Here is a 65,387-nt window from a genome sequence, read left to right as displayed (position 1 = left end):
TTCCACAGAGCCTGCTCCCTCTGCTGGGGCTTGTGGCTCCAAAAGAATCTTAAACCAGCCCTCAAATCTCTCCCCAGGAAGGAAGACTCCTCCTCACCCGCAGATCTGCAATCATTTGTCGAGTATTTTATGGTCAATAATAATAGTAATAACACCTTCACTGTCCCTCGTGCCTTTTCCAATTACGTTCCGAGCACATGGCGTGGGCCCCCCACACCATCACGGTGGCCGATGAGCGAGGGGTCTCATTCCCATTATGCGGATGGAAAGAAGGCGGTGTACCAAAGGGTCAGCCTAAGCACCGTCTCCCCCAGAGTCTAAATGTTCCGGGAGAAAGGTGGGTGTTGTTCGCCTTCTGCATGCAGCGTGCCTTCACCAAGTGCCAAGGATGTGCTGCTTAGCCCTGGAGCCTGGAACTCAGCAGAAGGGGACGAGGTGGAGCCAGGACACCGAGTGTGATGCTGATTGAACACCAGGATTTCAGACAATCTCACTGACCCAAAGGCCCAGGCTTCCCCATCCACGCTCTCTGCCAGCAGGAGCTGAGTGGTGGACAACAAAATGACTTTTAAACCAAACAGCCAGACTGCACATGTGTGGGACTGGGTTTCTGGCGTCTCCCTTGTGTCTGAAAGCTGCCCCTTTTGGGGAATTTACTCGTGGGTACAGTCTTGGCAAGGAGTCAGTCCCCTTTGCCTGCCTCTTGCTAACCCTTCACACCATGGAGATCAGAGTGGGCTCAAACCTAATTCCACCCGCCTGGTGGTCCCAGACAGCAGGGGCCTGAACGAGGCACAGCTGATCACATGCCTGCTCTCCATGCTGGGAGTCTTTTTTTTTTTTTTTTTTGGAAGAGAGAGGGTTTTTTTTTAAAAATTTATTTTGAAAGAGAGAGGGGGAGGGGATGATAGAGAGGGGGGAGTGGCAGAGAGTGAGGGAGAAAGAGAATCTCAAGCAGGCTCTGCACCGTCAGCACAGAACCTGACATGGGGCTCGAACTCAAGAACCGGAAGATCATGACCTGAGCTGAGATCAAGAGTCAGACGTCTAATAGACTGAGCCACCCGGGTCCCAGGAGTCTTAACCAAGAGATACAATAAGGAGGGAGGTGTCCCTTCAGGAGGTCAGATGTCTCCAGGGGTGCCTTTTTGTTTGAGTTGTCTGGAATCAGTTTGTATCAGCTGCAACCAAACCTCAGACCAACATGACCCATGATCACGATCGAGGCTAATGTGTATGGAGCACCTGCTATGTGCCAGACGCCTCTGAGTTACTGCAGTTACTCTTCACTGATGAGGATACTGAGGCACGGAAAGGTCAAGGAGTCCATCCAAGGCCACACAGCTACCAACTCAGGCCATCTGTCTCCAGAGCCTGCATTCTTGGCGGGTAGACTGGTCTGACTCAAAAGAGCACCGTGGCTTCTTGGCATCTTGAGGGCAGAAGTAGGACAGGGGCTAGGATAGGTGGATAAAGTGAATGGCCCCCTGTTAAACATCCTCTACCATAGGAGTACGAGGGCCCTGAGAGAATCTTGGTGCCCAATGGGGCAGGAGCATGTCATGTTTCCAGGGCCAGTCCCCCAGTCAGGGCGTATGTGCAATGCCCAGAAGCCACTCTGGCCAGGCCTTCGCTGCAGGGTCATCAGCAGAGAGAGCCAGAGTAGACAGGTGGAGGGCTGGGGGAGGCAGGGACTGCAGGTGTGGTCTCCAGAGCTCTGTCAGAGGCCACTGCCAAGTCTGAAGGGAAGAGGACAGTGAGCAGAGGGACATCCCCAATTCCAGCCAAAGCACACTCCTCTGTCTGGTTTATCTCTGGGACTCCCACAAGGAATCGCATTTGAGCAAAGGCCTTTCCTCAGCTGACAGGAGGTTAAGTCTGAAAGTGCCAATAGCATCTCTGCCACCACTTGGGGACCTTCTGCCTGAGAACGGGCAGAGGAAAGCAGAAAGAAAGCAAGAAAGATTCCTATCAATGTGGTTTAAGTTCCTGGATCCAGCTATGCCTGAAGTCCCTGAAGTTTTTGACTTCGAGGGCCAGTAACTGGTTGATGTTATTTCAAGTTTCACTTGAGCCTGTTGACTCAGGCTTCTGTCATTTTCATTCGAATAAATCTTGATAAATATGGGTCCACACTAGAATAAGGCCTGGCTTTCCCCTGCCTTGAGGAGTGTCCAGTCATCACACTGGAGCAAGCAGCTTTAACCACCCGGAGGGACTGTCCTACCTTGTGTTCCATCAGGAGAAGAAGCGGCAGCTGGCACGGAGCCACGCACACCGGCCCCCCCCCCCCCAAGGGTGCCTTGGGAGCCAAGGTTAAGGCCCAGAGGTCCAGTGAGGGGCCTGTGGTTCTCCCAGCCAGAAGGTCCCTCTCCTACTATGACACCTCTACTGGCAGTTCTCAACCTGGCAGCCTGAGGCGGCTTCTAACAAAAACCAAGCATGTCTCTCCCTCGCTCAAAACTATCCGGTCCCCATGCGCTTAGATTGTCCTTAACCCCTGCCAAGCCTCTCCACTTTCCCCTCCTCCCTGGCCTCCAGTCTTGCTGGCCTGTTCTCTCCTCTGGAACAAGCCTGATTTGCTCTAACTCCAGGCCTCACGCTCACAATGGCTTTCTCCCCACTGGAACAGAACATCTTAGTGACGCTGTGACCACAGGGCACGGAAGAGGGCCCTCTATACTGGGCACTCAGTACACCTTTGTTGAATGAATGAATGAATGAATGAATGGTGAACACAGCCTCCAATGCCTTGCCAACAACCTCCCCTTCTCCTGGTTACCCACACCCTGTCTTCACCGCATGCATCCAGAGCAGCCGGCCCTCATTCTCCACCCTCCTTCCAGAGAAGGCCCAGCGTCCATGAGCAGGGATCTTTCTTCTTTCCCCAAAGCCATTTCAGCAACCCATGGCAGCTCTGATAACCCTGGGAGTGAAATGCCTCCTGCAGTGCCTCTGGCCGCGGCCACTCTGGGAGACAGCTTCAGCCCATCCCGGGGGTCCCAAGGGAGGTGAGGGCTGCAGCAGACCCTATTCCAAAGAGCAATGGCCCAGGATAGTGGTGGGTTGTTTTTTTTTTTTTTTTCCATATGAGGAAAAAATTAGCTTTCCTTACCAGACAAGAATGACAATTTACAGAAAATTATGCCCTGAATTCATAATCTGGAATGAGCGGAAATGGTATTCTATAGTAATCCATCCCAACTGACTCGCTATTGTATACGCACCTGCTAACATTTTTTAAGCCGGGACTTTATGGAAAGGACATTTTGATCGCTTCTGAAGTTTGCTGAGCAATTCCCCTCGCTCTCAGGCATACGGTCTTTGTGCTGGAAATTTCCCTCGTGGCTTCCCGCAGGCACCAGCAGCCGGGCACGTGGGCTCGCACACGGGCACGCACACACACAGCCGCAGCCCCCTCTTGTTGGCATGACTCTGGTGGGGGGCTTTGCAGGTGCTGAGCTGCGGAAATGGAAGCTGGGAGAGTGAACTAACCGTTGGCACCTGTGCTGAGTTTGCCCGAGGAGCTGCAAACAGTGGTGCCCACCGGAATTAGAGATGCTTTCCAGCGCTGGATGAGAGGAGGGGCAGGGGACAGCGGAGGCGTGAAGGGCCAAGCCGGGCTGCCTCTGGGCCCTGCAGGGGTGAGGTCATGAGAGCTGGCCATCAGGCTGCAGAGATGCCGTGCAGGAGGGGGCCAGGCGGTCATCGACATCCTCATGTCTCTGGTCTCTGTGCTCCTATAGAAGCCACTCATTTCAGCACCCTATTGGCAGTCATGCCACTGGGTCCTTGCCTCAGGCCTCCAGCCCAGGACTGACACAAACACATGGTGGGCTGAGAGCCCCATGGGGCAGGAATGAGGCCACCAACATGCTCTGTTCCCCTCCCTGGGCATGGTGCATAGTGGATACTGGGGAAGTACCTCCAGTCTAACTTAAGACCTGGTCATAGGACTCCTCCTCTGGGGAGTGGGCCTTCCCACTGACACTCAGCCCGCACAGCCTCCAGGACCTCTGGTGCCTGTTCTTTCGGGGCCTCAGTGACAGCGAGGCTCAGACAACAGGCAAGTTGTAGGCAGGGAGGGGGCCTTCTTTCCATTGGGATCCTCAGGAAAGTAGTAATGCCAATCTATGACCTGGCAATAACACAGAGACATGAGAGGCTGGATCTAAAAACATTCACTGAAACTCTCTGTGTGGGAACAAATATTTCAGAACATCCTAAACTGACAGCAGAAAGGGAGTAGTTAAATGAGCTATGGAACCTCTGGCTACAACAACAAGAAAAAAGAATGAGATGTGCTCTTGTATAGAGGAAGCTCCAGGAAATGTTATTCTGGGAAAAGAAAGTAAGTTTAAAATAAAGTAAGATGGGAACAACACGAGCAATGTAATTCTGCTTTTTTTTTAATGTTACAAAACGATGCCATATACTGCGATTGGGCACACCCACAAACACGCACACGTGTGCACATATAAATGCGTGAAATGTGCAGAAAGGGCTGTGGAAGGGAACACTCACATCATCAACCACATCCACCTCTGGGATGAGAGGGCGAGCTGGTGAGCAAGGGAGAGGTTAGCATTATCTGCAATGTTTGTATTACTCATTATGGTGAGGATGTATTTATGCATGCTTCTATAATTAAAAGTTAATAATTATTTTAAAAGGAACGAAATGCAAAATAAGCTGATTTCTGCCCTCACTTTCCCGATCATGGTCTGAGCTGGGACAATCCATCCAACCTGGACCACTTTGAAACCCTGCTTATCTATTCCATCCATCCATCCATCCATCCATCCATCCATCCATCCATCCAATATGTACCATTCTCCTTTCATTTGTTTGTCCAACAAGTGTTTACTGAGCACCTAGTCTAGGTTCTGGGCTGCAGCAGTGAACAAAATAGATAAGATCCCTGTCCCAGGAGTTCACATCCATGTGCACACACATGTGCAAGTGTGTGTCTCCTTCATAGTCCCATGGGGCACCTGGAGGGAGGGGAGAGGAACGACAGGCAGTTGCTATCCCTCACCCCTGATTTGAAGGATGGGGGAAGAATAAGGGGACAGTTAACAGGCTGCTCCTGAGCAAGTGAAAACCACACATTGGCCAGGAAATGGGATGACAGCAGGCCACTTCCTCTCCTTGCAAGGCCCCTTCCACAATTCCTGGGTTTATGGACTCTACTTAGCCTTCAGGCCAAGTTCAAATGTCCCCTCTTCTTGGAAGCCCTGCTTAGTGTTCTTATGCCTGCCCCCAACCACATGGGATCTCCCCCTCAGCTAACATTCCTGTTAGTAGCTCCAGATCAGATTCATAGACTGGAATCCAGCAGACCATTAGCAGGCAGAGGGGGATATATTTTGTGGTATCAGCCCAGTGGGTTGAGAGGTTCCATACCACTGCAGGTACCTGACTGGTGTCTCTTCCTGCCAGCACCTGAGTTTGTAATCCCCACTTTACACTACATCTGTGGGTGCATTTATCTTATACCTCCACCCACCACCTAGCCTGTTGTGTCACACTCATCCAGGGCCAGTCCATGCCTAGTGGATGGATGGATGGATGGATTTATGGATGGATGGATTGGTGGTAGACAGATGGATGAGAAGACAGATGGATGGACATATGGATGGATGGACAGATGGATGGATGGATGGATGGATGGATAAATGAATGTGTGGGTAGACAGATGGATAGATGGATGGATGGATGGATCAGTGGATGGATTGATTAATGGATGGACAGATGAACCAAATGAAGTAGAAGGGGCACTTAGACACCTAGGTATCAAGCTACTCTGCATCAGAAATCTTGGGGGCTAGAAGAAAATGATGGGGAAGGGTTTGGGGGTACATATCCTTCTCTTTCCCAACAAAAGGAAAATTTTATAAGTGGAATCAGTCAGCAGATAGCTTGCTGTGCACGTTTCACATGCCACCTGCTATGCAGTGGATGGGGAAGATGATAGGAGAAAGGGGAGAAGATAAAGAAAGAGAGCAGAGCAGGGAGAGGGGATATAAAAGAGAAGATAAGGCCCCAGTCTGCACAGACAGGATGGTGAGGTTGGGGTGCCTGTGAACTACCTAGAAGTTCAGCAAAAAGGATGGAAGGGACTGAGAAAGCTCACCCTCCCCATAGCCACCTGCAGATTCTTCTGCTTTGTCATTACTGGTGGTTTTGCTGAGAATTTGGTCTTGAGATGCCCAACATGGAATGAGTCATTTCTTGTTTCTCTGGAACACCCTCTTCCACCCAAAGGCTTGGAGTAGACAGGAGTCCCTAGGAAGAGAGGTTCACCAATCATATTGGAACTTCCCCAAGTTTGGTATCAGCCCCTTGAACCTGGGAACTATGGCAATTCTTCCCAAAGGGAGGTCAAATGCTCCACTCAGGGTGACCTGGAGTTCTTTCACTTAATGCATATTTATTGGGCCCCTTTGGTGTGGGGTGCTGTGCCCAGTACTAGGATATGGCCAGTACTGAAATTTGCTCTGGTAGAGCTGACAGGTCATAGGCATGGGGGTTGGGAGACAGATAATAAGTGAACACATAGGAGAATAACAACCAAGCTAAATGCTAGGAAGAAAATAAAAGCAGTACTATGATAAGGTGGCTGGAGGGCAGCACATCAGGAGGCTGGGGGCTGGGAGCATGTGGAGCAGGGGCATATAAGTCCAGGGCTGAACATGCCCAGGAAGGAAGCTTGCAAGTCTGTTTTGCCCAGGCAGGCAGGGCCCACCCAGGTTCCTCACTTCCTTGGGCCCTCAGATCGGTCAACAGTGACTGCCCAGAATGCATCACTGGACCTGGCACCAGACTAGGCACTGGGGAGGTAGATGGGAAGAGGCACCTGAAGGGCAAGCAGGGACCAGAAAGTGTGATCGCCAGACTCAGCCTAGCTCAGAGCGGTGAATACATATGGGCACCAAGAAGAAGGTGCTCTTAACTGTTCAGGGAATTCCTGGAGGCCTTCCTGCAGAAGGAGATGCCTGAACTGGGTATTGAAAAGGAAGAGTCTGCCAGTCAGACAAGCAGGGAAAAGGCATCCCAGGCAGAAGCATAGGGCGACTTGAGGTGGTTTGAGGAGTCTGGAGCATAAATCCCAGAGGGAAGAAGAAACAGGGAGATAGGGCTGGAGGGCCAGATCACCACGGGCTGGACATGCTTTGCTAAGAAGAATGGACTTCATCCAGGGGGCAATGGGACACCACCAAGGACTTTAGGGCACAATGGAGACACATTAGGATGTGATGTGCTTATGTTTTAGGAAGACCCCTCTTGGCTGCTGTAGGGAGAATGAACAATGGTGGGCCAGGGGAAGGGGTGGAACAGGGGTCAAGTTCCTGATGAAAACAAGGAACAAGTGTGAGAAATACCCAGAAGGGAGATAAATAAGTCGTACAGAATCCTGAATGGGGCACTGAGCAGGAGGAAGGATCATCTCCAGGGAGTTCCTGCTGTTTTTTTGCCTGCCCAGTGGCAACGATTTCCCTTGGGAAGTACCCCTCCCGCAACAACTGGTCTATGACAACACCCCTAATCCTAAGGTGAGAATATAACACAAGCCTGACCAATCACAGCAAGCTTCTTCTTGGGCAACCACTGATGCAGGAGTGAGCACGTGACCTGAGCCAGACCAACGGACCTCAAGTCTGGGGCTTCTGCCAGGATAGCTGAGACTTCTGAGAGCAGGACCAAGAGATGGGCACAGCTGCAACAAATGAGACCCTGGACCCAGCTGTACCTGAAGCCCCCAGACTTTCGGTAACATGCACCCATGGATCCTTTTCCTTAGGCTGGTTTGAGCTAAGATTCTGTTACTGGCACCCAAAATAATTCTGACCAAATCAATAAAGAAGGCAGAGGTGAGCAGGACTCAGGTCCTTCTCTCGAGAAGAACCCTTGGTATCTGTGAGGACCGGAAGTCACAGCCCTGATCACCTAGAACACAGAGCACTAGGTCAGTGTCTAAGGGAGGTGCAAATGTACTGCTACACAGACATTCAGAGGAAGGCAGAGAAAGATGGCTCCCTGGAGGAGGTGGCATTTGACCAGGCCTTGAATCTGATGTTGACAGTTGAAGACGGACAGACATACAGGGCAGGAAAGAAAGCAGCAGGGGAAAAGAAGAAAAGGTTAGAATCCCAGAGGCCCCTGGCCTCCAAGAAACACAGGGTTGGTGCAGGGTGGGCTGGGAGACCTGGGCCTTAGGAGAAGCCATCCCTGCCTGGGTAAACATTTGCCTGCCCTCACCTCACCTGGTCAAGGGGAGCAACTGCCCAAACCCCGCAGCCCAAGAGAAGCAGTCACCCCAGGAAGGCAGCTTAACTCTGCCTGGGGCACTATCAGCAGAAGGGGGGCTGCCTACAGTTTAGACAAGTTAGCAGAGGCTGCCATGCTGGGCCCAGCCTCCTCAAATCAGCCTTCCAGGCTGGGGCCGTGGGCTATTGCACCCTGGTGCCACTGCATCAGCACCTCCTTGGTAAACGGCAGTGGGGAACAAAAGCATCCATGGGAGGGGAGTCTAGGATGTAGTTTAGAACGGAAGCTTGCTTCTACGGGTCACTTGCTCTCTGGAAACTCCTCTTGCCTGCCACCTTCCCTAATGCCACACATTACAGCCTGCAGAATGGGAGCCCCTGCACTCAGTGGGCAGGCCCAGGAGCCCTGGCCCAGTGTCCAGCACTGGCTCACATGAGCAACCCTCACATCTCTGACGCCTAAGTGTCTCCAACTTAACAACTCTGCCCTGGCTGCTTCCCGGGGGATCTTTTTAGGGCCCTGAGTGAAACTGTGGCAGGAAAGTGCAGAATCTGATTACCTACAAAATAAGAAAACAATGCCATCCAATCCTATGTGCTGTTTGCATCCTTCACGATCTGGGTCTGAGAGGCCTCGTCTGCTGGGGTGAGGCTGCAGGAGTGGGGGGCCAGCAGGACTTAGAGAGAAGCCTCCGCTGTGGAACCCTAGAAAGAACTGCATCAAAAAGTCAGATAATGACAAGCACTGGTCAGGCTGTAGAGAAGTCAGACGCCTCACATGCTGCAGATAGGAATAGAAAGTGAATCAGTTGCAGGGTGCCTGGGTGGCTTAGTCGGTTAAGCATCCAACTTCAGCTCAGGTCGTGATTTCATGGTTCGTAAATTCAAGCCCTGAACTGGGCTCTGTGCTGACAGCTTGAAGCCCGGAGCCTGCTTTGAATTCTGTGTCTCCTTCTCTGCCCTTCCCTCGCTCATGAACGTGCTCTGTCTCTCTCTCTCAAAAGTAAACATTAAAAAAAATTTTTTTTTAATAAAAGAAATGATTCAGCGGCTTTGAGAAGCAGTCTGGCCGTCTCTTAAATAATTAAACATAAAATTACCCAGCAATTCAATTCCTAGGTATATACCCAAGAGAAACCAAAATATATATCCCCACAAAAACTTGTGCTCGGATGTTTACACTGGCTTATTTGTACTAACCAAGAGGTGGAAAGAGCTCAAATTCCATCAACGGACAAATGGATAGACAAAAGGTGGTATATCCATATAGGGGAATACTATTCAGTCATAAAAAGAGACGTGACCACCTGAACACATGGAAAACATTATGTTAAGTGAGAGAAGCCAGTTACCAAAGATAGCACACTACATGATTCCATTCTATGAAAATGGAAAGATTAGGAAAATAGATTCGTGGTTGCTTAGGGCTGGGGAGAGAGGCTTAAGAGGGTGATAGCGAATGGGTTTCTTTTTGAAGTGATGAAATGTTACAGAAGCAACAATGATAATGGCCACACTCTCTGTGAACATATTAAAAGCCACTGAATGGTTCACTTTACATGGGCAAACTGTGTTGTGTGCGTTATATCTCAATAAAGATTAAAGAAGAAGAAGCAAAAGAATTGCAACCATCAGGCAAATCTAGAGTGGACAACGTCCTACAAGACAACTGGCCTGGACTTGTCAAAGAGGCAAAGTCATGGGAAGAAGGGGTGGGGGTGGCGGCTGTCCTATACCGAAAGAGACCAAAGAGCAGACCCAACAACCGCAAGCAAGGCAGGGACTTTGACTGGATCCTGACCGAAAGCAAAAATCTGGGACAACGAGGAAATTTGACAAGGATTAGATATCAAATGGCATTATGGGATAATTGTTAATATTCTTGGATATGAAAATGCTATCTCGTTTATTGAAGAGAGTGTCTTTATCCTTAAGGGATACAAATAAAAGTGTTTAGGGGTGAAGTGTCATGATGTCTGTAATTGTACAGCAAAAAATGTGTGTTCACGCATGCGTGTGTCTGTGTGTGTCTGTGTGTGCATGTCCATATGTGCATGTCTGTATATGTGTGTGCATGTGTGTGTGTGCGTGTGCATGTGTGGAAAGGATAAGGAAAAGCGAGTATAGCAAAGAATTAACAACTGGTTATTCTAGATGGAAGTTAGTAGGTATTCATTATACTACTATTCCTTCAACGTTTTGACATTGGACATACAAAAAAATGTTTAAATGTCACTTTTGCCTTTGTGTTACTGCCCAAGACCTCCACTCTAGTGAGGGGTCTCATTACTGCCCAGTTCTGCAGGCCAGAAAGTCTGGGTCTCTGGACTTTGGCTGGACCCTTGCTCCCCATCGCAAATCCACCCAAGCCAAGTTGATCTTACTCCAAACAACACTGAATCCAGCCGCTTCCTGCCGGGCCCTGCCACACGCCTCTCCCTGATGACCATGGCAGCCTCCAGCACCTGGCTCCCCAGAAGCCCATTCTTCACATGGCAGCTTGAGGAGTCTCTGTGATGCAGCTCTGATGGCCTCCGTGGCTCTCAGAATGAAGAAGGAAGTGCTCAGTGCAGACTGCACCCCCAGCCTGGGCATCCCTGTACCCTGCGACCTCCCAGTTCCTCAAATGAGCCCTGGTCTCAGCATTCCTGGGGCCTCTTCCATGCCCTTCCTTCCACTTGAATGCCTCATTTCTCTGTCACTCCTTCTCATCTCTTACCCATCAGCTCAAGCATCTACTCCTTAAGGGGAGCCATTCCTGACCTCCTCCCTCCTTCCTCCTCCCCAGTCCAGATCAGTTTCCAAAGATGTTCCTGCTTTCAGAGCACATATGTGCACTCCACTGTGTCCTTGCTGGTGACCTTGAGGGCTACTGTAACCTCTCTATGGCTGCATCCTGGTCTGAAGTGAGGCGGACACTAAACCAGCATCAGGTGGTTGAGGATGGCATGTGCATTAGACCCCATACTTGCTGAGACATGCATCTAATGCACAAAAACAGGAAATCTTCGCCATACCAGTCTTCATGATGTGGTCCTCAGTGCGGTCATTTGATTGGCGTCTCCCTGTCCCACAAGCCTATGGACTCCACAAGGGCAGGACTGCCAGGGATTCTCTGCTCATCGCAGCCTGAGCCCTGGAGAGACGCACAGTGCATGTTTCTAAAGAACACTAAAGAACTGAATTGGATCAACCCAGGGCTAATTAATAGTGACCTGTCTTGATGGAGGAAAAAGGGCATTATGTCTTTACCCCTTTAACTGGTGGCATGTAAATGGAGCTCCTACCAAGTCTCGGGCCTGTCAGCTCATGGTCTTGGACCTTTGGCTAGTCCTGCTTTATGAAAAGGAAGATGTCACTTTATCATGACCCCAACTGCTGGTTTATGAATCGGTCGTGTCTGAGTGAGTGTGATTGACTGTGACGGACGAGACGCGCCTCCCAACACCCCTGAAGAAGGTCCTATTGCCCGGGCTGCTGACAGTGCGGCTGCCAGTCTTCCAGGATTGCCTCAGCGACGGAGGGTGGCCTTGCCAGGGCCACATGCTGCCACACGATGGCTGACGGAGGCAGAGATATAAAGACCCTGCCACTTGGGCCTCAAGCAGGGCAGCTCTGTGGGCCACTTCAGCTCCGGGGCCCTCTGTCCATGCCTGCTTCTGCTCTGCCCTGTCCTCAGGGGCTGGTTTCTAGGGCCCTCCCTACATGCCTCCCTCATACTAACCTCTGCTTCCAGAGAACCTGAACAGCAATGTGCAGTTTACCTCTATTCTAGGAGAAGGCAACAGGCACCACCACAACTAAGGTGGAAAGCCGACTGCTTTGGGCTGTGCATGAATGTGTGTCCTTGCTGGTAAGAGTAGGGCCACCCTTCCTCTGCCAGCTGGAATGTAGGATAGTCAGGTCGACTTTGGAAAGGGCTGGCTAACACCCCAAGGCTTCTTGGAGTCTATGGAGAAGGGTCCTGTCCTCTGTAGGTTCCCCTTGTCATTGTGTGCTCTTAGGTAGTGACTTCCTCTCCCTCGACTTCCAGCTGGCAGAAGAATGATGGTGACATGTCACTATACGTATGACCATGGGAGTCAGGGAACAGGAAAGAAAACTAGGTCTTCCATGGGGAGTGACACAGATGGGATCTCACCTGCAGAGGACAAGGAAGCTGTGTTTTCACATCTCTGCCCAGCTACACTGCCCCAGTCCTTGTCAGCTACCATGGGCCCAAGGCCACGGACCTGCATTCTCAGCAGGCAGGGGGAAGCCCTCCCTCACTCTATTTGCAAACACATCTGACCCTGTGACCACCTTGCCCCAACTTTGGCCCAGCTGCCATCTTGCCTGGCTTGGGCCACTGGTCTCTAGGACCCCAGGATATACCTGCTCCCCCACCCACACTCCCCTCCACAGCAGAGTGATCTTTAAACATGCAAATCGGATGAGTCACTCTACTTCAAACCCTTCAATGGCTCCTAATAGCACTAGAGTAAAACTCACACTCCCTACAAGCCCATAAGATCCTACTGCTGCTCTCACCCAGCTGTCTTGTACTCACTGTATACCAGCCCTACTGCACTCCAGCCTGCTTGCAATTCCACTAAATCACTACATTTGTCCCCACCTCAGGGCCTTTGCACATGTTGTCCCCTCTGTCTGGGATACATTCCCCACAGCAATTCTTGCTGGATTTTCTCATGCTTCAGAGCTGAGCTCTCATGTCTACTGAGAAGCGCCTTCCTGAAGCCACCTTATCCTCAGGGATGTGCCTCTGCTCCGTGTACTATTACATCACCCAGTTACCTCCTCAGGAGCTCTCGTAACTGGTGGCAACCATCTTATCTTTTTCGTGTGGTTTATGTACTTATGTCCTGACCGGCTCTCCTGCCCCGAGGACAGATTTCTGCCCATCTTGGTTCCCCTATCCCTCGTAAGGGAACAGTTCTTGGCACAGTACAGGAATTCAATGAATATTTGAGGAATGAACGAATGAATGGATGGAAGCTGGCTGGCCTCGGCTGGGACAGGCAGGGCGGGGAAAAGCCAAGCCGGTGGCCTTGGCTTGCTGGGGGCTGGGGGGTGGGGGGAGGTGCTCTTCAGACGAAGGCAGGGATGAGGCGCTTCTGTTGCCTTCCGTTCCATGTTTCCGCCATATGGCTTGCTGCACACTGGGCTGAATTGCAGATGCTCTAACTTGGAGCTTTCTTGCTTTTGTGTGTTAATAACATAAAGATGGAACATAGCTCACCACACATTTTGTGTTTGCTAACTATCTATATGTATATAAAACAGACTTCGGTGTTACTAGCCAACCCACTTGTGAAGTGGAAGGAAAACAGAGCAATTAGAGAGGGAGGGAGGAGGCGGGTGCTGCCTTAGACTGTGGCCAAGTCTCCCGTATTACGTGCGCCTCCCGTGGAGGAGTGGGCTCTATCCAGGAGGTCATGGGCAGGGCAGGGGTGGGCGCAGAGACCTTACGGCCCCACGGCTCCTAGGATAGAGTCCAGCCCCTCGGGAAGATGGCACAGACAGTGCTCCTCTGGGCTCCTGCCCCTGAGTCTTCCTCAGCCTCGGTGCTTCCCTCTTCCCACCTCATGCTCAGTCCCAGACACCCCTGACAGCTGTCACTTCCAGGATGTGCCACTCTATCTCTAGCCTCTGAACCCTCTCCTTGCTCTCCCCCCTGCCTCCTGACACTGCCTGCTCGCCCCTCCTGGCCTCCATCCACAAAGCCTCCACTCGGATGTCTGAGGACCGGGTGCCTCCCGTGTGCCTTCAGCCAGCTGCCTTCTGAAGGAGGAAGGGCCCCAAACAAGTAAGTGAACGTGCAATTACAAAATGTCTCAAGCGCGATGAAGAATAAAAATATGGGGCTTCATTAAAAAGAAAGAATTAGGCATTTATGCCACCACATGAGCTGCATTTCTGGGCAACCCCATAGCCCTAACTGATACGGAAAATTTCTTTACGGAAGACTCCGTGTGTCGACTCTGAACGGCGGTGCCTGGCGGCAGGGGTGAGGCAGGAGCGCCAGTATTCTTCACGGACGTGGTCTAGAATGGCAAGGCTGTGAGAGCGACACAGGCAGAGGACTTTCAGTCCAGTTCTCTGCAGACAACGCACCCTCCCTACTGCCTGCAGCGGGATGGACTGCCCCCACATTCCATCCCTCTGGGTATGTATGCCTCTAATTTGGAAGAAATGAAGGAAATAGAAAACTACCATTTTGCAAACCCTAATCAAAGAGCTGATTCGGGAAACAATTATTACTGGATGAAACAGGTGAGGGTGGATGGGGAATGGCACTACGGAAGGAAGAGGCTGTCACCACCTGCCTCCATTGATCAATCTGGCATCACAGGAGTGGATGGCAGGCACCTTGGGCCTCTGGAGGGGACGGCCTAGGAAGCACCCAGCATTGCACACAGCACCACCCAGGGACATGAATCTAACGGGCTCGGAGAACTGGCTTCCATGTACAGGGAGTACAGGGGAGAGAGGAACGAGGCAATGACTCTAGGAGAAGCAAAAGGGACAAGTCCAGGAAGGGAAGTGGTTCTGCGGGAGACTGACTTGGCTTCCGCAGCAAACGTGGAAAAGAAGAGGCTACCCGAGTGAAAAGCAAAGGACACGGTAACCAGATGCTGTGTGTGCATCCTGTTTGGATCGTCATTCACACCAATGGTTAAAAGACACATTTGAGATAACTGGAAAATTTGAATGTAGAATATTAAATGGTACATGGGGGCGCCTGGGTGGCTCTCAGTTAAGCATCCAACTCTTGATTTGGGCTCAGGTCATCGAGCCCCATGTCAGACTCTGAGCTGACAGCACAGAGCCTGCTTGGGCTTCTCTCCCTTTCTCTCTCTGCCCTCCCTGGCTTGTGCATGTCTGTGCACGTCCACTCCCCAACTTTCCCCCCAACCCCTCTCTCTCTCTCAAAATAAACTTTTTAAAAAATGGTACCAAGAATTGTTCACTTTCTTATATGTCTTACTGGCATTGTGGTTATGTGAGAAAATGGCCATACATTTTAGACAAGTGTAAAAAGTGAAATGTTTGGAATTTGCCTTAAAATATTTCAGTGAAGAAAACAAAAAGCCGCAGGCTCGATGAAGCAAATATTAGAAAATCTTAGTCATTAAATCTGCAGGATCAGTATATGAGGGCTCATTGTACTATCCTCTCTCGACTTGTGTGTATGTTTGAAATTTTTATAATTAAAAACCAAAAGCAAAATGGGGTGCTGAGAGAAAACCGGCAAAAGGCGAGACCCGAGACAGAGAGAACCTGATGTAGACAGTGTGGCTGGCAAGGCCTCCTCCAGGAGGGGCTGGCGAAGCGAGAGCCCGCCACCGATAAAAGGGTGGGGGGCGGTGAAGAACGGGTACAAACACAACAAAGCCAAGCCCTTGGCGTGTCAGAGAAAGGCTGGAGCAGAGGGAGAGGAGGGTATGGGTCCAGGACCCCAGGACCAGAGGGCTGCAGCAGAAGCCAGGTCGGACAGGGGCTGGCACTTACGCAACCTGACTTATTTTGCAATCAGCGCCAAGCTTTCAAATGGATTCCAGAAGGGGCAGGTTTGATTGGATTCAGGGAAGTCATTTTCTTTTAGGAAAAAGAGACGACGTCTCTGGCTGTTTGGTCACAAAGGCGTTCTGGTGGGGAAGAGGCAGCGACGGTGAGAAAGCAGTTCAGGACGTGGTACGGCTGTCCCGGCAGCAGACGGTGGCTCCCTGCAGGACGGGACAGAGAAGGGGACAAGAGACAGAGTGGAAACATTTGGAGGCAGAGAGCCCCTGGGGCTTGCTGATGCATGCAGTGCGGAGGATGAGAGAGAGAGAGAGAGAAATCACAATGAATACCAGGTCTGGGGCTTGAGCAACTGAGGGAATGGGGGCACCAGGTGGAGAAGCAGGTGGGACAGGGTGGGGAAACCCAGAGCCCACTTCTGGGCGTCTTACACTGACAGGCTCAGAAGAGATGGGCAAGTGGAGATGGCAAGAGGACAGAAGGTGGAAAGAAAAGACCACGAAGGGAGGGAGCATTTGGAAAAGAGCTCCATCACTTAAATAGGGAGGGGGACAAGAGCAAGGGCACTGAGGAGGAACGCCAGGGAAGGAGGAGGGAAACCAGGAGACCGGAAGTGGTGTTCTCCAACAGGGAGTGGGCCATCAAGCCCAAGACTCCCGAAAGCGCCGTGAAATGAACCCTGAAAGGTGCCCTTTGGAGTTGGTGAGGTGGGGGGCCCCGGTGACTTTGGCAAAGTCAGTGACTCTCCGCTTCCTGCCCCTCTCCTCACCCCGAGCTGGATGAGGACGTCTGCTGCCAGGTGCCTCCTTCCCCTGCATCTCTCCTGCTGTTTTGTGATGAAGGACGGGCTGCTCTTTTCCATAGGGTGTGGGCATCCTGAGGACAAGATGCTTGCTTCAACCTTCATACTCTTACAACAGAATTCATCCCTGTAACCATTTCACAGACACTTAATGAGCACCAACTGTATGCAAACACTCATGGGCCCAGTAAAATGGTACAATCACCAATTCCTCTTGTCTGGCATCTTTTGAAGGATGTGAAAGCAGGAAAGTTGGTCAAATGTCCCGCTGGATACCGAGTTCACTGATCCCCCTGCCAGTGATTGGAGTGAAACTAAGGGACTCCTTACAAGAGTCAGGAAACAGACCCTGAAAAGACAGCCATCCATGGCCCCTAGACCGTGTGCATGGAGCCCACCCCGGTACTCTGCTGTGCCAAACCTCAGTTCAGCCTCACGCACACACTCCTCATCACCCTCTGGACCCGAGGAAAAAGCTGAGGCGCCGCCAGGTGAAGTGCCTTCCCCAAGCTCACCCTGAGATGGAACCCGGCAGCTGGGACCTATGCCTGTCATGTCAGTGTGGCCAGGGCACCTGCCACATCCGCTCCAGGGCCTGTTCCCACAGGACGTGGGCCAAATGCTCGCATGGCAGAGGGGCTGTCCCTCCTCCAGCCTGCCTACACCTCTGCCCATTCATTATTTGTCCCCTCTCTTACTCTGACCACAGTTCAACATATTAATTTTAAATGATAGCAGATCCACATCATACAGGGAGTGAGTCATTCCCTTCTCAATTCTCTTTCACGTGTTCTGCTTAATCAAGGAGAAAGTCTCATTTTGAAGCTGAGAGGGCCGACATCTCCCTAACAGTTATATTGTTTTCTAAAAAATGGTGGTAAAATACACATAACATAAAACTTAGCATTTCAACACTTTTTAAGAGTACAATTCAGTGGCATTATGCACATTCATGTTGTTATATAACCTTTACCACTATCCATCCTCAGGACTTTTTCATCTTGCAAAAATGAAACTCTGTGCCCATTAAAAACTCCCCATTCTCCTCTCCCCAGCCCTGGCAATCACCCTTCTACTTTCTGTCTGCCCTAGTACCTCATAAGTGGAATGATACCATCATCTCCTGTTTGTTTGTTTGTTTGAAGTTTATTTATTTTGAGAGAGAGAGAGAGAGAGAGGGAGAGAGAGAAAGAGACAGAGCATGCTAGCTTGGGAGGGGCAGAGAGAAAGGGAAGAGAGAGAATCCCAAGCAGGCTCTGTCAGCACAGAGCCTGACATGGGGCTCGAACTCACAAACAGTGATACCTGAGCTGAAACCAAGAGCGTGATGTTTAAGCTTAACCACTGAACCATCAGAGCCACCCAGGTGCCCCTCATCTCCTGTTTTAAACAGAAAGAAATCAGGCCTCAGGGCCATGGCCTGCCCCTTGCCTGTAGTTGTAAACACTTCCATGCTTCCCTTCGTTTTGTGGCTGGTGATGTTGGTTTTCCACTTAGGGCCAGTAGGTTTTTCTTTTCAAACAAACAGATGTAAGGAAATATAACCTGCAGTGAAAAGTTGAAGGTAGAGAGGCTCTCAGATACAGTAGAAGAGAGGGTGGGAGGTGGGTAAGGCCCAGCCTTGAGCCTCGAGATTCCTTGTGGTGGGACCCTCTGTGACCTCCATACCAGCTGCACCTGGGCCTCCGCAGAAGAATGTGCCCCCACTCCATGTACCCAGCCTCCTCAGCTTCCTGCCACCATCTGGGAAACACTTTCTGTGCCTCTCACCTTTGCCCCTATCTGTCACCCGCTTATTTATTCTGCAAAACTTGCTGTCCAGACCCTATGCTGGCTCTGGGGAATGCTCAGGCCCGGGTTACTCCCAGTGTACCCCCTCCTTAGTGCCTTCTTCCTTCTCTCCTTCTTGTTTATTTAATTCTGACCCTCCTCCATCCAATACCCCACTAATCAGCTCTGAATTCCTGGGTGGGGCCTCAAGGTAAGACAACTACAGTGGCCAGGTTGATACCTCAAGGAGTAAAGACAGAGGGAGAAGCTGTCCCCACCCAGAAGTCAGCTGCATGCTGTACCCCGACTTTGCCAAACTTATCCTGTTGCTCAAAGCATCAGAAACCCTCATGTGGGGGCGCCTGGGTGGCGCAGTCGGTTGGGCGGCCGACTTCAGCCAGGTCACGATCTCGCGTCTGTGAGTTCGAGCCCCGCGTCGGGCTCTGTGCTGACAGCTCGGAGCCTGGAGCCTGTTTCCAATTCTGTGTCTCCCTCTCTCTCTGCCCCTCCCCCGTTCATGCTCTGTGTCTCTCTGTCCCAAAAATAAATAAAAAACATTGAAAAAAAAATTAAAAAAAAAAAAAAAAAAAAAAAAAAAAAAAGAAACCCTCATGTGTACCAGAATCCCATTTTTTGCTAATATCCTATGGGCCATCGCATTATGTGTGACCTCTGTTCAGTCATGTTTGGAGTGAGTCCTGTTCAGTTAACGTCTACTTGCCCCCAGGGCGTGCGAGGTGTTCTTGCAAGGGCAGGGTCAAGGCAGTGCACTAGGCCCACTAGCACTTGATGGGGGTCAGGCATGCAGGGGTTCCCGAGGCTGCCAGGCTGATTAAGAAGTGGATTCCTATGTGACTGATGTAAGCAAGTGATTGAGGGTGTTGCCAGGGAAGTCAGGATTCCTGGGGAACTGAGACTAAAAGCCAGGCCTGGCACGCCCAGGGCCATGCCAGGGTGGATGTACAGGCCTTACAGAGAAGGACCGGTGGGTCTAGGGGACCACTGAGAGGCTCTCTGGGGGGCACAAATGGATGAAACTTGACAGTCCACCGCCCTTTCACTCACTCAAGACACCCACGACTCTCATGGTTGCCAGTTACGCGAAACCCAACCTCAACTGGCTCAATAAACACATGAAATCATTGGCTCCAGCATCTGGAAAGTTCCTAGTAACCTGGTCTGGGGCTTGACTAGACCCAGAAGCTTGATGAATCAGAAGACTACCTCCCTTTACCTCGGGCTTTGCTCCCCTCTACCCCAGGACTTCCCTCTAAGGAAGGTCACCCTGAGTGGCAAGATGGCCTCCTGCTTCCAGACCCACTTTAGGTCCGCTTAGCAACTCCAGGGGATTTTCATTGGCCCAGCTCAGGTCATGTGCCCACCCCTGTAACCAACCGCATGGGCAGGAATGTGGTTCTCTGATTGGCCAAGCCTCCCTCCCCCATCAAAGTGCAGAGTATAGCGCTTGAAGGAAAATATTCCAGAAGGGAGACGCCAGTGCCTTATCTCTCCAAGGTCCTGCTCTATGTCTTGCAGCTGTGTCTGTCTTCAGAAACCCAAAATGAGGAGATTTAAGTGAAAGCTGGGAATATGGTGGTCAGATACAGAACAAAGAACTCTTGTGTCTCAGCCCATGCTGAAGGGGGGTTTATTGCTGCATAACTGATGCATTCCGCCCCCCCCCCCCCCGCCACCCCCAACCTGATCACACACTCCTACCCCTTGAAGTGTCTTCAAATTAGTCTCTGTCCTTGGAAACCCTGAGCTTAGCACAGAATCCATAAATGTCAGCTGCCACCGTTGCTCTATCAGATACTAAGTTTAAAGGTCAGTTTTAATTTTCACTGGAATTTTTAAACGGGACACAGCCTTCTGCCTGAGGAAGTGTGACTGCACTTGCTCCCCAGTGTAGGAGAGGGTTAGGCCAGGGCTGGGACCACCCCATTGGTTTGCCAGTCTCCCGCCTTGGAGTCCATAGCAGTGTGAGCTTGATGTGAACCACAACCTGGGGAGCACGCACTGGGGCCCTGGACTTGGGCTGACCCGGCAAGCCTGTGCAGACAGATTTCCACTGCTGAGAGAGGACAGGAGCCAAGCCCCCAGGGCCTTCCCACACTGGGTTCCCTGGCACTGGGTCCTGCTCCTCCTGCCTGGCCCCCACCTCACAGCTCACGCTGGTGCAGCCAGTTTGATCCCTCTTCTGGGATTCCTGTGTGGAGCCTCACGAGATGTCCCTCCCCCACCTCCTTCAACTCAGCCAAGCAGCCCTATGTGCCCAGTTTTGCCTGATAGCAAGGCCAGGGCCAGCTCCACTTCCAGTCACAGCCCACACCTTTCCTGATCAACCCTCTTCCTGATCAACTCCTTAACTTTCTATAGGTGCCTTTAAGGAACTGGTAAAAGTTAAGTACCCCCTGCCCAAGTGCACGCAATGGGCCAACACTGCCAGCAGGCAGTTTCCTGGGCCACTGAAGGCTATCTGGGAGCCCTAGGTTAAGGAATCCTATCTGGGAAGGATTTTCCCCCCTGGCAACCCCCATTGACTTACTTCTTAATCCTTCTATCCTGGCTGCTGTTTTTACCATGTATGAAGCTATGCAAATGCCACAGATTTCTTTACAAATAATAATACATGTTGAACACTATGTCCTAGATACTATTGCAAATGCATCATAGGTATTAGTACATTTACTCCTCACAGAAACCATGGAGGTTAGGATAATTAGAATCACCCCACTTTACAGATGAGGAAATTGAGGTACCAAGAGGTTAAGGAACTTTCCCAAAGTCTTATTGTGGAGGGAAGGTGATACCCTCCCTACCCAGCAGCTGGTTTTCTAGTTCAATCCATATCTCCCTCAAGGCTGAGCCAATGCTTGGCCACTCTAACCCCAGGGCAGGCAGGCATATGATGAAGTGAAACCAAACAGCCAAAGGTGAGCTACCCCTGGCAAGTGGCCCTCAGTAATTTGGTGCAGTCTGTTTCCACAGATTTATCTTTTCTGTTGCCTCTGCCAAACATCATCTCATTCTGGCCTAGATGATGCTTCCTCCATGCAGCCTTCTTGGCAAGAGTAGGCTGGATGCCCTCTCCTGTCACCACTCCATGTGAAGCTATAGCCCCCAGAAGTTTCCCATCCCAGCCCTTATCACTCTGTACTATGGCTACCAATCTACATAACTGCCTCCCTTCCATCTAGAAGTTCCCAACTGGGCAGGAATTATGAAAGTCTTACTTTATTTTGTTTCAAATTATTTTTTTGAAAAACAATTTTTTTGTTGAAATACACACTCCATAAAGTGTGTAAGTTATAAGTACACATCTCAAGGAATTTTTATGTACACAACCATGTATTCAGCTCAAGATATAAAACATGTGTGGAACCCAGAAGTTTCCCCTGGTCCCCTCCCAGTTACTAATACCACCCCAAATGTAACTGCTGTTCTGACCACCGTCCCTATAGTTCTGTCTTTTCTTAAACTTCAATTAAATGGAATCACATACTAATACTTTTTTGTGTCTGGCTTCTTGGGCTCACCATTATGTCTGAGATTTATTCATGTTGCTGCATGTTTTAGTGATTTGTCCTTTTTGTTGTTGTGCGGTATTCCATTGAATGAATATATCAAATTTATTTATCCATTGTACTGTTGGTGAACGTGTCAGCTAGTACACAGAACATCTGGAAGTCTCATTTTTTGCTGGTGGAGTGTAAGCTGCTACAACCACCAAGGAAAACTGTCTTGTCTATCATTGTGTTATATATATATATATATATATATATATATATATACACACACACATATTTATATATTTATATTTATTATATAAAATTTATTGAGCATTTACTATGTGTCAAACACTGTACTAAGGCGGCATTATCTCACTTCATCCCTAAATAATGACCCTGAAAAGTAGATAGTTTCCATCCCTGAAATAGGACTATCATAGTATCAACATGATAGGATTATTGCTAAATTGAACTGAGATAACACTCTGAAGGATTTAGCCCAAAGCTGCCATTTTGGAAATGCTGTTTTTGATACTTCTTATTGTTATTCCTAAAGGACACAGGGCTGGGAATTCAGGACCTTGGGTTCCATGCCTACCTAAGACAAGCTGAGTGAGTTATCTCAGCTGTGTTGACCTCAGAGCCCCTGGAAGGTCTGCTAGCAGGGACCTATGGGGATGACACAAGGCGTACTCTTCAATAAGACCTAGGCTGTCACTTCAGAAAGACTGTTATGTTAGTGGGGCAGGGAACAAGGCTGAGACTATAAATCAGGAAGGGTCTTGGGAGTGTTTGGGAGCCCTCTGCTAACATGCTGCTTTCTACAAATTTAGTATAGAAGGTAGTTTCTAGCGACCATCGTTCAGTACCTGTATCACTGGCCTGTTAAGCTCCAATAGGGCTTGGTCGGTGTATGTTTTTCAAGAATTCATTCATAAATAGGATTTAAGTGTCTCCCTCCCCCCAGGCACTATGCGGAGAGCTGGGGGATAACAGCAGTGAAGAAGACAGACAAGATAGGGAGAGGGACACCAAACAAGGAAACGGAGGAGCAAGAGTCTTCTGGCCGCAAGTTCTGTCAAGGAAACACAGCCACAGCCGGGCAAAAAGATGGAGAGGAAGTCCTGGGGAGAGGGGTGCACCAGGTTAAGTGGTCACTGAAGACCTTGAATTTCTTGGGAAGGAAGAACAGCCGGAGGTGCCCTCGCAGGGCACAAGCCCCAAGGCCCCCGAGGTGAGAAAGGACAAGGGCGGTGAGATGTGAGGGGAGGGGGTTGCAGGGAAGTCTGACAGGATGCAAAGGCCAGGTCAGGTGGAGCCCTGTTCGCCAGGGCAGGGAGTGCGGATTTCATCCCGGTCCGATGCGAGCCTCTGGGAACGGCTTTCAGCTAGAGGGGCTGCCTGAAATTCCAACGTCGTGAAGAGTTTGTGGGGAGGGAAATACAGGGAAGGTGCTGGGCTGTTAGTTGAATGAATGGCTTGGATGGATGCGTGGACGTACCTCCAGGAACAACTGTTCCACCGGCGCCCAGATTGCGGCGACTGCCGGAGGCACACGTTGTAGGCCAACGACCAGGCGCTGTGACCTTGGGCACATCCCCGCCCCGACTCAGGGGCCGGAACCCTGCGTCTCGGGGGCGGGAAGGACGTACTAGGAGGGACAGTACGCGCGCGCGGCAGGCCGACCGACGGCGGGTCCTCCCGCTCGCCCCTGCCAGACCCCTGCCCCAGCCAGAACCCTCGCCGCCTGCCGTGTTTACATTCCCCCAGCGCCGGCCACGCGGCCTTTTGCCGCTCCAGCGCCGCTCGGCTCCGCCCCCGGAGCCCCGCGGCCCGCCCCTCCGCCGCGCGCGCGCGCGCGCCAGACCTCCCCCGCGGCCCGCCCGCCCGAACGCGACCCCGCCCTCTACCGCGCGCGCCAGCCGGCCTCCCGCGTCCCGCCCCGCGCGGCGCCGCAGCTTGCGCCGCGCAGGCCCCGCCACGGCCCCGGCCCCGCCCCTGCGGCGCGCAGGCCCTGTCACTTAGCCCCGCCCCCGCTCAGGCCCCGCCCCCCCGTCGGTTCGGAGCGCCTCGGCTGGCTTGCGCCGCGGCGGGGCGGTCCTGAGGGCGGCTGCTGGGCGGGCCCGGGCCCTCGGGCAGCCGCTGAGGGGCTCTGAGCGGCCGGGGCGGGGCGGAGGGTGGCGGGAGGGCGCGAGGGCGGGCCGGGGGCCGGTTCCGCGCGCAGGGATTTTTAAATGTCCCGCTCTTAGCCGGGCGCAGGAGCAGCCGGCTCGGCCGCCAGCGCGGTGTAGGGGGCAGGCGCGGATCCCGCCACCGCCGCGCGCTCGGCCCGCCGCCGCCTCCCGCCTCCCGGCTTCCCGCTCGCCTCTGCCTCCTGCGTCGGGCCTCAGCTCGTGCCGCCTGCCTGCCGCGGAGACGGCTTTGGGTAAGGGCCCTGCCGTGGGGCTGCGGAACGGTGCGGCGGCGAGGACTCCCAGAGCGCCCGGGTCGGGCCGGGCCGGGCCGGGGTGGGGGTGGGGCGAGGCCGGGTCGCCAGGTCCCCGAGTCGTCAGCGTGGGGTGCCCCTGTAGGGTGGCTCAGAGACGGACCATGGAAAGGTGTTGAGGGGGAGACTGAGGCAGCTTGAGCCCCAAGGAAGGCGATGGGCAGGAGGGGATTTCCGGGGGGCGTCCGGGCCCCCCCCCAACCCCCGGTTCGGACCCGGCATCGCGGGTTGGTGGCGGCGCCGCGGGTGACAGGCCACCCCGGGCCCATCGGCCATTTTCCTGACCGGCCCGGGAGGCTCCCGCCGCCGCCGCCGCCGCCGCCCGCGCGGGAGGGGGAGGGGTGTCCGGGGCGGGCCGGCGGGCCCTGGCCCCCCACCTCTGGTCCTCCTCACCCCACTGCCCGGTTTGTGCCCCCAAGGCCTGAGATCTGATCCCACGCCCCAAGCCATGCCGAGGGAGAGAAGGGAAAGGTGAGTGGCCCGGTCGCTGGGGGGGACGGGAAGGGTGTTCAGCGGTGGGGGAGGGGTGGACCTAGGTTTGGGGAGAATTCACCCTGACCTCTGTGCCACCCTGGCTTTGCAGGGATGCAAAGGAACGGGACACCATGAAAGAGGAAAGTGGCACCGATGTCTCTGTTCGCTCCAGGAAAAGAAAGGCAAATGTGGCTGTTGTGAGTACAAAGGAGACAGGTGGGGGAGGAGACCCCCCCCCTCCCCACAATCTTACCTGGGTACCAGACTGGGCTCCGTCCACCACATGTTTATTGTTAGGGGGTTAATGGGGTGCATTTGGCAGAAATGGTGCCTATAACCTAACCAACTTTTTCTCTCTTTTCTGTTTTTGTCTTTGGGTTGTTTGGTGTGTTTCCTTGTGGGGTGGGGGTTGTTTTATGTTAGTTTTTGCAGGATCCAGATGAAGAAATTGCAAAAATTGACAGGACTGTGAGAAGCCAGTGCAGTAGTCAGGTAGGTACAGTTGCTAATTGGGCCTAGGTGGAGGGCCTCCTGCTCTTTGTGGGTTAAATTGAGTCTCAGTCTCCAAAACCCTCCTGCTGAAGGGTTTTTCTCTACCTTTGGCTGCAGTACATATGGCTGAGCTCTGCCTGTCAGTGGCACTGACCTCTGCCAGCTTTGGGATTCCAGCGAGGTCTTGTGTTCCTGACCAGCACCTTTGAGATTACAAATATGCGCTGATGTCTGGAAGAACCAGAATGGACATCAAATAACTCAGTCCTCTCCTTTTGCCCTTGAGGAAACTCAGACTCAGAGGAAGAAAGTAACCCAGAGTCCTGTGCAATCAGGGGCGGAGTTCATCCTAGAGCCTTGTCTCTGAGCTGGTGAACTGGGGGGAGGGCTCCTGACACAGAGCTCTTTGGGTATGATGATGGGTGTTTGTGTGTGTTCATAAGCAACCATGAATTCTCCCCATCCATGCTACTGTTTTTCCATCATGGTGCTTAAGGACCTCATTCCCCCTCCCACCCCCTTTAGGTCAGGTTTCTAACTTTTCCCCCCTTCTGGAAGTTCTCAGCCCATCTAGCAGTTACCTACAATGATCACTGCTGTCTGGGGCTCCACCTGGCCTCAGCCAGAATGTTAGTGGAACATTCTGTGTAATGACAGATGTGTCTCAACACATTTTTTCAATTGACTAGTCCACTTCTCTTGCCTCTCCTTCATGGAGTTACCGCCAAATTTCCTGCGTGCTCATGATATCATTACAATATCAGAAGCTCCTACCAGAAAAAGCTTGTGTTATCTCTCTACCTCCAGAAATGGCTGGAGACCATAGTTAATGGTTCTAGCAGGGGAAGCAACCTATCTCCAAACTAGTGGATTGGGCCTTCTGACCCTGTCACGGATAAAAGCTGAGCAGGAGTATTATTTGAGCTGAGGGCAGTGGTTCCAACTAGGTTAGCACTGGGCTGCACATCACTTTGTTGGGCAGTAAGCAACAGCCATAGCTGGCTCTGGAAGAGTGAAGGGCTTTAAAGCAGTGGGTTTGAAGTAACAATTGTGACTGCACATAAGACCTTAGGAATTAGCATTTCTGGGGCGGTCCACCGAATATTGAACAAGGGGTTGATGATTTCCTTCTCTATTAGAAGAAGAAATACTTCATTCACTTTAGGGAAGGAAATGAGACCGCGCATCCCAGTTCTTTCCTTTTCTTTTTCTCTCCTTAAAAACAAAAAACCTTAAGCAATTTGATTTTTGTGGGTTATGATAAAATGGATCTCCACTTTGTGAAACTCAAGGCTGCTTGTTTTCCCAGCTGTTTGAATTGAAATTTCCAACTGAGAATGAAGTAAAGGCATCCATATTGACTTCTTAGAGTTTTAGAATAGTTTGTGTTCTCAAGGTGCTAGGGTGCCTAAGTGGGGCTGTCTGTGGTCCTATCCCTAAACTGCGGACAGTTGGTAACTGTGGTACATGAACAGCCATATCGTTTCCCACTAACTAGAAGGAATTTTCATGGTTGTTCAGAGATTAGTGACAACAGGTTTCTGCACATTTTGTAGAGCAGATAGCTTGAAAACTTCCATCTGTTTACAGAGGCATTTGTTGTCTTTTGTTATTTCTCTGTGTAGATTCATGAAGCTAGAGTTTTGGGGTAACACAACCTTTTTGCCTATTAATGACACATAATTTTTCTCGGGAGTTACAGTTCAACACAGTACAGTAGCCTTGAGTCACTTGTAGCCATTACGCTAACTTCCTTATAACTGCTTCATCAAGACCTCAGAGAACCTTTGATTCTTACCTTAGACCTTTCTTAACAAAAAGAATACCCTTTTATCTAAAATCCATTTAACACATCCATTTTGTTTAATTTTTTGCATAAGACCTGACCTTTTGTGTGAGTGAAATGCTGGACTTTCCATGAATGACTTCGCAGAACCTAGTTTTACATAAGTAGTTCTATTCTTATTTAAAAGTGGCATAAGGAGTCTGAAGTGATTACAAATAGTGAAAATTGGTCTCTTGCTCTTATCCCATTCCTTCCTAAAGTCGGACCGATCTCGCCTCCTTTGAAACCCGGTATAGGCTCACGTTAAGGGCCAACTTTCAGAACCATTTATCGGCTGTGGTTCACACAATCTGTCTATGAACCTGCAGGTTAGAAACTGCCACCATTTTATCCCCCAAAGCCTGCTCTCCGCTATTTCGGCTATCTGGCTGTAGAGGGTGGCACCCAGCTTCTGCCTTCAAAACTAGAATTTATTCTTGAATGAAGAGCAACTTGAGGCACTTGTAATGTGACCCTTTTTGAGTCAAGGAAATGCTACCAGCACGTGATACTAGAGCTGGAAGAGGAGGCTGCCCTTCTGGAACAGCTGTTGGCAGGGGTTGTCATGGCTAATTTGCATGCCCAATTCTTTGCACCCTGGGTGGAGAAGAGCTTTATCCTGCTTTGCTCTCTTAGTACATGGAAAGTGCTCTGGCTTCCTCTGAAAGTGGCTGGTGTGCTGTGATAGCCTCCCTCTACCATACTTTCCAGGCAGCACCTGGAGCCCAAGTCCCCCCATGCTTATTTCTAGTCATCCCATTGTCGCTTTTCTTTAGTCAACCTTCATGAGCTGTCTGTGTTAAAAAAAAAATGCCAAGACTTCCGTGCTGGTGGGATTGTTACCTGCCATATTGTCAACAAAATCACTCTTTATAATTCAAAAGAGTCAATCATAGGTTTCTTTTCAGAGTAGGATGATAAACAGAGTAGCTTTAAAGAGAAAATTTTCTAAATGGCAAAATGACCTTAGTATATTCCAAATATTGAAAATTGAATAATATTAAGGATCTGGAACCTTTACAAGAAAAGCAAATTGTTTGGGTTTTTAATGATGGTTTATTCACTTGTCAGTTATTTGAATCTTATTCTTTGCAAGACTTTGGGGGCAGGATTCAAAGGTCTTCAGGGGTATCTGGCTTCTGTCTCCCACAGGCTTCTTAGTATATCCTGTGACCATTCCTGGATTTGGTTTTAACTAGCAGATACTACTCTGTTTTGTTTTGAGTTAAGGAAAACAAAAGGTCCCCATTATGTAATACCGAAAGATGCACATTCGATGGGTTTTTGTTTTCAGATGGGGAGACTTTAAATATAGATGGTAATCAGTTTACATTTTTGATCTTCACAGGCGTAACTGGTGAATATGCGGTGCTTATGTAACTAAATACTTTTATTGGAAATTCTTTCACTTTTAAGAAATTTTTGTAAATTAGTTGTACTTGTTAAAGCAAATTTTTGAGTTGTGACCAGATAATCCCACGAGACACTTCAGAAATTATGCACAGTGTCTTACTGGCCTGCAAATGAATTTGTGGTTCGGTTTGGTTCATATTGTATTGTAAGAGGTGTTGGTGTTTTATCTTAACCCCCCTTGCATCCATCTTACTGCTCAGGTACTTCTTACAAGTGTGTCAGTGTGGAGGATCCAAATGCTACTGACTTTGGAGTTTTCTTAGATATCTACTGTACAGACTCCTAAGTCAATGACGAATGAAACGAAAGCCTGGGGTTATCACTGTGGCTTTTCCTTCGCCGTTCCATATTCATCTTACTTTAAGCCAGAATATATATTTAGGTCTGGAGATTGCTCTGCAGTGTTAAGGCATTTTCTGTTTTGCTAGCTGTTCTACAAATCAGTGAATGCAAAAATAGCTGGCTCGCGTCAAACATTTAAAAATACGTTTTTCTTCTATAGCCTTGGGATGGCAGTTCAGTGTGTGAAAACCCCTGCTCCTTGATTCCTACACCTGACAAAGAAGAGGATGAGCCAACGTACCCTAGTTCCACCTGTGGGCCTCAGAGTTTCATGCCCTCCAGAGCCTCACCACTGCCTATACTGAAGTAAGTTGACCACCACGTGCTTTCCAGGTCTCTTCCTCCTTGTGCTCAAGCTCACCGAGTTAGAATGGATGCATATTGACACCTACCTGTTGTTTTTCACTTGGTTGTGTGTTTTGTAGCTGGGCAAATAGAGACGAGGTTTGGAAAATCATGTTAAACAAGGAGAAGACCTACTTAAGGGATAAGCACTTTATGCAGCGGCACCCTCTCCTGCAGCCTAAAATGCGAGCAATTCTTCTGGATTGGTTAATGGAGGTGAGCTTGAGTCTTCCTGCTGACTGGAAGCATTGACCACTTCTGGAATCTTCTGTGTTGTTATGATCTCTGTGCGTTTCATCCCATCGACACATTCTGTGTCTCTGAGGCTGTGGTATATATACTACAGCAGTTTAACGTTTTGCTTGCATTCTACCTTAGAATTTCTGAAGTCTCTTTACCTCTTAGATATCTGTTTTTAAGTTGGCATCGAATTTTTTTCTTCAAAGCTCAAATAATTCCAGAAGTTCTATTTTCCATTTAACTGTAAATATTGATATTTGGTCTTTGTTAATTAAATTACTTTTAAATATATCCAGCGGAATGCAGATAACAGCTATTTGATAGCCACTATCATAAGTTTTAAAAATATATGAACAGGCTTACCTTTAACAGAGAGCTTACATTGTTCCTTTTTAACTCTTTAGAATCCATTTCCCTTTCCCCACAGAATATCCTCTTAACAAAATATATCGTTTAATTCTTTTATTGGCCACACTATCGTACTTCTCTGCAACAATTGATCAAAAGAACAAGTATTGGGGTGTCTGGGTGGCTCAGTCAGTTAAGCACCCAACTTGGGCTCAGGTCATGCTCTCGCGGTTCATGGGTTTGAGACCCACATCAAGCTCTCTGCTGTCAGCGCAGAGCCCTCTTCAGATCCTCTGTCTCTCTCTTTCTCAGCCCCTCCCCCACACTGTCTGTCTTTCTCTCTCTTGCTCTCTCAAAAATAAACAGTAAAAAAATGAATTAAGAAAAAGAACAAGTATTACATATTTTGATGGGTAATTAAACATAAAAAGCGATATTGTATGGGCAGTGTACCTCTTTCTGAGAGGAAGTGTGGGTGACTCAGTAGTGCCTCAGGGTGCTTCCTGGACACCTCTGTGAGCCTTGGGTGATGAGAAATGGGATGTTCAACGTCTTCTGTGATGTTGAAGGACATCTCAGGCAGATCCATTTTGTGGAAAAGGACATAAGGAAGTTGCATGCCTAAATATTCCCTAAAAACAAACTGCTCTGTACTGTTTGGAAAGTGTGTGTCCAGGGGTATTCGTACCCCAGTTATACTCATCCTAGATTCAAATCCCCTGCTGCCACCATCTATGTGTCTTCATCAGGCAAGTCACTTAACTTAGAATCTTGGTTTTCTCATCTGTAATATTTGCTACCAGTATTTTCCTTGCAGAGTTTATATGGATTAGAAATAGTGTGTATGAAGTGCAGCTTACATAATAGGCAAGAAAAGATAGCTGTTTTTACCATTATCAATTCGCTTTTCTTTATTGGTCTCTGAAAATATTAACATTTTCTGTACTGAGTTCTTTGGCAGGCCTGCTTGAAACTAGAGGCCTTGCAGGTGCCATCCACAGGCCCACTGTGGCACATAGACTTTGTGGGCCCTTTGGGTCAATTTATAATTCCTTGAAGCATTAGATGTGTAGTGTGCTGCATTCTCCCACGCTTCAACTCATTAGATGTTGTGACTGGGAAGTTCTATTTGTATTATGCAGTTGATGCCAAATACTTTAAGGAAGGTTTTTCTCTGAAAGTCCGTCAAAAAAAGTCATGTAATACCATTGAAAAGATAGAAAAGAATGGTAACCGTTTTGTCCTCGCTGAGACAATACTTGAGGCTTGTGTGCAGTGATGCTGTTTCTCAGCCTCTAGCCCTGCCAGGAAGTCAGCACGCGTGTGGGAAAGGTGGCGCTCATGCTGTGTGCCCAGTTGTGAGCCGGGTGACACAAGTTTGAGAGTTTGTTCCTGAGAGGACAGAAGCTCTAGTTTCACTTCTGATCAGATTGTAATTGTGTTACTTTATGAAAACTGACCTTAAATATGCCCTAGCCTGGACTTTAGAAACACTGTTTGGTGATTGATGGAATTTTCCATTAATGTTCTGTTGTTTCTCTGGTGGCTTAACCCCATGAGTTACACTTATACATGGGAAGGCCTGTTTAGGAATAGCAGTTTTATATGTATAAACAGACATTTGATGGTGGTGATGAGTTAAGGTCTAATATTTCCTTGGTCTTCTTCAGCTCCCTCATGCACACCATTTTCCCCTGTCTCTCAGCAATCCTATGAGGTGGGCAGGGCAGGCATGGTCCTGATATTACAGTTTGAGATAATTGTTCACACTTTTTCCATGAAAATGCTGCTGTACCAGGCAATGAACATACCTTCCTTCCCCTGCCTGTGAACATTTGCTCTTACTATTATTATTATTAATGTAGATCATAGAACACTTAATCCTTGTATGCGAGTTCTAGTTTTTCATTGTGTGCGTGCTTGGGGACAAGCAAGGTAACAATCCTTTCAGAAAAGCAAAGTTCTGTCTCTCCTGATTTCGTTATATTGTCCTTCACCAAAACTCATGACAAATGTTTATGTTTTCGTTGTTTTTTGGTTTTTGGGTTTTGTATGTGGTTTTTGTTTTTTTTTTTTTTTTTTTGTCTTTTTTCCTCAAGTAACTGTTCTAAAACTTACTGTTTTTTCAGGTGTGTGAAGTCTATAAACTTCACAGAGAGACATTTTACTTGGCACAGGATTTCTTTGATCGGTATATGGCAACACAACAAAATATCGTAAAAACACTTTTACAGCTTATTGGGATTTCATCTTTATTTATTGCTGCCAAACTTGAGGTAAATCATTTTCAAATGTTATGTAGCATATGCCATTTCTTGAGATCCTCTGAGATTACTGGAAGAGGCCAACTTTTTGTCTACATTTTTCTAATTTGAGGTCATCTAAAGTAAAGATACATGCAGAAAGGGCTAGAAATTAACCAAGAAGTGAGAGAAGTAGTGAGTCTATAAAATGTTTAAGTTAATGTAGTTACTTTAAGCCAAAAAATTGAACTTTGACCCAAGAGGATTAAAAATTTTGGAATGCTGGGGTGCCTGGGTGGCTCAGTCGGTTGGGCGGCCGACTTCGGCTCAGGTCATGATCTCGCGGTCAGTGAGTTCAAGCCCCGCGTCTGGCTCTGTGCTGACAACTCGGAGCCTGGAGCCTGTTTCGGATTCTGTGTCTCCCTCTCTCTGACCCTCCCCCGTTCATGCTCTGTCTCTCTCTGTCTCAAAAATAAATAAATTTAAAAAAAAAAAAAAAAAAATTTTTGGAATGCTTAGAAGGGTGGATGGGCCTAACTTGCAAACATGTTGCTAAAGGTATTAAAAAGGTGAAAATTTCAAAACTCTCCCCACTGAATAGAAGTTGTGTTTATGCATTTCTTTATTGGGGTGGGGGGAGTTGTTTCTTTCACAGTGAACACATTTTGACCAGCAGAGTAGCCCCTATATGTATTCCATGGTGCTCCCTCTCTCTTTTCCTGGTAGAATACTAAAAACAATATTTGGATGTACATTATAAGTTAAAACTATTAGAGATTTTTGCTAGTTGTTTCTCCCTTATATTTCCTTTTAGGAAATCTATCCTCCAAAGCTGCACCAGTTTGCGTATGTTACAGATGGGGCTTGTTCAGGAGAGGAAATTCTTAGCATGGAATTAATCATTATGAAGGTAGGTTACAAGTTAATTTTTCAGTCCTTTTTAAAAAATGCATACATAATAGCTTTTCCACATTCGTGTGAGTGCATCCGCCTAGGTGTTCTCCAGCTGGACACATTGTGGCGTGGAACATGGCTGCATTTTGAACTCCTTTAGAGGCCCAAGGGGAGCAGAAATATCTTTTTCTTTTCTCAACCATTGGTCTCTTTTGTCTGTTTTCCCTTAGGCCCTTAAGTGGCATTTAAGTCCCCTGACCATTGTGTCCTGGCTGAATGTATATATGCAGGTTGCATATCTAAATGATTTATATGAAGTGCTCCTGCCACAGTATCCCCAGCAAATCTTCATACAGATTGCAGAGGTAAGTGGCTCTGTTACCTCTGTGGGGCTGCCTACCCCGTCATTAGATTAACTCTAGAAGGGATGTGTGTTGGCCATCTGCCTCAGTGTTCTTTTTCTTCTCCATAGCTTTTAGATCTTTGTGTCCTGGATGTTGGCTGCTTAGAATTTCCCTATGGTGTACTTGCTGCTTCTGCCTTGTATCATTTCTCTTCCTCTGAATTGATGCAGAAGGTTTCAGGTACGTTGGCTTTTCCGGTCCATTCACAAGGTGTAGTAAACTTCCAAACCAATCGAGCCTAAAATTTATTTTCGTTGCAGGGTATCAGTGGTGTGATATAGAGAAGTGTGTCAAGTGGATGGTTCCATTTGCCATGGTCATAAGGGAGACAGGAAGTTCAAAACTTAAGCACTTCAGGGGAGTTCCTGCTGAAGATGCGCACAACATCCAGACCCATATAAACAGCTTGGATTTGCTGGTCAGTAGCCTTCCTCGTTTCCCAGATAAATTCCTTAAAACTGCTTAAATAGCCTCTTCACTTTTCTTCAGGCAGGCTCCAGATATCCCAGAAAGAGTCCAATTCTTTTGGTTCCTTAAAAAAGAAAATTGTGGTCAGTAGATGCTGTGTCTGAATAGCATGTAGACCAGAGACTTTTAGATTGTTCTTTGCTATTTTTTTCCCCTCATTTCCTTAGAAAAGAGCACACAGAACGCGAAGCCCAAAGGATACACTCTTCCATTTTAACATTTCTCACTTTTGTTCTTAACAGGACAAAGCCCAAGCAAAGAAAGCCATATTGTCTGAACAAAACAGGATTTCTCCTCTCCCCACCGGGGTCCTCACTCCCCCACAGAGCAGCAAGAAGCAGAGCAGTGGGCAGGGGACAGCGTGACCACACCAGCATTCTCCACCAAAGACAGTTGTGCAGAAGTGCCTGCTCCAAGTTCTCTTCTGTGCACCGCGGCAGAGGCCCGCATTAGCTTTTACAGACATTTAAATGGAAGAGCACGTCTCTTCCGCAACCGAAGTGTTTCTGTGGATGGCATTGGACAGGGAGAAGTGTTTTTTATTGAACGCTTAGGTTTTTTTAAATAAGTGGGTCAAGTACACCAGCCACCTCCAGAACACCAATGAGTGCTCCAGATGCTGCTAAGGAGGGTGATACTTGACTTGATTGACTATTCACACAGATAACAAAGGCTTGAAGTCGAGGAGTGCCACGTTGCTGTTGGTCTCCCCTTGGGTGTTCTGGGTTGTGTCGTATTGAGTGGAACAGGTGGTTGTGAGCATTGTGATGTGGAGCCCACAACCAGCTGTGCTGGGGGCCTGCCCTTTTCACACTATCAGTTGACAATATACAATGCCTTTTATGAACTGTTATTTTGTAAGTGCTGCTATGTCTATCCGTTTTTTAATAAAGATAACACTGTCTTTGAGACAGCTGGTTTTATGAGCTATGTCTGATCATTTAAGTTAGAAGTCACCTTTGAATGTGGCTATACCAGGTTCTCTTTTTTAACTTCGTACTTCTTGAAGCTCACACCTTTCAAGCAAATATATTTAAAAGAAAACTTTTGACATGAGCTCTAGGTGCAGCCTCGAAGGCCTCCCACGGGTCCCCTGAAGTGGGAATGAGGCTTCCATTTGGTATTTCTCCCACAATGCCCTGCTCAGGGGCGGCTCACTGGAGGGCTGTGGCAGTAGTGGGGGAGTCATGTCTGCATCCGAGAGGATACCTAGGTATAATTTCTGCCCCAGGACAGGCCAAAGGACATAAAGAATCTGTAATTAGTGTTACTTAATGCTCTTCGTCCTTACTCAAATCTTAACCTAAAGAACTTTTGTTTGGAGAACTTGTTAACATGATGTAGCCTAAAACTATAGTTTGAAGAAAATGTAAAGTAACATTGTAGCTCAAGGCCAGATGTCAGTGTACCGTCTTGTTCTGTGACCATCGATGCAGTCACCATGGGCCTTGCTAATGAAGGAAGCCACTGTCCACTTTAAGGCCTAATGTGTACAGTTCACATTGCATTTTGTTGAACATTCTCATAGTGGTGGTCATGTCAGGTTTTGTGTTCCACTTCCTTGCAGTGCTTTGGTGTATGGGTTCATAAAAGGGAGGGTGAATGAGCAAATAAATCCCACTTATTTTTGACTCGATATTTTATCTCATTTTGCAAAATCGTGCCTGAAGTAGAAAAACAGCCATTTAAAAACTGTACCATATTGTAGACAAAGTTGGAGAGAGACCCTACTCTTTTCACCTTGTGATGTTCTAGTTTTCTAAGCTTTACTACAGTTCTCCTAATAAATGCATTATAAATCTACATGTAATGGTATTTAGTCAAATGGTACTCCTAGCTAGTTATTTCTTCATCTTAGGCAGAGATGTTCCCACCTTAAAAAGCAGTGAATTCTAAACGGTGATCATTTGGAAGTAACTTGTTGGAAAAATCCCGAAAGTGGTTAATTTATACTTGGCATTTTCTATGCAAAATTGTGGCACTGAAAAACATTTCTATTTCTCAAAGCTTCAGGTAAGTGTGAGGGCTTGACATGTGAGGTAACTGGTTTGAAAGCACGTTTGAAGTAAACACTACATAGGCTGTTTGGCCCTTGTATCGCGGAGCATTACCGGATACGCTGAGATGAGAATGCCTTACATGTAAACTTAAGAGTGTTGCGTTTCTGGACATCGGTGTTTTGTTTTTGTTTTTATTAAATGACACTGTTGCCATGGGAATCACCTGGGCTCATGAAGGATGAGTCCTGGATGGATAAGTGAAATTCATAGTAATCAATATTTTCTGCGGCCCTGCCAGGAGCCCTAAGAGCCACTAGTAAGGAAACTCAAGTGTCCCTGATTTAAGGAGCTCCTTTTGGTAGTAGTTAGTACACACTTCACTGGTTGGCTCTGCATACCCAACTGCCAAGTCAGTCTTGTTCCGCAATTTGGCTAAAACCAGGTGAGGCCCGCTAATGCCCGACAGACATCAGGGTTGGAAACGGCAGCTCTGGTCAACCTGGGTAGACAGACACTCTGAGGCAGAGATGGTGAGCAGGAAGGACCCGGAGAAGGAGGGGACGTGGCCCCTAGTCTAACTTCCTTGTGTTACAGGAGAAACTAAGAGTAACTTATTGACCAACCATGAGGGCTGATTGGATTGTGGTAGAGCAAACCACATCCTCACATCCTGCCCCAGCTCGCAGTTCGCTGGCTAGACCTCACCAGAGCTGCTCTGGCGTCTGCCTGCCCCCCCCCCCCCCCCCCCCGCCGTGCCGAAGAAAGAAAACACTGGTCTTTGGGTAGTGCGTGTCAAAGGCTTTCCAATGCCATCTTCCCTGGGTGAAACTTGGACAGCTCATTGTTTCATGGGTTTCATACCAAGGGGATACATGGACTTTAAGTTCCTAAAGGCAGATAAGTAAAGCTTTTGAGCCCTTTAAGGTTTGGAGCACAGTGCGAGATCCACTTCTAGCCTCTAACTCAGACACAAACGGGATTGGAGTTTATTCGGGCAAAATTAGGCTGTAGCTCAGAGCAGAGTTGGAAAGAGAAATCAAATCTGATAATGTCTAGTCATATTTACCCAACCGTGCATTTTCCTACCACATGTTCAACATTTTGAAATTCAAATCACATTTATACCTTGGACATTGTTAGAAGACTATTTTTATCCCTGCTGTAATCATCTAATTTGCTGATTACAGGTCTCAAATTGCCACAGAGAACTCAATTTTTGAAAGAATTGTCCTGTTTGATCAAATATGTTATTCAAGCAATGCAGTCATTTGTTCCACAAGGTTACCTGCCAGGCAGAGCTAACCAGGAGTAATAGCATTAGAAACCTATACTTAAAATCAAGCATTAGCTAATCTGCCTGTGACAATACAGTCTTAAATATAATTTGCTGCAGATACTTCAGTCCCTGCACTGACAGACAATTGCATTTTGTATTCAATGAGCATAGATTTTTCCTAACTCATCCCAATTCCAAATTTAACTCCAGAAGACTCTAATGTGCTCAGTTTCACAGGCTTACCAGGTACTATTCCCCAGGAGCCTCAGACAGGAGGGCAATAGTGTCCTGCGTTAAATAAATACTCCCTCTGCCACCCCCACCCCCAGCTGTCTTTTAAATCGCTTCTCCTGATCAATGCCAATTCCAAAAACTGTAGCACCTGACTGTGCAGTGAGTTCTATTCTGATGGGGGCTTCCCTAGGATGATATGAGGCGCCCTCACTTGCAAGCTCCTGCTGCGTGCTGGGCATGCCCAGTGCTAGAGACCAAAGCAATGGGGTGCAGGCGTACAGCTCAGGTGAGCCAGGGAGACCAGGAAACAGCTAGAATCCCGGAGTCTGGGGGCACAGAACGGGTCTGTTGCAGGGGCAGTACTCTGTTCGACAGGGGGTTGTTTTGTCCTCCCCCGCAGCCAGTGAAGAGCCGTCATGAGTCGGTGGAGGAAGTGGGAGATGAGGCAGAGGAGGTGACAGAAGCCATATGACAATGAGCTTTTATGTGTCAAGCTGGACACAGGCCTGATGTCCCTATATGTATGGACAGCAGGGAGCTGGTGTTTGTGAAGAGGATGGTGATGTGCTCAGAGCAACGTCAGGAGGCAGGAGTTGAAGAAACAAGCCCAGAGTTCTGCCTCCACGTGCCCTGGGAAAATGACTGTAGTACATGCATCAGGAATTTCTGAACGGCCCTGCATGAAGGACTTCCCAACATCCCTTTTCAGGCCACAGTGACTTCTGCCTCTGCACCTCTGCCTGTCAACCCATCCAGTCAGCTAGATCCTCACCTCCTGCAGGAGACCACTCTTGTCTGGCCCACACTGATGTCATTTCTTTGCTGGGCTCTGGTGTCACATATACCTTCTGTCTCCCGAGCTTTGGGCTTCTGTCCCCACGCACCACACACCGCCCTCACCAAGGCCACCCAAGACCCCCACGAGGCAAACCTAATAGCACCCTTCAGGGCATCTTTGCCACACTTAGTGAACCCTGCCCCCCCCCCACCTGTTCCCTTAGGAACTTCTCACTTCTCTGATTTCTCTCTCCCAGGCCCCCAGCTACACACCAGGTATCATTCCTTCTAGGCACAAGGTGGAGGAGCCTCAGGTCCACTGCCCTCGGCATTCCAGCCCTGGGCAAGCTCACCACTCATTTGGCACCTCCCCCTGTGCCTTCCTGTCTCCCACTTTGCATCTCCAGTCTGCCAGGCTCACCCTGCTCCCCACCTGCAGAGCCACCCGCCTGAAGGGTGCCTCCACCTGTGCATCATCGCAACGTGCATCTTCTAGGGGAACTGCTTACTTCACTTTCCATTGTTCATACACTCAGGAAAGATGGGAACTAGGATACACAATACACATAGGAAAACCACTCAGTTCACAGGTCATCAGGGGAAGGCAAAACAAAACAGCTCACATGCATCAGACAGGCAAAAATGTTTAAGCTCAGAAAATACTACAATGACTTACCAGATTCGCCAAATCGGCTTCACATCTTTTTTTTTTTTTTTTTTTTTTAAGGACTATACCAGTGAAGACTCCATTGAAGGGCCCCCTTGTCTCCCTCCCCAGCCCCGTCAGCTTTCTGTCTCTCTTTCCTTCTCAGAGGAAACAATCACTCTGAGGTCAGTGTGGATGATTCCCACACATATTTTTAGACTTTTATCATTTATATTTGGCTCCATAAGCAATAGCCTTACAGAAACACTGCCCTGAGTGTCTTAAAAATTCACACAAGTGGAATCAGACCTTACATATAATAACACCACTTCCTATTTTCTTTCAACATTATTTTCAAGTTATACCCATGCGGACGCACATAGGGTTGGATTCATTTAATTTGAACTGTGATAGAGTTTTCTTGTGTGAATATCTCACAGTGTATATATTCCCTCCCGGGCCAGTCCACACATAGGTCACCAATTCCTTCACCGTCACAGACAATGCTGCAATGAACATCTTGTGCACACGTGTGCCATGGGTGTGGATTCCTCCGGGCACATTACCAGACCTGGAATCGCCGTGTCAAAGGCCATGTGCTCCTGCAACTTGACTAGATGCCGTCAGCTAATTCCCCAAATTATGCCAATTTATCCTCCCAGCCAGGGAGTGTGAGAGTTCCTGCCTTCCCACATCTGCTCCAGCACTTGGTACCGCCATCTTTTCTTCCCATTCAAATTGCTTTTTTTTTTTTTTTAATGTTCTTATTTATTTTTGAGACAGAGAGAGACAGAGCATGAGCAGGGGAGTGGCAGAGAGAGAGGGAGACACAGAATCTGAAGCAGGCTCCAGGCTCTGAGCTGTCAGCACAGAGCCCGACGCAGGGCTCAAACTCACGGACTGTGAGATCATGACCTGAGCTGAAGTCGGTCAGCTGACTGAGCCACCCAAGCGCCCCTCAAATTGCAATTATTTAACTTTCTTGTTTTTTCTCCGATTATGGAAGCGGAACATGTTTGTTATAATAAATTAGAGTACCACAAACATGTACAACCTCGAAAGTGAACCACCCCCCCCAGAGATACCATTCTTAATAGTTTTCATGTTAAAAGAGTATACCTTGCTCTGGAATTTTTTCTATGCATTCAGTAACATATGAATAGACAAAATGTTTGCTGGTTTTTGTACAGGGCTACTTCGTCTGATTGTATCTCTTAAGTAGTTTAAAAGGCACATGCCCATACAAACTCACCCCCATCTTTTTATTTTTCAGTGATTGCTTGCCTATTGATTTCATTGCTTAGCACCTGATTGCAGGGCCTGGCACATGATAGGTACTTATTAAAAATACGTTCTCCCTGAATGAATGGGGAGATGGATGGATTATTACATGTGCAGTCACTTTCATTAAATTTCTCACTTTTCCATGTCCAGGAGAATACCTGCTATCTTCCATATGCAAAAGACCAACATTAAGATTGAAAAGCAAGACCTTAACAGAAATGAATGAGACTGGTGTTACTGTTCTAGTGTTTTTTCTGGGCAAAGGAGCCCCACACCAATGAATTCTAATTCCTGGAGGGGTCGCAAGGGTGGGACGACATACAAAAGCTCAGGCTCCAATGCATCATCGGAAAGACAGCTAGACAGACAAATCCATTCCTCCAGTTGTCCAGAAAGTTCTCTATGCCCCTCTTGCTAAGCACCTAACCAAATTATACCTTGTTGTAGGCAAGGAAGGAGCACTCAGTCCATGTGAGATGATGCCTTGGTCTGAAGCACTCCCTCTGAAGTTCTGTGTCCTCCACCCACCCCAGCCCCCTCCAGCTCTGTGCAGGAGTCTGGGTCTGTGGGTCTTGCACTGCCAAGTGGGGTTCTGTTGTGTTTGGGCTGCAAGGAGGTTTTGAAGCATTTGAGCTGACCTACAACTTGGGAGAGCTCACACAGAGCTGTGGCTGCCCAGCACCCGGCAAGGCACCAGAGTTCCCACCACCCCTGCCACTGGCTTGGGGCTCCCTGCTGCTGATCCTTACCTACACACTGCCAATCTTCTGCAGAAGACAAATAGCTTGCACCCTTACCTCCAGCAAAAGTGAGAAAACGGTATGGATGAAGAAAATAGAAAGGTTCAAGAAAAGTGACAGAGCATCTCTCTCCCTGGAAGCGTCAGATATTTGAATATGTCTAACACCAGGACAAAGTATCTTGGTGTCCAAGGACATGTTCTTTACCTGCCTGCCTCCCACGGGCACTGTGTTTGATTCCTGGATTTTCAGTAGAGTCCTCCCAAGGGCCATGGGGCTTTCAGCTCGTCACTTACCTACTTCGGGCTTGGGTTTCCTCATCTGCCCAGCGAGCGGGAGGCCACGGCATGTTCTCTCAGTGCGAGCCCAGCCTCTCAGGGGTTAAGAGTTGTTTTCTGTTTCTCTTCAAACAGTCATCCAGGTGGTGATGAAAGACGGGTTTGCGGTGTTTTTAGGTTTGCAGTACACTTCAGGGAACTTCCCTGCTTCCTGTCATGCAAAGGAGGTTTCTTTCTTTAAGGCAGCAAGGCTGGGTACGGGGCAAGGGCGACAGTGCACAGGGCAGAAGTCAAACTGGCAAGCAGGTGGGCTGAAAGCCTGCCCTACCTCCCCCTGGTCCTCTAGGCTGCCTGGTGACCTCAGGGTGACCTTTGACACTCAGCCTATGTACCGCATGCCAAGGCCAGAGGTGGGGCAGGTGTGATTCCAGGGCTACTTTCAGAAAAAGCCCCCCGCCCCACAAAGGCTGGTGCCTGAAAGGGAACTGGCCCTGCAGGGTGGCCCTCGACATGGTCCTCGGTGGGAGGGACCTTGGGCCAGGCTTTGTTCTTCCTTGAATGGAACCTTGTGCTGCACTGCTAATTCTGCCCTGGGAGGGAGAAAACGGAGGCATCAAAAGACAAATTGCAGCAGAAAAAGATGAGTTTCCAGATCCTGGGAGTGATTTTCTGCACGGTTCATTTTAGTGATGTCCAGGGCAATGAAGAGAGAGGGCTCGTCTGTGGATGAGATAGATGCAGATGCCAATAAAGAATTCATGGAAGCACAAAAGGCGGGCTGGGCGGGTTTTATTAATTATATTTCTTTTATCCTCATAACAATGGCATGTCAGTAATCTACACTGAATGTGCCCAATTGATGCTAATGATTTCATCCTTTTGTTTCTGTGTTAAAAAAAAAAAAAAAAAAAAAAAAAAAAAAAGGTCTGTCTGCCCAAGCTAGTCAGCCCCAGCGTGAGCCTGGAGCCCAGGAAGGCCCTGGAAGAGCCTACTCTGGGCCCCTCTCCCCATCACTTTTGTACCCTGGCAATGCCAGCAGCAGTCTTGCCTGGCAGTGGCCACTTGCTGTGTCCCCAGGCCCTGCACCCACCCCCATTCTGCTTTGCCATAATTCCCTGTACAGGTACTCTCTCTGACAGGGGTGAGGAGTCCTCTGGGGGGAGGGACGGGCAGGGTGTGTGTGCGAGTGTGTGTTTGAAGCAGTATTTCAGAGCCAAAGGACCCCTCTTGGTGCACCTCAAATCACATTCCTCACCCCAAGCATTCGTTTTGGAGAAAGAAACAAAAGTAGGTTATGGATTGCTTTCTTCCCACAATCCCTGTCTATTGGCATTAGATTTCATTATCTGGCATAAGTTAAGAAAGGGTGTGTGTGTTGGAGCACAGTGGTGACGGAAAGAGCCACCAAGCATTTGCCCGCGTCTGTCATCGCCCTCCCACCCTGGAGCCTGGGAGGAGTGGTCAGGAATGGCATTGAAGAGTTTCCGAACGGAGATGTGCTAAACCTCTGTGTCCTGCTCTCTGTCTCCCCAGGACCATTGCATCACGGGCTGCTGCACACATCTGGCCCAGGACAGGCCCAAGGAAAGCATCTGGGCCAGAAACAATGTTTCCTATTACAAATTAACCAGGCAAATGTGCACACCTGATGCCTGTGTTGTTGTTTGGAGACTAGCTTCACTAGCACAGGATGCGTGGGGTGGTGCACAGGCTGTGAGCAGCCGATAGTTAAAATGAGAGCCCCATGCCAGGATGCTTACCTGGAATACCCCAGAAAGGGCTTTTAGAATGGGGGTCGGATGACCCTCCTGTCCCCACTTCACAATGACACCTCCTCACTCCCAGACAGCCTTGGTTTGTGGGAAACTAGAGGCGGGGTGGGGGGTGGCCAACTCCTCCTGCACCTTGGACAAGGCAGTTCTGGAATTTCCATGCAGGGGGAATCATGGCGTCCTGCAGCTGGCACTGGGGGCCGTGGGCATACCCTAAGGATGGATGTGCTGCTGCATGTCCATGGAGGTCGTTTGGGAGAAACGAGCGACAAGGGAGGGGGTCAGAGATCCTCCTCGTCCCACTCTGGCATTGCCCACCTCCGCCCCCCTGACCTTCTACCCTCCAGATGTCCTCCTGGAGGGCAGTGGGAGCCAGTTTGCCCAGCTGGTGGTCCAGGTGCCTCCTGGCACCCTTGGTGACACCAGTGCTGAGAAGACCAACCGGTGCTGCACGGGCCTGACGATGCTCCCATGGAAGGGCCCCACGTGCTCACTCACCTCGAGCAGCTGCTGGACTCTCCACCGCTACAAAAATATCAGCACTGCCGCCCCAGCTCTGGGCGAACGTCTCAGCGTGACAGCCTGCAAAGCAATCCTGCATTTGAATTTCATCTACAAATCCTGATTCCTCCAGATGAGCTCAAACCTGCACAGATGGCCCCTCAACACCAAAAAGTAAAAATAACGAAGCTTGCAATTCCACCTCCCTTTTTCTCCAGGCAGATGTGCCGCTGCACATTTCAGGAGGTGCACAGCCCGTGGCCCAGCAGCAAGCCCTCTCCTCCCGTATCTTTTCACTCACCACTTCTGGCGTGCTGGTGGGCAGCAGCCATGGCCCTTCAGGGTGTGTTTCTGAAAGGAGTTCCGGGGCGCCTGAGCCTTTGGAATGGAGCAACGGGGGCAGGGTAGGGGAGTTAAAGTGGAAGCTCATCCCTCACTCAGCTACCCAAGACGGGCCAATACCGCCATTCATGAATGAGATGGTCCAGGGAAGGGCCGAGGGGTTGGAGCAAAATTTCAGGTAAGGTGAGGGGCAAGAGGCTGTCGTGCATGCCAAGTTCAGGGGCAGGGTGGAAGAGGGGAAGCTCTGCGAGTTCCTGATTTTCTGAACCCCTCCAAACCCCAATCAGCCACAGGGGGTTTGATGACTCATTCATTCTTTCCACCAGCATTCACCAAGAGCTTCTATGGCAGGCCCTGAGGTACAATTACAGACAAGACAGACCCAGAGAACATACAGTCAAGGGCATCTCTGGGCTGGGAGGCTCCAGAGTCACTGGTGAGGAAGGCCAGAACAGGAGACCAGGAGAGAGACCAGAGGATACAGGAACCCCCTGGCAGAGACTCTCTCGCGATAACCGTAGGTCAGATCCACCTCTGATGAGCCATGTGTCCCAGACCCCCAAGTCTCCGCCCTCTCATCCAGAAATGGTGGCTATGGTCTTTGCTCAACCAGATGGTCAGATGACTTCAAGATGTTCAACTGCAAGTGAAACACAAGTCAAACAGGAAAATTCATAGAGACTTCTGTCTGGATAGCCCAGGGGCATACCTAACCTGTGGGCATGGCTGGATCTGGGTTTTGTATGGTCTTCAGGGATCTGTCTTCTCTCTTGCTCAGCTCTGCTTTGTCCTATGTTTACCTCATCCTCCGTGTGGTACCTGCCAGTATCTCTAGGCTAATATTCCTACCAGCAAGCACGTCCTTCTCAGAAGCTCTAGCCAAAGTCCTGAGGATGACTCTCATTGGTCCAGTGTGGGGCATGTGACCATTCCTTCTCTAATCAGGATGTGGTCAGGGGGACAGAGTGCTCTGCCTGGCCAAGCACAGGCTGTGTGCCTGGCCCTGGCACAGGGCTGGAGTCAGCCCCACCTGATCCACCTGGCTCCATAGAAAAAGCCAAGGGATGCTGTTCTGAGAAAGTAGCAAATACGGTAACAAACAACAGAAACCCTCCAAAACAATGGTTGACAGCTCTGAGGCTGCTGCAAAAATCCTGCTTCCAACAAGAGGATTCTTCTTGCTGCGGGTGTGTGGCCACTGTCTGTGCCAAGCCCAGGATGCAGAGAAGGTTCTGGACATCCCCTGTGAGGAAGTCTGCCCCAACACCTGGCCTCAGGGGTGGAACTACACACCACTGAGGTCTGCCTAACCCTCAAGTCCCCCAATTTTCCCTTCTGGTTTCTCCTAGGTCTCCCTGTGTTTCAATTTCCCCTCCCTTAAACTAGCACCTGTGATCCCCCAGTCTGGCCAGGAGGAAAAAGACAGAGATCAGCAGGGTACTCACTAGCCAAAGCCCCAGGCCTGGGCCTGTCCTGCACAAAGCCTCTGTTTGCGACCCAAATCACTGTGGTTAGACTTTCTCTCTTTAGGAGAATAAGGGTGTCCCATCCAAAATCACACTGCAGTTCAGGGCCGCTCAGAACAGGTGTGGCCAAACACTATGGTTGCTGGTCCTTCAATGGGGGTGGGGCAAAGGAAGCAGCATTATCAGAGGGAGACATGCTGAGGCTGGCCAGTAGGTAAGTGAGCAGGAAGGAGGAAACTAGAAGGGTTCAGCTTCTGTGGGCCCGTGTCACTGTCTTGACCTGTCTCAGTGAATGCATCACAGCAAGTCACTATTCAAAGGTGCCTGCGTGGAACCTTCGTAAAATAGATCTTAAGGCAAGAACTGGGGTTAGGGTTTGGGCTTGGATTCAGACAGCAGGAAAGCACAGTTCCTAGCCAGAGCATGGGTGCGTACCAACAGCATGCACAGCACTGTTATCAAGGCATTATTTATTTACCCCATTTTAAAAAAGAGGAAACTGAGACTGGTGGTTCAGCCTCTTGCCCAAGGTCACACGGAAGGGGGTAAGGGGCGGTTTCAAGCGTCTACACTGTATGAGAAGCCCGGACCTGTTTAATCTCATTAACCAGTTTATATGAACCCCAAAACCCAACCCAGGGTCAGGGCCAAGTATCCTTTCCGGGACTGCGGACCCGAGGGAGCCAGGGATGCATGCGCTCGCTCTTTCCAGAGTGCTGGTTACCGCCCACGGAGCCGAGCAGATTCGCTCTTGGGCCAGGACAGGAATCCTGAACGCTCTGTCCACCCCTCCCAGGCCTCTGCCAGTCCCGACCCCAGGCCGTGGTCCAGTGCTGTTGTGGCGCCCCCTGGTCGGGAGGAGGAGGAGGAGGAGGAGGAGGAGGAGGAGGAGGAGGAGGAGGAAGGGGAAGAGGAAGAGGGGAGGAGGAAGGAGAGGAGGAAGAGGAGGAGAGATCAGAGAGGAAGGAGAGAGGCCAGGGTAGTAGGCGGCTCGGAGGAGGAGCCCAAGAGTGCCCTGGGCGCTGCCTCATGCAGGAGGCTCCGAGAACTCCCAGCTCCCGGAGGAGACAGGTGGGTCCCAAAGAGAGACCTTTCCTTGTGCGGCTACGCGGGGCCAGAAGCCCCGTCAGCTCCATACCAGCCACGCCCGGGCGGACGCTGTCGCGACGATTTGGCGAGCGCCGCCTTCGAGTCTCCCGTGGAGGCGGGCACCACTTCTACCCTGCCACACAAACGGGGAATCTAAGGCCCGTCCCCAAGGGTCTCAGCCAGCCCCAACCCTAAGGGGTGGCAGAGAACTTCAGGAGCTTGACCCCGACCCATGCACGAAGGAGCCAGGCGGTCCGAGTTCGGGCCTGGGGTGCACCACTTTCTGGCCACATGGCTTTGGAAAAGTTTCTTAATTGCTCAGGTTTTCCCATCTGTGAGATGGGACTGTGCCCACCGTACCGGGCTATCACAGGTTTATTACGTCCCTCAGGGCAGGGCACCGCTAAGCCTGACCTCAGCGCCACCGTTTGCCGGCAACAGAATGGGGAATCTGAGCCTCAGCGGGGAGCGCGCTCGCGGCCGCTATCGGGCCGCGGCCTCCCAGCGCTTTCTCCTCTGGCCTCCAGGGAGGGCGCAGGCCGCGCGAAGCAGCAGGCCAGCCTCTCTCCGTCAGCCTCGGCGCCGCCCTCTGCGCTCAGGCTCGGCTCCACGTGCGGCGTGTTTACCCACGTGACACTGTCCCGCCCGCGGTCGCTGGGCCCCGCCCCCGCCCCGCCCCGCCCCGCCGCGGCCGCGGGAGCGCGGCTGGAACCTGGCGGCGGCCAGGCGCTGGGGACTCCGAGCTCGGCCTGGAGCCGCTCCGACGCCCGACCTGGAGACTGAGAGAACCGCTCCCTGTCCAGGCCAACCGGGCGCGGGCGAAGCAAGGGGGCGAGCCTGGGTTAGGGTCGGGAGCTGCGGTTCCGTGCGGGCCTCCCGGCGGGTGGGGCGGGACCGGATCGGTGGTGGGCGGGGCGGTGGGCGGACCCGCTCCCGCCCTGGCCCTATGCCGGGCCGGGGGCGGGGTGGGGCGGACCCGGGGCGTGGCCGGCGTCGCCTGAGGCTGGGCCGCCGCGCCCGGAGCTGGAGGAGGGAGGTGCGTCCGTCGCGGTATGCAGACTGCTTCAGAAAGAAACCTGGGTAAAGCTTGGATATTCGCGGAAGGGCACGTTCGCTCCCAGATTCCTCTGCAGTCTTGGCAGGGCCACTCCCTCCACCTTGATCCTCTTGCCCTAGACTCTCTCGGTCCGCCCTTCCTGCCGTCTCTTCTGGGCGTCCTCTGCCCCTCCAGTGTCGATGTCGCCCAGGGCTCGGGCTTCAGCCCCCTTGGCTTCTGGGACGTCAGTCCATTCCCTGGTTTCAATTCCCATCTCTGTGCGGATAATGTTGACAGTTCTACTTGCAGCTAACCCATATGTGCCAGGCACTTTTAAAGTACTTTGTGAACATTCACTAATACCTCTTGGAGTTTTTAGGCCTAACACCTACATCTTTTTTCTTGTCAAGTTGAGTAACATATAGTGTATACAGTGTGCTCTTGGTTTTGGGGTAGATTCCCGCTAACACCTAAATCTTATCCTCACCCAGACTATTGACCTCAATTTATTTCCTTCTATCCAAATGCCTGGTAGACCCCTCACTGGATATTCTACAGCCCACTCTGGGCAAACATGTCTAAAGTAGAACCCACCTTCCATCCCTAAATCTGCTTTTCCCACAATCTCCCCCTCACTGAATAGCATCACCATATCCCCAGCCAGGCAGCCAGCCCCCAAATAGGACTTCAGGCTTGGTTCCTCACTCCAGAATGTAATCTGTCCCCAAATCCCATCAGTTCTGCACCCGGATCCCTCTGCCGCACTCATGGGCACAGCCCCTATTTGGACCACATTGTTCTTCTTTTGGACTACTGCAACAGTTCCTAGGGAATCCATCGTTCTGCCTTTTGTCTTGCTCGCCTCAACCCAGCCTTCTTGCAGAAGTCGTTCTCAAGAGATTTCTCAGATTTCTAACGACTGCTTTCACCTTCTTTAAATACTACGCTAAAATCCGAATCTCATCAGCCTTTTAAAAGTCAGAAAGAGAGGTGCCTGGCTGGCTCAGTCAGTGGAGCATGCGACTCTCGATTGGGGTTATGAATTCAAGCCCCATGTTGGGTGTAGAGATTTCTTTTTTTTTTTAAATTTTTTTTAACGTTTATTTATTTATTTATTTATTTTATTTTTTTTTTTTTTTAAATTTTTTTTCAACATTTTTTATTTATTTTTGGGACAGAGAGAGACAGAGCATGAACGGGGAGGGGCAGAGAGAGAGGGAGACACAGAATCGGAAACAGGCTCCAGGCTCCGAGCCATCAGCCCAGAGCCTGACGCGGGGCTCGAACTCACGGACCGCGAGATCGTGACCTGGCTGAAGTCGGACGCTTAACCGACTGCGCCACCCAGGCGCCCCAACGTTTATTTATTTTTGAGACAGAGAGAGACAGAGCGTGAACAGGGGAGGAGCAGAGAGAGAGGGAGACACAGAATCTGAAGCAGGCTCCAGGCTCTGAGCTGTCAGCACAGAGCCCGACGCGGGGCTCGAACTCACGGACCATGAGATCATGACCTGAGCTGAAGTCAGACGCTTAACCCACCGAGCCACCCAGGCGCCCCTGTAGAGATTTCTTAAAATGAATGAATGAATTTCAGAAAGAAGACAAGGATGTTTTCTGGCCCTGCCACTATTCAGCACAGTACTTGAAGGTCCTGGCCAGTGCAATAAAGTGAGAACACTGAGATAAAGGACTGGAAGCAAAAAGGCAGCTGCTTCTCCTTCCCCTCCTCCTCCTCCTCCTCCTCCTTCTTCTTCTTCTTAGTTTGGTCATTTAGCAAGTTTAGTGTTTATAATACAGTGTTGTTGCCTAATTCCTACACTGTGTATAAGATCCCCAGGACTTATTTATCTACTAGTTGTGTACTCTTAAACAACATCTCTCTCATTCCCTTACCTCCATCCTTTGGTAACCACCATTCCACTGTTTTTCCAAGTTTTTTTTTGTTTTTTTTTTTTTTGTTTCTTTTGTTTTGTTTTTTAGATTCCACATATACGGGATATCATACGCTATCTGTCTTTCTCTGTCTGACTTATCTCAACATAATGTCCTCAAGGTACACCCATGTTATGGAACATTGTTATTATTGTCAAATGATCATCAATGTAGAAAACAAGAGAATCAACGGACAAATCCAATTAGCCTAATAAAAGCATTGAATGAGAGTAGTTTACATAAGATCAGAATATAAAGTCACTAATGGGTACCTCAGCAATAATAATACATTTCTTGAAAATGTGATAAAAATAAGATGCCTTGCACAATAGTGGAGCATTTAGAAATTTGTTAGGAACCCAACAAAATGCACAAGACCTTTAAGGAGCTAAATCTAAAACTCAAATAGAGGGATGTTTTTTAAAGACCCAAATGCACAGCTAAATGATGGGGTAATGCCTCAACCTTGAAAGAATGTAGGTGATCTATCTGTATATTCACTGAAATTCCAGTGAAAATTATAGGCTGATTGTGTCGGAACTTCAGAAACTGACTCTGTGATATATATGGAAGAATAAAGGTCCATGATCTGCTAAGACAATTTTGAAAAAGCAAAGCAAAGGGAAGGTCTTGCTCTACAGGCATTAAAACAAATTACAAAACTGTAGTAATTAAAATAATGTGATATTGGTGCAGAAACAAATAAATAAATGGAATAGTTTGGCGAGTCCAGAATAAATTCATTTAAATATGGTAACTTGGTATGTGATAGATAAAATCACAAGTTATTAGAGAAAGGCTAGATTATTTAGTAAATGGTGTGGGAAATACTGACTTTACATAATGGAAAAAAATTAAATTGAATTCCTCCCTCATACCATATACATAAACTCCAAATAGATTAAGTATCTATTAAAGGTAAAAAATGAAGCTAATAAATTAGAATGTAAGAAATATCTATGTGATAGGAAAGGATTTATCATTACCTCCAAAGCTTAATCCATGAGCAGAAACATGATGGATTTGACTACAGCAAAATGTGTTGCTTTACTATAGATAAAATGAACATATGGGTGATAAGCTAGAAGATATTCTCCATGCCTTAAATCAACAAAAGCTATAACTAGAATAATCAAGGACCTTCTGAAAATCAACCCCAAAATAGAAAAGAAACCTAAAAAAAGGCAAAGGATATGTATAGGTCATTCCCAGGGGGAGAGTCAGAATGGCTAAGGTGTACAAACAAGGCTCATCCTCACTGGTGGTCAGAGGAGGGCAGAGTAAAGGAGTGAGAATCACCTTACCCCCTCGAACTGACACAGTTCAGCAGGTCAGGGGATATTAAGTGCAGGCATGTGACAGGTGCAGAGAAATGAAATATGTATGTACCTTCGCAGGGCTCTGGCTAGGGTGAAGCAAGTGAGGCTCTCAGGCGCAAATGTAGGGAAGCCCTCACTCTCAGGGCTGACCCTCCATTCGAATAACCCTAAGCTGCCTTAATTTGCACTCTGGGAGCCGCACTGTCTTCCCTCAGTCCTGGCCCTGTGGACCTAGCAGTACTGCCCTGGGGTGTGTATCTAGGGAAACTTCCATAGAGGCCCCACAAGACATGCATTCCGGTGTTGGCTAATGACAGTGAAGTTGTAGGTATCTCCCATGAGGGAACTGGAAAAGTAGTGCTTGGAAAATGAAGATAATGACAAGGACTTTCATGGATGCCAAGGATTGCCTAGCATTTGGCCTTCCCTCTGGAAAAAGGGGTGGAAACCTGGTGAAGAAAGCTCTGAGCAACACAGAAGGACTTCCATCCCCCTTCCTAGGAGTAGAGCAGGGATGCCATGTGTCTGGGAGGGCTTTGCTTTTTGTTTTTGTTTTATGTTTACTTATTTTTGAAGGAGAGAGAGACAGAGTGTGAGTGGGGGAGGGGCAGAGAGAGAGGGAGACACAGAATCCGAAACAGGCTCCAGGTTCCGAGCTGTCAGCACAGAGCCCGACGCGGGGCTTGAACTCACAAACCGCGAGATCATGACCTGAGCCAAAGTCAGACTCTCAACCGACTGAGCCACCCAGGTGCCCCTGTCTGGGAGGGCTTTGTAGGTTTGTGAGCCTTTGTCATCGATCATCCCAGGCCTTCCCCCAGGAGGTGAATTTGGATTTGGCAGGGGAGAAAGCTGGAAGATGCCAAGGTCACTCGTGAAGGATTGGGTGTATTTTCACTTTCATATAAGGAAGCAGTGACCAGAGGGTTCAAGGTCTTGCTCCAGTGTCAAGGCAGAAAGGATTTAGAGGGCAGAGCTTGGACTTTGGAGTTCACCCAGGTAGATTCTAATCTTGTTTCTACCTTCTAGAGATGTGAACTTGGATGAGAAACCCAGACAGAGGGAAGCCTGGTTTTCTTCCCAGTGAGGTGGGATAAAAATAAGGCCTAACTCAGAGAGTTGGCATCAGGAGTTAAAGGAGAGATGATATCTGAAACCATCATCATCCCCTCCCCGCCCACCCCCCACCAGCTTCCAGGGAATGTACCTTGTGAGTTACAAACAAAGTGGTCCATCAGATGTAGATAATTCAAGTCTCAGCCCCTCCTGGCTTCAGACGGGAGGTGGTGCTTTGCGCCTGTACTGTTTTGGGCGTTGCCCAGCTCTGGAAGCAGTGGAGCAGCTCTTTGAGCAGGTGAGCAGGGATGGTGACCCCTGACCCCAGGCCAGGATTCTGACAGCTCTCACTTCAGTCCCGGGAGACAGAACTGCATTTCCCTTATTTAGAGTTATTTTGTATTTAAATGAGAATTAGAACCACAATGCAAAATAATAATAATGTTGGTAATAACAGTAGTAGTCATCTCTGTAAATGCCACTACCTTAGCCCAACTGCCGTTAGCTCCATGGTGGGTTTCTGCTGTCTCACCATCACTTCCTCCTGGTAACAGTTTCCTATTTTCCACTGTGGACTGATCTTCCTATTCTCAGCCTGTGGGTTTTCATGGGGTTGAGTCCAGGACCAGCTGTGTAATTGGCAAGGCCCAGTGCAAAATGGAAATGCAAGGCCCCTTGTTCAAAAATGATTAAGAATTTCAAGAGGGGGACAGCAGAGCATTAGACCTAATTCAGGGTGCGGGACCCAGGCCTCTCCCATGAGATTCAAAACTTTTGCCAGATAGAGGCTCTCAATTTTTGCTGAGATTGCTAGATCAGTGAAAATATGATACATAAATAATTTTATATCCTACTTTTTTTTTTCTTTTGGCTGTTAAAGAAATGTTCTTTTTTAAAAAAAGTTTTCCTTTTGTTTTAATTCCACTTAGTTAACATACAGTGCAGTATTAGTCTCAGGAGTAGAATTTAGTGATTCAATGCTTTGATACATCACCCTGTGTTCATCACGACAAGTGCCCTCCTTAATCCCCGTCACCCACTTCCCATCCCCCCAGCCACCCTGCCTATGGTAACCCTAAGTTTGTTCTTTATAGTTAAGAGTCTGTTTGCCTCTCTTCCCCCCACCCCATGTTCATTTGTTTTGTGTCTTAAATTCCACATATGAGGAAATCATATGGTATTTGTCTCTCTGACTGACTGATTTCACTTAGCATAATACCCTCCAGCTCCATCCACCTCATTGCAAATGGCAAGATTTCATTCTTTTTTTACGGCTGAGTAATATTCCATTGTGTGTATATATACCATTTCTTTATCCATTCATCAGTCAATGGACATCTGGGCTCCTTCCAAAATTTGGCTATTGTTATCCTGGTTTTTTTAAAGTGACATTATCCCATGAGATGATATAGTCTTCAGAGGCTATCTATGCCACCCCCAGTTGATGATCATTAGATTATTTACAAGTTTGTGCTTTTAAAAATACTTCTGTGATAAACATCACAGAACATTTTGTATATGAAGTGTGCCCTTTTTGTTTGGACCCTATCTAATTATGAGGTTTTATTAGGACGTGGGATTTTCCTGACAGTCCAGGGCAGGTGGTGGTGGTACAGGACAGGGACAAACTTGCCATTTACCTAGCTCAGGCACAAACTCCTGGCAGGGCTCCAGCTGGGGAGTGATGGTGTGTGAGTGACTACAGCCCTGGAGCTTTGAGTGAAGGAGCAGACATCCCCTGGAATGTTCAGTGTTGCCTCTGTAAGGAGACTTCCCCTCATGTCATAAGTGGGGAAACTGGGGCCCAGAGAAGGGAAATCAGCAAGTTAATGCAGAGTGGGGGCCTGGAACTCTGTCTTCAATATTTGGATGCTCATTTAAGGCAGCCTTTGACAAGCACTTCCGAGCCTTCTTGACACCAAATGAATTATAATCCTGACTTCTGATGGGATTGCAAAGTCACACTGTCTCTCTGCATGATACCTGCGTTGAGAAGCCTTTAAATGTACCTTGAGCTCAACCTGTGAGCCCGCCCCAAGACCCCCTCGAGCTTTAGTGCCCCTATTCTTCCCCCTTGGCAGCCAGTCCTGAAGAAGAACGCTTGGGACAAGGGTCTCTCCTTCCTTACTGCCCAGCCACACTTTAAGTTTACTTTCAGCACCTCTGCATAGAGCTTGTTGGAACACATGTGCAGAAAATGTATTTCATTTACCCAATAATGGGCTCTTGCATTGTTGTTTAATTTTTCTTTCTTAATTTTCAAGTCTGTTTCTTTTAAAAATTAAAATAACAGGTATATTTAAAAATCAAATAGAGGTATAATTTACAATAAGATGCACCCATTTCAAGCAAGTTTCTTAAGGGTCACACCAGTGTAACCACTACCCAAATCAGGGTACAGAACCTCTGCTTGCCTCAACAATTTTCCTCAGGCTACTTTGCAGTCAGGGTCACCCTCTCCCCACCCCCATCAGCCATCAGCCCCAGGCAACCACAGATTTCTTTTTGTCTTACCATATATTAGCTTTGTCTTTCCTGGTTTTATATAAGCCACCTAGACTACCCTGCCACTTTGTGTCTGGCTTCTTTCACTCAGCACAAAGTCTGTGAGGTTCATCCACGCTGTTGCATGTAGCAGTGGTGCTTTGCTGTGTCTTGTGAGTGTTACGTCATTGTACGGTTATATTACAATTTGTTTATCTGGTCACCTGTTGATGGACATTTGGGTTTTTTCCAGTTTGGGGCTAGTGTGACTAAAGCTGGTATGTACTTTCACGCAGGAGTCTTTGTATTGACACGTGTTTTCATTCCTCTTAGAAATTTCTTGAATGTGACTGCTGGGTTGTGTGGGGAGTATATGTTTAATCCTATTTAATTTTCTGTTTAACTAACACCCTCTTTTCCAGAGCAGGTGTACCACTTACTCCATATCCTCATCACCCTTTGGTATTGGCAGTCTTTTTAGGTCTAGCCATTCTAGCCATTGTGGGGCTGTAGCAGTATACCGTGATGGATTTCATTTGCATTTCCTGGATGAGGAGAGAAGTTCCCAACATGATTTGTTGTACAGATAACCCTTTCCCCAGCGAATTACCTTAGCAAATTTATCAAAAATCAATTCACCATAGATTTGTGGGTTTATTTTTGGACACTGTTCTGTTCCATTACTTTTTTAAGTTTACCCATACACCAATACCATACTATTTTGACTACTGTATAATACATCTTTCTTTTTTTTTTTTTTTCCAAATTTTTATTTAAACTCAAGTTAGTTAACGTATAGTGTACTATCAGTTTCAGGAGTAGAATTTAGTGATTCATCACTTACGTATATCACCCAGTGCTCATCACAACATGTGCCCTCCTTAATGCCCATCACCCATTTAGCCCATCCCCCTACCCATTTCCCCTCCAGCAACCCTCAGTTTGTTTTCTATTGTTAAGAGTCTCTTATGGTATTGAAGAGGGCAGTTGTTGGGATGAGCAGTAGGTGTTTATTTAAGTGATGAGTCACTGAATTCTACTCCTGAAACCGATACTACACTGTATGTTAACTAACTTGAATCTAAACTAAAAAAAAAAAAAAGTCTCATATGGTAATACATCTTTTTAGTAAGTCTTGAAATCAGGTACTGAAACTCCAAATTTGCTTGTCTTTTTTAACTTGCTTTAACCATTTTAAAATCTCTTGAATTTCTATATAAAATTTAAAATGTTTGTCATTTGCTAGCAAGAAAGCCTGTTGGGATACAAGTTGGGATTGCATTGAGTCTAGAGATCAATTTGGAAAGAACTGATATCTTGACAGTATTGAATCTTGTAATCCATGACCATGGTGTGTATCTTAATTTACTTAGATCTTCTTTCATTTCTTTCAATAAGGTTTTAATATTTAAGCATACAAACCTTAAACATATTTTGCTAGATTCATCCCTAAATAGTTAACTTTTTTAATGCCACTTTAAGTGGCATTGGTTATAAAATTACAGTTTCTAATGTAATTTTTTTGATATATGTTTAGGGACTTTTTACATAGATGAGCATGTCTGCTGTGAATAAAGTTACTGTAGGTCTTCTTTTTCAAATTGTATGACTTTTATTTCTTTCCTTGTTTTATTTCATTGGCCAGGACTTCCAGTACAATGATAAATATGGGAACTTCTCCTTTTTACTGATCTTAGGAGGAAAGCATTCACTCTTTTTCCATTAAGGACAATGTTAGTCTTTTCATAGATGCTTTTATCAGATTGAGGAACTTGCCTTTTATTCCTTGGTTGTTGAGATTGTGTGTTTTCTTTTTTTTTTTTTTTTTAAATTTTTTTTTTTTAACGTTTATTTATTTTTGAGACAGAGAGAGACAAAGCATGAACGGGGGAGGGTCAGAGAGAGGGAGACACAGAATCTGAAACAGGCTCCAGGCTCTGAGCTGTCAGCACAGAGCCCGACGCGGGGCTCGAACTCACGGACTGCGAGATCATGACCTGGGCCGAAGTCGGCCGCTTAACCAACTGAGCCACCCAGGTGCCCCAAGATTGTGTGTTTTCTTTTAAAATTGTTAATGGGTACTGATTTTGCAAGTATGTTTTCTGTACCCATTGACATGATCATGTGGTATTTATCCTTTTTATTTCGTTATAATGATGAATCCATTGATTTTTAAAACTTTAATTCCAGGGTTAACATACAGTGTTATATGAGTTCCAGATGTAGAATATAGTAATACAACAATTCCATATTGTACTCAATGCCCATCACTTAATCCCCTTCACCTATTTCACCCATCCCCCACCCACCTCCCTTCTGGTAACGGTTTGTTCTCTATAGTTAAGCATCAGTTTTTTGGTTTGTCTCTTTTTTTTTTCACCTTCATTTGTGTGTGTTGTTTCTTAAATTCCACATCTGTGTGAAATCATATGGTTTTTCTTTTTCTCTGACTTATTTTGTTTAGCTTTATACTCTCTAGATTCATTCATGTGCTTGCAAATGGCACAACTTCATTCTTTTTTATGGTTGAATAATATTCCATATATATATATTCCATATGTATGTATGTATATGTATATATATATACATATATATAACATCTTCTTTATCCATTTATCTGTTGGTGGAAATTTGGGCTGCTTTCATATCTTGGCTATTGCAAGTAATGCTACAATAAACATAACGGTGCATATATCCCTTCAAATTAGTGTTTTTGTATTCTTTGGCTAAATTCTCAAAATTTAATCCAGTTACTGGATCATATGGTAGTTAGTTCTATTTTTAATTTTTTTAGGAACCTCTGTACTGTCTTCCACAGTGGCTGCATGAGTTTCCTTTACTCCACATCTCCACCAACATTTGTTGTTCCTTGAATTTTTAGCCATTTTGACAGGTGTGAGGTGACAACTCATTGTAGTTTTGATTTGCATTTCCCTGTTGATGAGTGATGTTGAACACCTTTTCATGTGTCTGTTGGCCATCTGTATATCTTCTTTGGAGAAATGTCTGTTCATATCTTTTGCCCATGTTTTAATTGGATTTTTTTTTTTTGGTGTTGAGTTGTATAAGTTCTTTATGTATTTTGGATACTAACCCTTTATTGGATATGTCATTTGCAACTTAACAGAAGGTCATGGGAGAAGGGAAGGAGAAAAAATAGTTTCAAACAGAGAAGGAGGCAAACCATAAGAGATTCTCTTAAAGGCAGAGAACAAACTGAGGATTGATGGTGGGTGGGAGCTGGAGGGAGGGGAAAATAGGTGGTGGGCATTGAGGAGGGCACTTGTTGGGATGAGCACTGGGTGTTGTATGTAAGCGATGAGTCATTGGAATCTACTTCCAGAAACAAGAGCACACTGTATACTCTGTATGTTAGCTAACTTGACAATAAATTATATATTTAAAAAAAGGTTTTTTTTTACATTTATTTATTTTTGGTAGACAGAGAGAGACAGAGCAAAAATCAGGGAGGGGCAGAGAGAGAAGGAGACAGAATCTGAAACAGGCTCCAGGCTCCAAACTTTCAGCACAGAGCCCGACGCGGGGCTCAAACTCACAAACTGCTAGATCATGACCGGAGCCAAAGTTGGATGCTTAACTGACTGAGCCACCCAGGCGCCCCAATAAATTATATTTTTAAAAAAGTTCTTATATATTTTAAATAATGTAAATAATTCAGTTAATCTAAAATAAAATTAAAAAAATTTTTTTAAATGAATATGTCACTTGCAAATATCTTCTCCCGTTCTGTAGGTTGTCTTTTTAGTGTTGTTGGTTATTTCCTTTGCTGTGCAGAAGATTTTTATTTTGATGTAGTCCAAATAGTTTATATTTGCTTTTGTTTCCCTTGCCTCAGAAGACATAGTATCTAGAAAAATGTTGCTATGACTGATATCAGATAAATTACTTCCTGTGCTCTCTTGTAGGATTTTTATGGTTTCAGGCCTCACATTTAGGTCTTTAATCCATTAGAGTTTGTTTTTGTGTTTAGTGTAAGAAAGTGGTCCAGTTTCATTCTTTTGCATGTAGCTGTCCAGTTTTCTCAACACCATTTGTTGAAGAGACTGTCTATCCATTGCATATTCTTGCCTGCTTTGTCCAAGCTTAATTGCCCATATAATCATAGGTTTTTTTCTGGGCTTTCTATTCTGTTCCATTCATCTGTGTGTCTATTTTGTGTCAGTACCATATTGTTTTGATTACTACAGCTTTGTAGTAACCTACATAGCTTGAAGTCTGAAATTGTGATACCTCCAGTTGTTTTCTTTACCGGGATTGCTTTGATCATCTGGGATCTTTGTGGTTCCACAGAGATTATAGGATTGTTTGTTCTAGTTCTGTGAAAAATGTTATTGGTATTTGGTAGGGATTGAATTAAATCTGTAGATTGTTTTGGGCAATATAGACACTTTAATAATGTTTGTTCTTTGAATTCATGAGCATGAGTTGTCTTTCCATTTCTTTGTGTCACCTTCGATTTCTTTCATCAGTGTTTTATTGTTTTCAGAGTACAAGTCTGTTATCTCCCTGGTTAAGTTTATTCCTAGGTATTTTATTATTTTTGGTGTAATTGTAAATGGGATTATTTTCTTAATTTCTCTTTCTGCTGCTTCTTTATTAGTGTATAGAGAATCCATTGATTATTTACTTTTAAACAAACCTAGAATTCCTGAGATAAAGCCCACTTTTATATATTTCTAGATTTGATTTACTAAAATGTTGTTAATGGATTTTGTGTCTTTGTTCATGAGGGATATTTTTGGGGGTATGTGTGTGTCCTTTGGCCCCAGATTTCGTGGGCCATGTTCCTGTACCCGAATGAGGTGGGGGATGTTTCTCAAAAAGAGGACATGTGGACTTGATAGGGCCTTTTATTCTAGAAGAAGAGGATAAAGAGGGGCTAATATGGTCTGGTAACTGTGGATCAGATGGAGAAATGGCCTTCTCAGCTGATGCCAGCAAGGGTAGAGTCTTGACTATAACCAGTAGGTTTTCTTCCACCACATAGGAAGGTGACATTTCTTTGTTTCTTATAGTTTCTATTTTTTTCCCTGAGACTATTTATCTTTTTATTCATTATTCATTATTTTATTCATTATTATCATATTTTACTTTATGTTCATATACATGCTTATAGTAACTGACTGAAAATGATTGCAAATTCCAACAGCTAAGGTCACTTTAAGACTGGTATCCATTGATTGTCTTTTCTCCAGAGTTTGGGTTGTGTTTTCCTGTGTTTACATATATCATATAATTTTGGATTTTATCCTGGACATTGTGATGGTATGTTATAGACTCTGGATTCTTAACAGTCCTCTGAAGAATGTTTGTTTGTTTGTTTATTTTTAATTTTTTTTTTACTGTTTATTCATTTTTTCATAGAGAGAGACAGAGTGTGAGTGGGTGAGGGGCAGAGAGAAAGGGAAACACAGAATCCAAAGCAAGCTCCAGGCTCTGAACTGACAGGACAGAGCCCGACGCGGGGCTCAAACTCACGGACCATGAGATCGTGACCTGAGCTGAAGTCGGACGCTTAAACGACTGAGCCGCCCAGGTGCCCCTGAGGAATGTTTATTTTTATTTAAGCAGGCAATTAACTTGATTGAATGGAAACTGTAAACTCTCTTCCCTGCATGTGATGGTAGCTGAAATGTTAGTTAAGTTCTTTTAGCTTTCTCTGAAATTGGCCAGAGATTTGGGCATTTTATATACAAATTTTGGGACTCTCCTTCTGTGGCTCCCTCTGTTTTTTTTTTTTTTTTTTTTCCTCAGTTACTTTTTAGTTTCTGTAATTGCCCTAACTCCTGGTTCTTAGTCAGTACATTTCTATCTGAAGTTTTCTATCCAAGTTTCAGGTTCCCTGTGTGGAGCAGACTGGAGCCTGCCACCAGGATAAACCCATAACGGGACACTTACCCAGTGCTGTTAATTTCCTCCAAGTATTGATTCTCTCTCAGTGTCTGCCATTTTGTCCCTCTCCAGTGCCTTCCATGAGTGAAGAATTTGTGAGTGTTACCTTCAGAAGGGTTGGTCAGATAGGAGTATTTTTTCCCTTGGCAGAGCAGAACCTCTGAGGAATGACACCAGCTAACCGAGAAGAACTAGCTCCCTGCCAATGTCCCCAATGCCATGACCCTCTTAGTCACCAAAACTCAGATGGAGAAGAGAATGGAGAGGAAAATCTAAATTGGCTGAGTTTAAATCTGAAATGACTGAACAAAATACCCAGTGTCTGAGCAAACCTGGAGCTGGATTAGGCTAACTTTTCTGCCAACATGTAAAAAGGAGGTTCAATTTTAAATTATAGAAGATTGAGAAATTTTCATTTATATCTTAACAGCTAGAAAATATCTTCCAGGGAGATAGGAAGGGAAAGACTTGAAAATGGATGACATGGGGTGAGGGAGAAACTGGGTATAAAGTCGTTATTATCTTACTGGTAGTCAGATTTTTCATCAGTAGAATGGTGGGGGTGGGGGGTCTAGTGTGTGTTTTATTAGTTTCTGAGTCCATAAACTATTTTCTTGACAGAGTCTCTTCTTGTGTGTCAGGGAGTGGAGGGCCAAAGCTGTAAGCCTCTCCTCACTGCTCTTGAGGCCCCACCTCTCACAGGTCACAAGTTCCATTGACTCGCTGTCGCCCCCTTTAGGGGAGACTAGGGACTACAGGCATAGCCTGAGGTATTGAAGTATGGCATTCTGGAGGGCTCTTTCCTCTCTAAATAGATCAAACCTGTGGCTTTGTCAAGAGAGGACGGTCAGATCTTTGGGCAGCTGAACCTGACCAACTTGCCATCTCTACCTTATTTTTCCCTTTAAACTTTTTATTTACTTATTTTTAGAATTTCAATTTCTGCTTCTTTCTAGGAAAGAGGAGTTGTCCTTAAGACAGAGTCTACATCTGCCCCAGACTCTCCTATCAGTAAGTTTTTGACCAAGCTCCAAGCTCTCAGCCTAGCAGGTCTGTTGGCAAAAGAGAGCCACTTTCCTAGTAATTCCCCAGGAGTCTCGGGACTGTGCCACCTTGGTCTGTCTTGGGTCATATGACCATCTGGCACTGAAGCCAGGGTGATGCAGGGCTCTGATTGGCCAGCCTTGAGCACTGGCCACCCCTTTGGTCATGAGTGGAATTAACTCCAACCCAAACACCTGGACTGAGAGATGGAAAGAGGGCTTCCTCAGGGAAAAAGGTGGGGATGTTCCCAAGGGAAGAGAGATGGGATGCTAGGTGGGAAATAACCAGAAACTTCTACAATAAGTCTTCCTCAAAATTCCAGATTGAGGGCTGTCGGTGCCACTTGTGCTGTATATATATTTCTCATTTGATTCTCACACCAGCCCTGTGAGATCAGTATTGTCTGAGATGAGGAGAGTGAGGTTCAGAGAGAAGTACCTCCCCACCAGCCGGGTGGCCTTGTGTTTGAATTTCCTGCCTCCTGAAAGCAGAGCCTGGGGCTGCCCAGGTGACCTGGCTCCCTTTATTGTCTCAGACCCCCGGCCCCCACTCCTGCCCCTCTGCCTGCAGCCCTGACACCAAGGAGACTGTTCTCGCTTCAAAACAGAGGAGAATTTGGCAATAGCCATGAGTTGAGATGATTTGATAAAATATTTCTTGTTTTCTCAAGTTTACATAGACCAAGTTTTCACTGTTGCTATGGGGTGGGTTGGCTGAGAGATGAAAATAAATCTGTGTAATTTATTTTTTCTGTGCAGCAAGTATATTTCCGCTTACTTCACATACACACACACACACACACACACACAGACAGACACACGCGCACACACACACACACACGCACACACACATGCCCACACATATAGGCTTTAATAAAATACTTAAACCCCTTTAATGCTCTCTGTGGAAGGAATAAATATGTACTGTACTTTCAACTTCTGTTCTTTGAAATACCATATGGTCTGCACTGTGAGCTTAAAATACTCTGGTGAGCGGATGCTTTCATGCAGTAGATAGCCAGGTGGAGCTTTCCCCGACAATCTCACAAGGTTAATTAATCCTTTAAAATACAGTGTGGAGGGGTCCCTGCATCAGGAACAGGCGCTGTCAGAGGGAGGTGGCCCATTGGCCTGCACCGGGGCTGAGAAGAGAGTACAAAGACGGCCGCAAGGTGGGCTGGGCCGCTGCCCGATGGCGCCTTTGATGAGAGTGCTCAGTCACTCAGATACTCACAGTTTGCGTCCTGCATAATCAGGGATAACAGGCTGATGGTTTGCATGAATAACTAAGTTTGTCGTTGTGGTTAATTTTCCCTCAAAAAGAGGCCCCCCATCTCTCTGGCCCAATGCATATTTATAAGGGGCAAGGAAATAAGGCAGAAGAGGCTGGATGGCACAGCGTCCCAGGGAGCTGGGAGGGCTGGCTGGACCCTGAAGCCTGGGGGGCCGGGCTTATGCCAGGGCCAGCAGCTTGGAAGAGGGTGAAGGGCTTTGTGGGGCCAGGAGAGAAAGAATTGCTGGAGGCAGGGGTGGGGGGTGCTGCCTGGTTTGCCAGGCTGATATGGCCTAGCCTCATCCCTGCTCTGGGCCTCAGTTTGCCACCAATACAAGGCCAATGTGGGCCACTTGCCCAGGCCTCAGGGTCCCAAAAGGACTGCCATCTCCAAATGGGGTTGCGCTTAGAGTCAGAGAGGAGGGAGAGAAGCTAACACCTCTTCAACACCTGTTGTGTTCCGTGAGCAAATGTTTTGGGGATAAATTCTTCAATCATCTTTTTAAAAAATTCTTCAATTATCTTGTGAAAAGCATAATAGCATTGCATTGTATGTGTCTTGGTGTTAAAAACTGTTAGATTGTTCATTATAAACATTTTATATAGGCTATGGCTCTTGTAACCTCACCGTGGCCATTTCTTTCTCACTCTTTTAAAAAAATGTTCCAGCAGCCATTGAGTAGTCTGGACTCCCCCTTCCTGTGCCTTTCAGGAGAGCCCTGGCAGGAGTGAGGAGGGGTTCAGGGATCCTGCAAGCCTACTGCTCCCTGGCAACACCCCAGGCTTTCTCTACTCAGTGGCCAGTAGGTGGCACCTCTGAGCCTTCCTCCTGGCCACCTCCTTCCCTCCAGGCCCCCAGGCCTTTTTCAGTGCACCTGCTGCAGGCTTCTTAGTGCCTGGAGGAAGGAGGTCCTGGCATCCAGGCCCTGCCTGGGATGTACTGGGAAGCTAGACAGAGTGGCTGTCTAGTAGCCCCTGCCTGGATCTGCCTACCCACCTCTTCCATCCTGGGTCCACATTCAAGGCAAGTGGGCTTCCTTGAGGAGTTGACAGAGACCTGAAGAACAATACAGGATTTCAGGCAGAGAGAACGGAATATGGCAAGATCCGGAGAACACAGACCCTGGTGACTTCAGAACCAGATAGGAAGCTGGTGGGGCTGGAATGTAGAATATTGGCATGGGGGCTGGAGAGTCAGGATGATGCTAGACACAGGGTAGGTGCAGCAGGGCCGGGGCAGCCTGAGTGAAGAGTCTGGACTTTATCTTGAGAGCAGTGGGGGATCCACCAGCCCACCCAAACCATCAGATTTGTCCTTTAGAAAGATCACTGTGGCTGCAGCTGCCTGACATGTCATTAGACCCCACCCCTCCCCACAGGGCACTCACATCTGTGCCTGCTCCTCTGCCTGGGCAGGAAAGAGCTGCACACATCCAACCCTAAGGATAATTGGGAACTGACCTGCCTTGCAGTCCCCGTGGGAGGGGCCAGAGGAAGCTGCCCTAGCTGGCAGGGGGGCTGGTGTAAGGGGGGCACAAAACAAAGGGAAATTGAAAGTCACCACACTTGGTGCTGGGCCATTTGGAAGGAGCACTTTCCCCCCTTTGACGCTGTCCAGGAGTTCCCAACACCTGGGGTAATGGCAGGTCAAGGGAAGGAGACCTGGCCTGACACCAAGGCACCAGTCTCTAACGGTGAATTTGGGGCATCAGGACTATTTTTGGGTAGAGGAGGTGGCAGGCATGTGGAAGTGTGTGTGTGCAGGTGGGGGGTAGATTTTGCTACCCAGGAACCAGGCTACTGTCTATTCCACTTCCCTGGGACCCAACAGGAGAGACCCCTGCCCGAGTGACACATAACATTCTGAAACCGCAAAGCCCAGGGTGGCCTCAGTCACTAATTAATTAATGATGCTCCCTGAGTGTCTCCTGGAGTTCTTCCTCACACAGGGGCGGGGAGGCTAAGGCTGCCGAGGCTCCATTCAGAGGTTTGTTGAATGGCTAATGGCTACTGAGACAGAGTGTCCACTAAGGCACATCTGATTTCGTATTTAACATTTAAATATTTCATTAATTAAATGTGGCAAATATTTAATTAAACACCATCGAAGCCACCATGACACTCCACGCTGCATAATTCAAAGGTGAGCCAGCCTTCTCTCCGGGCTCCCCACCCTCCTCCTAACAGTGCTGTCAGTCCTCCTGCCTGGTGGGAAAGAAACCCACTCTGGAACCCAGTTCTGAGACCCAGGGCATCCCATTCCCTGGACACTTGTTTGATTGGACATCGGGCTAGCTGTGCTATAAACATTCTCCCCACCAGCACCCAAAGAGTCCTGTCCTACCGCTTCCCCTCTCCTCTCCAAGCAGACACAGTTAGGATGTTCTCCTGGCTTCCAATCTTCCTGCCTGGGATAACAGATTCTGACCTTGGCCACGTGGCTGGATGAGGGATCCAGGCTGGGCCAATCTGAATCCTTCACCAGGATTTATCTAACTGGAGGCAGAAGGGAGAGACTTGTTCTTTCTGGCTATAGGTTCTGAGAAAGTAAGCTGGGGACTGGCTGAGGCCATGTTCCCTGATACCCAGAGAAAGCCAAACCATAGAAGAAGAAACCTGACATGCACAGAGAAAAGAGAAAGCCCAAGATAGTCCCTAAGCATTCTAGTGTCTGGATCCAGCTCTTCCTGAAGAGAGAACTACACCTGTTCTTTTTGTAGTAGAATAGACAAGTCAGTAAATGCCCTGTTTGTTTAAGACGGTTAAAATCAGTTTTCTGTCATCCATAAACAAAACAGGCTTGACCAACACCCCCAGCCATTAACATCAAGTCACTTGTATGCAGATAAAAATGACTTTGGGTCATTTAATTGTAAATGATACTTGTTAGTAGCTCTTATACCTGCCAGCAAAGGATGTTGTATTTCCTTAAATATGGCCTCTGCTCTTCAGAATGAAGGGAGGCATATAACCCTGAAATGAAAGGATGAGTTCCTCTGGCAACTGTTACTTCTGCCAGTAAGGTCAGCATGCTTCAGGAACTGCTGGATCCAGGGGCTCTAGTGCTGTCATCAG

The 65,387-nt window shown here is 47.9% G+C and overlaps 1 protein-coding gene across 2 annotated transcripts; it reads left to right on the top strand.

Annotated features, from left to right (window-relative positions):
• Positions 1 to 24,049: 24,049 nt before the first annotated feature.
• CCNE1 (cyclin E1) lies at positions 24,050 to 34,774 on the top strand. Of its 2 annotated transcripts, XM_058707016.1 has the most exons (12): positions 24,050 to 24,303; positions 24,783 to 24,834; positions 24,947 to 25,034; positions 25,261 to 25,329; positions 29,070 to 29,215; positions 29,335 to 29,470; positions 31,972 to 32,118; positions 32,900 to 32,995; positions 33,210 to 33,344; positions 33,452 to 33,563; positions 33,644 to 33,801; positions 34,094 to 34,774. In XM_058707016.1, the coding sequence occupies exons 2-12, from the start codon at positions 24,812 to 24,814 to the stop codon at positions 34,214 to 34,216; spliced, it is 1,233 nt and encodes a 410-aa protein (XP_058562999.1). In that variant the 5' UTR covers positions 24,050 to 24,303; positions 24,783 to 24,811; the 3' UTR covers positions 34,217 to 34,774. The 2 variants fall into 2 exon arrangements, with proteins under 2 accessions (XP_058562999.1, XP_058563000.1); XM_058707017.1 differs by lacking the exon at positions 24,783 to 24,834.
• Positions 34,775 to 65,387: the final 30,613 nt, after the last annotated feature.

The sequence above is a fragment of the Neofelis nebulosa genome, chromosome 17 (assembly GCF_028018385.1).
Source record: "Neofelis nebulosa isolate mNeoNeb1 chromosome 17, mNeoNeb1.pri, whole genome shotgun sequence".
NCBI classification, from domain to species: domain Eukaryota; kingdom Metazoa; phylum Chordata; class Mammalia; order Carnivora; family Felidae; genus Neofelis; species Neofelis nebulosa.
The sequence above is the reverse complement of the archived record's forward strand: the minus strand, read 5'-3'. Positions and strand labels throughout refer to the sequence as shown.

What these genes read in the sequence shown, in the direction of transcription:
- CCNE1 (XM_058707016.1), top strand. Translation starts at nt 24,812, where the DNA reads ATGCCGAGGGAGAGAAGGGAAAG. An exon ending in GAAGCCAGTGCAGTAGTCAG is followed by an intron (nt 25,330 to 29,069) that starts GTAGGTACAGTT and finishes TTTCTTCTATAG; the next exon opens with CCTTGGGATGGCAGTTCAGT. An exon ending in TCACCACTGCCTATACTGAA is followed by an intron (nt 29,216 to 29,334) that starts GTAAGTTGACCA and finishes TGTGTTTTGTAG; the next exon opens with CTGGGCAAATAGAGACGAGG.